Consider the following 67803-nt stretch of genomic DNA (forward strand, 5'->3'; position numbering starts at 1 on the left):
CTGTATCTCCCATTTCGCGCCAAAACCGGCAACGCGTGGACTCTCAAAAGGTGCGTGATAGCGTCAGAATCTTCAAGGGCCTCCCCTCTTCATTGGCTCCCTGCCACACCATGTGACGCATGAACACAATCCTGTTGTATCCCCTGCCGGCTGACGCATCATAGTACGAAGTGAACTAGGGAGCAAAGAGGCACTCGGGACTACCAGATAGAAGGTAAGGGGCTGGTAGGAGGCGCGCATGTGGCCATGCGCTCTGCCGACTGCAGCATGGACTAAGTCCACCAACCCATACCGCTATGCCTCTGGTATGCAGACCCAATCATGTCTTGTATTTAAAAAGGGATGAACAGAAGTGGGGGGAGCCCTCCCCCGATCACCCCTGCCTGGATCCTAAATGCTCCTGACCAATTGGTAAACATACGTGGGAAGAGGCGTCTCTCCACGTCTTCCTTCATTGCATCCCCTTTTTGTGACGATCTCACCAGAGCTTCCCTATAATCTGGGAGCAACGGTAGAAGCTCCACATACTACCCCATCCAAATCTTTTCCTTTTCTTCAACAGCTAGTGCACGCCTAACGGGCTGGTATGACACGTGTAGGCATCCCGGAATGCCACGTCCATCCACCTAATTGCCTCCACTGCTGTGGTTAACGGGGACCCTCCAACACTGGCGCCTACGACCACCGGCGTGGCTGCTGAGGCTGGGCAGGGAGCGGATGCTGCCACACCTGATGGACCAGCTCCCTGACTGCCTGCCCAGCTCCCGTGGGGATACTCCGGCGGTCATGTTGCTGCTGCCCCCAAAGCTGCATCTGGGCCTCCCGTACCAGCCAATGAAGATTGTAGTTGAAAATGCAGAAAAAAACGATAGGAATCGCTAATAAAAACAGGATAAAACAAAGCAATTACTGAGGAGACGACAAGAAATTAAGCAACCCCAAGATGCAGGAAATGAAAATGTAGAGCCGTGCAAGATGATCCACAAACGTATAACTTAAGGTTATAGAGACTGTCGAAGACGGCAAAAGCTTAAAGAAGACAAAGCGGCGACGTATGATTGGGAAGAAGCAATTATTGCACTCAAGCAAGACAATGGAGCAAAAATCCTTGCAAAACTCTTCCCATGCTGCTTGAAGAAAACAAAAATTCCAGAACAATGGAGAAAGGCCATAGTTAAGTTGTCCTCGTCAACAAGACAGGAGACAGAGACCGCAAGAACTACAGACCAATCAGTCTATTTCCAATCACTTACCACATTTTCCCTAAGATACTAATCGGCTGCAACAGGCCCTGGACTTCGCCCAGCTTGGAAAACAAGCGAGATTTTGCAGTGAATATAACACAATGGACCACATCCAAATCGTACATGAAGAGATTTCCCAAAGTAGTGAAAACAATCTACCACTCATTTTAGGATTCGTAGATTATAAAAAAGCGTTTTTGTCTACACCTCAGCGGTTTTAAATGCATTAAGAAGACAAAGTGTTGAAGAAATGTTACATTGATATTCTATGGAATATTTGTGAGAATGCCACATTAATCTTTAGATTACATGAATATACAAGCAAGATAAAGATCAGCAAGGCAGTGCAACGGGGAGATATGTCACCACAATTTTTTTTACAGCAATACATGAAGAAATGTTCAAGACATTAAATTAGGAGAAAAAAGAAATTAAAAAAATGGTGAATACATTAGTCACCTGCGATTGACAGAATATATTGTTATTTTTGCAACAAGTCCAGAAGACCTCCAGCAACTCAACAAGACCAAAGTGATGTTCAACAAATGTGTCAAGCCTACACAGATCAAAATAAATGGAATAGAACTAGAAGTTTAAGACTATGTCTACCTTGGTCAACAAGTAACAATGGATGGGAACCTTTTGAATGAAATCAATAGGAGAATGATGATGTGGTGGAGATTATTTGGAAGAAACAATGTTTCAAGGGAACTGTCCACAGATAGTGTTAGGCCACGCTTTGGCCAAAGAGTTTAACTAAATTACCTTTACTTATGAAAAGACAAATAGATAAGTATTTAACTATATAATTTGTTACTGTATATTGGATGTAGCATTGGGGATTTTTGTCTTTTGTTGTATACATTTGGTCGCAAACCCAATACTGCTCCTTTTGGCACAAATATATATGGTGTTGGGTTTAGAGCCTGCAGGGATTGTGTGTGTTTCTAAAATATCATTGTGCCTTAAGAAGAAATTGTGCCTTAAGAAGAAATTGTGCCTTAAGAAGAAATTTTCTGGACAGTGTATCCTGCCCAGGCTCACATATGGATGTGAAACGTGGACTATAAATGCAAAGATAATCCAGAAGCTTCAGACAACTCAAAGAAGTCGTGATAGATGTATTCTGGGTATTACAAGAAGAGACAGGGAAAAGAATGACCCCTCAATCAGTACCACTCCTAACGACCCTTTGCACCAGTCTTCTTTCGTAGTGTTAGGTATTTAAGTTTCTGTCTGTTTACTCCTTCTTTGGATGATGCAATATATAGTAGTATAGTATTGTTATATATTTGTCCTACACTGGCGACACACTTTATTCGAGCTCGGCTAGTCCCACGAATTCGGGTATACCCGGGTGTATTGAGGTTTGTGACTGTTTTCTGCCCGAGTGCATTGAGGTATTTTCAGGCAGGGATTGAAGCATTTTATTCCCGCTGGCTGCAATACTGCACAGTATATATATATATACTGCATTACAATTCATGAATTTATGCCATCTGGTAGACACGCGAAGCATTGCAGCCTATTAAATCCTAATCATTATCATTTAACAGATCAGCCGCCCGTCAGCCAGGCATGAACCCAGGCTGGGAAGGCAAACGCAACGGGGCTTGTCAGAGGTGAGGAGCGGCGCATTCCAGGTATCTGCCAGGTACATACTGGGTATTTGCTCGAATAAAGTGTGTCGGTGCAGTACATCTGTTATTAATGTGCCAGTCTTTGACAGGCTAATGGCAACTGTACCCTCATACTACCAAATGCCAACCAGAAGACGTTTCTGTAGAAAAAAGCCACTCTAGAGCTACACAGGATTCCTAATTGTGTTCATACAAAACTGTGGGTATCATTGGAATTATGGGCATCCCCTTCAACCCCCTCACTTCAACCCAACAACTTGACAAGGCTCAGGCCATACCTTAGTCCTGGAACCTGCTACAGTATTACACCCCTCTCCACAAACTAGCCTGGGCAAGTGACACCCTTATAAATTGTCAAATGTACAGGGGTACGGAAGGAGGGAAAGGGTTATTTTTAATTACAAGTTATAAAACAGAAAGGAGAGCAAAGGAACAAAAGAAAACAGTAATGTTTGTAATAATATAATAATAGATGACACGGACAAAGGTGCTTATGTTTAGGTACAGTAAGACAAATAGTTGTAAGTTAACATCAGCTTTTATATTCTGTGACCAAATGCTTTTAACATAGAAATGTAGCAAGACTAAAGGTTTCTGGCACTGGGGTAAGCTGCGTTCACGCGACCACGGCTGCCCGAGAGCCAGAGGATTAACGATTGGGGGAGGGGATAGTGTAAACAGCAGGCATGGACCCCACACAGTGCGTCTGCAGCAGACTGTCTTCAGCACCGCAGTCTTTTGCTTTTTGCTGCGACTCCGGAGACCATCAGTCTGGCTGCATCTGTACATTAGTACTATAATTTATGTACACAGAATATCACATGGCTTCTATACCTTTCAGCAAAGTTATTGCGGTAATACAGTAAATAGGAATTTTGAAACTAACAAGTTTCTAAAAAAAAACTCTTAAAAAATAAAAAGAAGCGCAAGCGGAAATCCAGTTTTGAAATAAATGCACAGTAATACACAGGGATTTTACTGCCATTATCTTTCTCCTAGTGATCCCTAGTAGAGATGTGTGAATCACTCGTGTAAATACACAAAATTATCAAATGCTGGCCATCAGTCCCTCTGAAAACAAGCTGAATGAAAGAGTGAATGAAGCTGGATTGGAGACCTGTGGAAGACATACACATACTGTACCTGGCCTTCTATAATTCCCCCTTCCCTCCCTCCTCCTCCAAGACCCTTGAGCCAGGCCTGAACAACATATGGTCTGCTGCTAGAGCTCGCTTACCTCGTGAAGTCCTGCTCCAATACCCGTAGGTGCTACTTTAATACCTCCTGGGGTATACTGCTGCCACCGCCGTGATCAGGTAGGCATGGGAAGGGGGGAAGGGGGAAGGTTTCATGATGATGAGGGGGACTGCTGAAAGGGACTGGGGGATATATGATGATGGGGGGTGGTTGATGATGATGAGGGGGACTTCTGAAAGGGACTGGGGTAGATATGATGATGGGGGGTGGTTGATGATGATGAGGGGGACTGCTGAAAGGGACTACGGGAGATATGATGATGGGGGGTGGTTAATGATGATGAGGGGGACTGCTGAAAGGAACTGGGGGAGATATGATGAGGGTGGTTAATGATGATGAGGGGGATGCTTAAAGGGACTGAGGGAGATATGTTGACGGGGGTAGTTGCTGATGATAAGGGGGACTGCTGAAAGGGACTTGGGGATATACTGTATGATGATGGGTGGTGGTTGATGATGATGAGGGTGCTTGAGATGATGAGGGGTGCTGGGGGAGATGATGATGAAGGGTGCTGGGGAGATATGTTCTTCTACAGAAGTATGAACAGTGAAAAATACCAAAATCTTATTGAAGCTGAAATGAAGACGTTCAGCATTTTTGGCAGTACCTACTGTACATTTGTGAACAAACATTCTCTATCATGAATATGAACAAAAACAAACAACGTTCTTGTCTGACTAATGACAATTTGGAAGACATTTTGAAGACGTCTACTACAAGTATGACCCCGGAATATAACAAACTTGTTGCTGAAAAGAGGTGTAATACCTCTCATTAAGTTTGCGAGATGATTAGGAAATTAATTAATTTTAATTAAAGTATTTTAAATGTAATTTTGTTTCAAGTAAACATGGTAAATAAATGTATAATTTTGAATAATAAATGCTGTTTTACCTGTACAGCCCAAATCTGTTTTCCTTGGAGCATTTGTCCCTTCTCACTTTACAAGTTGTGCAAGCCTGCGCTAAACCCTCAAGGGTGCAGGAAGTTTATCAGAAATTGTACGGTGTAAAAAGGTTGGGGCAACACCTCGAAGTATTTTAAGTATGCAGTAAGTCAATCAATTTCAACAATGCTTATTGTGTCAATCACAGATGCGGAAACTCACAGACCCTTAAATTATAGTATGGCTCTGATCAGCAGATTTTGCAGTATTTAAGGAGAGCGGATCGTGTGTTGAATTTAGAGTGAGGAAGAGATCACCACCAGTTGTATAGCGCTGAACATGTTTTCCCTCTGTGTAACCCTACTGTTACTTTGCTGTGCTTCATTATTTCCAGACTATGCCACCGCTTTAACAACCATACCCGTGCCAGCTAGCAGTGAGTAATCCAGGCGACAGCAAAGACCGTTTCTACTAATAATCTTAATATGGTGATTTATTGCATGTACTTTATGATAATGACATGCTATGAACCTGCATATTTTATGCCAAAAATTTAAATACCTTTGCATTTTCAAGATGTTGCATTGCTGTTAAATGTAGCTCTACATACTTTGCTTACATAGCTTTAGCATTTGATACTCATTTCGGGCTGTAAGGTGTATTTCTGTGCTGGTAAGTGATCTACTGTATGGAATAGCACCGTTTAATAAACATGGCCCTACATTTTGCCTGTTGTTTGTTAAATAAATTAATTGGCATTTTTTTCTCCTTATTCTTACAGATTCCGGGCCCCTAGCTAATAAGTCGTGTGCTGCAGGAACAGGTATGAAATGTTTATCTCGGTTACTACGTTTCTTAAACGAAACAAAAAAGTACAATTTCCAAGGTTGTTTTTTTTACATTTTGGTATGCTTTATTGTGACTGTTTCTCAAAATGACCTTTAGTGTCGGCTGCAGGGCTCATGTTAGCATTATATAGTGCAGTATTTTGCTGTTTCCCTGGTTTACGTTAGCAAACATGCATAAATAACATGCCTTGTAATGTTGGGACGTTTAAGTGAACTTCTTTGAATTGGCAAATTGTTCCATAAATGCTACTTTGTTATGCCAATTATTATACTTTTTTATAAGACAAAACCTTATGATTAAGAAAAATATACAATAACAATATAGTTTATTCTCTAGCTTTAAATAGTAAAGTCTATTTTCTTTATGTAGCACTTTTCCTCTGCTAATGCTGTGTCAAATAATGTTCAAAATAATGAAAGACTTCCTATAGATACAAATGTAGCTGATGTTATTGCACAGACTAAGAAAGAAGGTCCCAAAATGAATTGCATTCAGGCTCTCATGTGAGGAATGAATAGAAAATAAACACATATATTTTATTAATCACAAAATGTAATAAAATAAAGGCTCCTAAATAACGGCGATGTAGGTTGGTGAACCGACGGTGAAATAAACGATGGTGCTTAAAAGCCTGTATAAATTGGTGGGATCTTATAGAATAATGTCCCTCCGATCAATGTAGATAGGACTGACTGTCAGGTCTGTCTGAGTAATATTTAAAACACAGACAGAGCTCAGAGCACATCCAGTGAAACTTATACACGGTACGGTGCCTAAATACATATGTACAGTATAGATATCTATGAAATAAAATGGTCTTTTAGTTTAACATTTTGGCCAAATTGTTGTAAGCCCCTGAGCCACTACACGGCAGACCACATCTCAAGGGTCCCTAACACTAATATAAATTCTTAATAACCTGTGCATTACCAAGAAGAATGATTTATAATAAATCTGTCAAAATTAGTTGTATAGTTCTAAGTCTGATTGAAGCTTTTATTAACCTGTACATTACCAGGAAAAGCACTCTGTATTAGATTTGTCACAATCATACTGCAAGCAAGCAAGTTCCCCTGAGAGTGGGAGATGCTATGGAGTGAGCTTTTAACCCTGACAGTCAGTCCTATCTACATTAAGCGGAGGGACATTATTCTATTAGATCCCACCAATCTATACAGGCTTTTAAGCACCATCGTTTATTTCACCGTCGGTTCACCAACTTACATCGCCGTTATTTAGGAGCCTTTATTTTACTACATTTTGTGATTATTAAAATATATTTTTTTATTTTCTATTCATTCCTCACTTGAGAGCTTGAATGCAATTCAGTCTGGGACCTTATTTCTTGGTCTGTGTCATAATCGTCTGTCCCAGCAGTGCACCTCTCCCACCCTATATTGCTGCACCTACACACCAGCTGAGCGAGGGTACTCCCTACCCCCATCCCCTCGTATATATGATGCTATTGCATCCATTAAGGCACAATTAGTTTGCTAAGTTGCACAATGTTGTTATGGGCGCAATGGAGCTTTAGGAAATTGCGCATTAAACATCGCGACAGCGGTAACGCAATATCGTGACTCATTTATTTTACTTCTTTCCCTAGACTTTCCATCACTGACGTTTGCTGTGGACACAACTAGCAACTCAGATGACAATGTTCGGAAACTAAAGGCAGCCAGTGGGGTGTTACAGAACCGGCTTTCTGCGCTATCTCCTGGTGATAAACGGCAATATACTCTAGCGGAATTTAATGATCCATGTATGACATTTTTATATTCTATTATTTGCTATTACAGTGCATACTTATCCTGTGGTGGAGGTGTTTGTGAATATTTGGAAAACATTTTCTCTCCACAATTTACTTTGAGATAATAGTATTTTCTCATATAGAGGGAGAGAGTATACAGAATACACAGAATAGAGTAGAATGGTTTGTTACAGACAAATAGCCCACGTCCTAACTTCACAGCTATACAATATGAAGAAATATACATATTCTCACATGTCAGTTGCTTGTTGCAAAACTATAAACTGTTGTAAAAGACATGGGAGGATGGAAGTTATAAGAGAGACAGAGTAGGGTAAACTGGAAAAAATGGGAGGCATTCTATAGACAAACTTCAAATTCTCACAACGTCCCTTTTCTCTTAAAAACAAGGTGTAATGGGTTCTGCTAAATAAAATGCCCTGAATCTAGGAGTGACTTGTTCCCTGTTATTCTAGTAGCCCATTCAGCAATGAAGAATATGAGATACTAAGTTATAAGGACCTTTTTCTTTGACCAAGATGAGAGACTATTGACATTTTTTCCCAAGTGGGGAGAATTGGAGATTAATGTTGGGCAACATTCCATGTTAATTCAGAATAAAGAAATCAGAGGGTTAAAGAGTGTAGAATTAATCCCAAATTACCTGTTTTGCAATTAAAAACAGCTATTTTATCATTTGTTATGATTGGCTATAATTAATCATAATTTCCATTGTACAGTTGTGGGACCGGTTTATATCACACGATCAGCAACAGAATTCGGCAAATATTTGAATAACCTTTATTCTTATGGTGGAGGCGACTGCCCAGAACCGGCAATGGCGGGACTGCTGCTAGCCCTGGAAAATAGCCCACCCGGTTCTCTCATTGTAGTTACAACAGATGGGCCGGCAAAAGATTACAATGATAACTCCACAGTGACTCGCATATTTTCGCTTCTAAATGCTAAACAATCAAAGGTAGGACATTGCAAAGGATCTCTCTATGAAGTAGTGCAGAATAAAAACTCTGTATCAGCATCTCCTGTCTGTTCTCCGTAACAATACCATGATATTACAGTATTAATATAATATTAATATACTATCACTATTACTATAGTGTTTGTTTGCAATCTACAAGCACCTTAATGATGCAGAACAAACAAGTGCCCAAACATAATGATCAGGACATGGCTGAAGATGCCCACTTAGTGCCAATGAAGGTTTATAGACACTGCATGTGCCCATGTGCACAGCCACAGAGTACCTAGAATAATTTAACCATGTTGTATTTTACACTATGTGACATTTGGGATGCTGGGACAGACTTCAGGAAGCTTAGAACTGTTCTTAATCTTCATCGCACCAATTGGTCCAATTTCTATTTGAATTTATTAGGTCCTTTTTGTGCTTTCCGGCTACTGCTTCAATACTGGTGGTCCTGATTTCCAGATTTACAAAGATATTGCGTCTCAAAGTTTTGGCCATATATTTCAAATCAATTACAACTCAATCCCGATTGAAGTAAGTAACAACATTTGCTTATATCTTTAGAGCTTATTATTAATCAAAGGATGGATATCACAGACTCCCCATGGTGAATACAATGTCCGCCACATATAAGCGTCTGCATATCTGATGACCATGGACCAGAGTCATCACAGAGAAGCCGTCAGCAACCCTAAGTGCTATAGTTGTTTCATTGTCCCCTCTAATGTTTTATATTGGGATATGTTACGATATTCTGCATTATAACTGCCATTAAATCTTATGGAAAAATATGTGTTATCCTGCTTTTTATCAAGATATGTTGTGTTATCCGGGGAACACGCTACATCTGTATGTATATTTCATGAAGACAAGATTGACGAAAATATAGGGGCGCAGATTCATGCAGGGGCATAAAGGGAAATAAATAAATAACAATAGTGCAACACTGTGAAACAATTGGTAACAAGTGTGGATCCATCTTTGATTGTTAGACTCACGTGTTCCATGTGAAAGTCAGGAAGTTCGGTTGTTTTGAGTAACAAACGCAGAAATTATCCTGGTAGCTACTTTCACACAGCCACAAACGATTTCCCAAATGATCCACAGGGAGGGTAAGGGGAGGGGAATCCACATACAAGAAAAACAGAGCAATATAGTGAAGATCGCTTTAATTATTAAAAGACACAAAGTAATTCACTTACATAAGTGTCTTTGAGGTGAGAATTCAGACCACCCTGGGTCACAACACAGGAACTGGACAAGCAGCACCCCCCGATATCTTCTGCTCCTGCTGCACGGCCGATAGGCAGTCACATGGCTGAATATTGGAACTTATTCTAGGCTGAAGTCCACCAACAATGAGTGAATGTCCCCCCAATGTCTCAGGACTGCAAGACTCCGCCCTACGCGTTTCGTCTGTAATTAGACTTCCTCAGGGGCTAATTGTTTTACAGTGTTGCACTATTATTGTTTATTTATTTCCCTTTATGTCCCTGGATGAATTTGCGCCCCTATATTTTCATCTTTTCTATATTTTGACTGGGTTGGAATCCTAATTTGGGAACTGCATTTTCTATCAAGGACAGTTTTTATTAGTCTTTATCACTTATGCACATTTAAGTAGTGTTATTTTGCGCTTGCATCTCTTTTGTTTCATGAAGACAATATTGTCTGTAATATTGGGGAAGTGGAATGCTTCCATTTACACAGATCATTTAATTCAAATGATTGGACAAATAGTAGAGGTGGAGGTGCTGAGGAAAAGAGGCATGTACATTGACGGTTTAATTTAAAATTTAAAATTAGATCAGAAATTGACAAAGTATTTAAAAATACACACAGTAATACATAAAGTTACTGTACAGTATATGAATATTATTTTGTTTTTAAATAATGCTAAATATTTAATTGCTATGTTTTAGATGCTTTTATACATTAAGGACAATTGTTAAAAAATTGAATTATTTGTTTAAGATGCTATATTACCTGGACTACATGCTTCGGACGCCTGTTAACAGCTCAATACGATTGTTCTCGAAAGAATTGAGTTACAGCGATTCTAGCAACTTTTCAGTTACAGCTAATTTAAGTGCACTAATGGTAACTACAGGTGGATCAGTTAATTCAGTGAGACTTATTGGACCTACTGGTAAGTACTATACACCTCCTAGCATTGCATACCTACAAGCTAGTTAACGTTCTAGTACCCATATTCTTCATAAAGTGTTGGTTCATTGCAGGTTGTGAAAATGTATTAGGGACCAACATGCAACATGCAACATACAGTATACCAAATGACTGTAACATATAAATTCAATTATGGTTTATGTATGTATGTATTTCTTTATTTATATAGCGCCCTTCCCGTACATAGCGCGTCACAGCAGTAATACATGTGACATAATATAATGACGCGGAGACAGATTTAGGAAAGAGTAGAGTGATTCTGGCAGCAGCCTTTAGGATAGATTGTAGGGGAGACAGGTGAGAGGCAGGAAGGCCAGACAGCAGGAGGTTGTAGTAATCGAGACGGGAGAGAATGAGGGCCTGAGTCAGAGTTTTAGCAGTCGAGTAACAGAGGAAAGGGCGTATCTCTGTGATATTGCAGAGGAAAAAGCGACAAGTTTTAGAAACGTTTTGAATGTGAGAGGAGAATGAGAGAGAGGAATCGAGTGTGACCCCATGACAGCGTGCTTGGGCTACTGGGTAAATGATCGTATTTCCAACAGTAATGTGGAAGGAGGTAGTAGGGCCAGGTTTGGGAGGAAGTATAAGGAGCTCTGTTTTTGCCATGTTAAGTTTAAGTCGGCGGAGGGCCATCCAGGATGATATTCCAGAGAGGCATTCAGAAACATTCAGTGGGAGAGTGTTCTGGTAAGTTCACACTTTGCCTCATAACATCTATCAATAAAAGTACATTACTTGCACCTATTTTCAATATTCAATAGGTTAGAGGCACTGAATGCCAAGACTCACATCGGGATTTAACACATTTTGTATTTCTGTCCAACATTTTTCACTAATATATTTTACAAAAAACTTCTGGGTAACAACTTGCATCGAAAGTATGAAACCTGATTAACGGGTTTCTTAAACGTGATACACAGAATAATGAACAGTTTTCTTTGTGGAGAGATCATACGAGCCTTATTCTAAAGGCAGATACATTTTAATTAATTTAAATAAATAGCAGGTGTCAAAGAAGCTACAGTAGTTTAGCGATAATGTTCTGTTACTGTAACTGTTTCCTTAAACACCTGTTAAAATCCTGCAACGATAGTAAGCATTAGTTATTATGTAAATGTATACACATATATTATATATATATATGCAGTTTATGTAATCTATTTTGCTTGTAGGCACTGACCATGTTTGTGTTAATGAAACAGTTAGTTGTGTAATGTTAACTAAGTTATTTTTTAGCACTTCATATAAAAGAGGTTTTAATTTTTTTTTGTAGGTTTTGAAGAAAAAACCAGGAACATTTTGTCACAAGTTTGGGGTTCATTACTGCTTCTGGAAAATCCTAAAATTGGGATTTGGAGAATAGATATCAGAGCTTCAGGCCCCAATTCTGTGCGCATTGAAGGATTCAGAGGTACAGTACAAATATCTAATGCTCCTGTATTAACAATGGGACATCACTGTAATTATCCATATACCACACTGTTAAATGGATTGTCAGCATCTAATATGCATACAGGGATTCCCTGGTCACTTTTAATGGTGCCTCACACTTGACGTTTAAAGTCCACAATACAGTGTTATTAATTATCTTTCCTTTTCTCTTTTTGTAGCCACCAACGCATCATGTAAGTGAATTTCCATATAAACATTACAGATAATTGGATGTAGGAAATATGTACTGTGCTATATAAGGAAGGGTTTATAGTTCAGGTATATCGTCAACTCTTGATTTAACTTCATAAAATGTAGCTGTGTTATACTGTTTAACTCATCATTTTTCTAAATAATATTCTTCTTTGTAGCAGTGAGTTTAGGTGTTTCATACCTGCTCTCCATAGTGGGGACGTGATAGAACTTCAACAGATAGTAGCCATCATGTATGACCCACTTTAATAACATCTGTCAGTGACACAACATGTTTCGAGACTACATTTATTTATTTATAAAATGTGTTACCAGGTAGTAATACATTGAGAGTTAACTCTCGTTTTCAAATATGTCCTGGGAACAGAGTTAAGATGACAGACAATACATGGTTACAAATACAGTTAAATACATAAATTTTCCCTTTATTGTTTTAAATAACTTCATGGAGTAAAATGTCACCTTTATAGGCTAGTACCGTGGTTCCTATCTGCAGTCCTCAAGGACCCCTAACAGTCCAGGTTTTAAGGATATCCCGGCTTGAGCACAGGTGGTTCGGTCAAAATGATTGAGCCACCTGGGCTAATGTGAGGATATCCTTAAAACCTGGAGTGTTCGGGGTCCCTGAGGACTGGAGATGAGGAAGATCTGGAGTAGGAAATCAATTTATCAATGTACAGATAAGGGCTTTCCATCACTGACACTAATATTTCATAATACAAGTTTCATACAGTATTTAAAGTAACTGTAATGCTCGGCCTGCCCACAAGCCAGACGAGACTCCGGGACTGAGGTGGAAAGGAGTAATAACACACACCTAACAGTAAATGGGGGCGCGGCCGGAGTGTGGAAGTAGCGTAGCTGGTCCAGGGAACAAAAATAGAAAGAGTTCAGTACTTGCCAAATCCAGCGTAGAACGGTTAAGTCCGAAAGCCAATGGTCAAGGTGTAGGGAGAACAAAGTGGTAGAGTGTCCGTAAGCCTGGGTCGTGGAGCGGAGAGTGCAGCGTAGTAGGGGTCCGTAAGTCGAGTCCAAGGGACATAGAAGACTGCGAGGTTGTAGAGAGTCCAAAGCCAAATCCAAGGGGGTCCAGAGAGCAGCGTGATCGAAGTCCAAAGCCAAGGTCAAAATCCAGGGAGGTCAGCAGAGAATCCAGGGACAGGAACAGGGCCTGAAACAGAAGAGAGAAAAGCAGAAGCAGACAGCACCAAGGTACAGAAGCTATGCAGAGCACTGTGGTAATGGTGAGGGGAGACTAAATAGTGGGCTGGGACCTATCAGGGGAAAGGGAGGAGCGGAGGTGCGGTCCAAGGGAAGTCCTGATAGGGGAGAAGAGCCTGGGGGGTGGACCTGTTGGAGCAGGGGCAGGAAAGCGCACCGATGTGCGCGCCGCACTGGAGGAGACGAGATCAGGCTCCTGGCGCCATGAAAGTGAAGCCTGGGGCCGCGCACGCCCGTAAGGGTGACGTGCGCGACCCGGAAGTGCAGGAACAGCCGCGGGGGAGACGCCGAGGGCCAGGGAATGCCGCCGGGGACCAGAGGCAGTGGGGAAGAGAGGCCAGGGAGCGCCGACAGCGGGAGACCCCGCAGCGCGGGTCCTTACAGTAACTGAGTAGATAGATGCATCACAATCAAAGTCTTGTGGTTTTGTAAACTCAAGATATTGTGTCCAACATATGAAAACAATTATCAGTATCTATTTTTAGTAGCTCCTATAAAACAAATATAAAAGTGTAATAATGCAGAAATGTTTCATTAACAGTTCCTAGCACAGTTAATCCAATACATATATAGACCCGTTATAATGTTTAATAGTTCTTTATATTTGATTTTTAATGACAATACTACTATTTTTTTTCTTTTACAGCCACCAACATTTCATGTAAGTAAATTTCCCTATAAACATTATTGATAAAATAGACATTTCATTACAAGACTAAGACTAGGGGATATTGAATATGCTTCGAAGCGGCTGACCGCACTGACCGCTAGAGATGGGCGAACCAGTCCACATCTGTTTCCCGGAATTTCCAGAGTTTGACATTCACTTTCAATCCGCACAGATTACTACAAACCCGCCATTGAATACAACCCGCTGGTGAACTGTAACAATCCGCATGCGGATCGCTGAATCCGTGGATTGAATTCTTAAAATCTGTTAGCGTTTTGCAAGATCCGCGGATTGGATTGTTAAAAACAACAAATAATCTAAAAAAAAGCCAAAATTGCCCTTTCTGAGATTGATCTGCTGAAATCCGTAGGGGCTGACCCGGGTTGATTGATACAATAAAGTGAATATTTCTGTACGTGTCCAATATAAAGAAAGGGAACTGGTACAATGTATTCTTGATCACATTGTTAAACTGGATATCACCATTATTACCATGGGGTTAACGCCAACCCACAAAGCTGTGTAACCTGTGTTACCTAAAGGTGGCGTTAGCTCCCTCCATACCCTAAAAAATACATTTAACAGGGGAGAAAGAATCTGACTTTACCAGAAGACCAAGTGCTATATTTATCCCCTCAAACAGCACATGGAGAGACACCTGTGCACAGAAAGGAGCACACCGGAGATACCTGGGATATATGCTAATAAGGTATGCAAATTATACTTAAATTACTCCTATTAGCATATATCCCAGAGACCTCAGGTGTGCTCCTTTTTGTGCACAGAAGAGGCTGATTCAAACTTCCCCAGTTAATAGATCAGCTTTTAGGTTGTACATTTTAGGTCCATCTTCATTACTGTAGGTGTTGTCTCTACTTTTTATCTGTCAATGTCACTAAATTGTTAATTGTTGATTCTTGTTTCTATTCAGGTACAGATCAATGCTCAAAATGTCACATCAATGCTACGTGTGAAGAATATCTCAAAATCTATACATGCACTTGCAAATATGGTTTCATAGGCGATGGTTTTGATTGTTCTGATTATGATGAATGTAGTAATTATTTGTCATACACCTGTACCTATGGTAGTTGTAAAAACACGTATGGCTCATACACTTGTGTCTGTTATAATGGGTATGTAATGTCTTCAGATAAAACATGTGTTGATATAGACGAGTGTTCAAGACCAGAGCTAAACAAATGCCATGCACAAGCAACTTGCACAAATTACTATGGCTCTTATTCATGCTCCTGTCCCCCTAATTACTTTGGAAATGGATTTGACTGTGAGTTTGATGAATGCACAACAGCCGTGTGTGGGTTTGGTAAAGACTGCACCAAATACAAGGGATCTTATTCCTGTACTGATCCGTGTTTCAACTATACCACTCTTAACGATCCACGGAGAAGCTCGTCCATTATAGATGTCAATCAATGGATTTGTGACTATTCCATGTTTGGATGGTATCGATTCACTGGAAGAGGAGGAATTCGCATGCCAGAAGTTTGTATTCCTATATCTAGCTGCGGTACTAATGCCCCAATGTGGTTATCTGGATCCCATCCTCGACCCATCGATGGAATTGTAATCCGAACTGTTTGTACCAATTGGTATGGCCAATGTTGCACTTGGCCAAAAGATTTAAAAATTCGGGCTTGCCCTGGAGGATACCATGTTTACAAATTAAATGGAGCTGCAACTTGCAATGTGGGATATTGTACAGGCAAGTAAGAAAAAATAATCTAAAATATCATTAGTATCAATATTGCCTGGAAACTCTGAAATAATACAACATTATATTGTCATTCAGATCCAGCCACAGTTATTGATTCCTGTGCGTGTGCAGATGATGAAGAATGCAGGCTAGTTGATGGAATCCGTGGTTGCTACTGCAAAAATATATCTAAAGTATCTGGTATGTACAATGCTTCAACATATGACCATGGCATATAGGTATATAGTTCTAAAAATACTTTATTAATACTACTTGATTTAAGAGGAATTTGAAGCTTTGTCTAAATCTCAGAGCCAATTTATATTCCATTCCATTTGCTGAGAGCCAAATTATATTATACTACATAATTGCGTCAGTCAGAAAAACAGTCAAGTAACATTTCACCAACAAAAATAGGATTAATCAATGGATGTTGTATTTAGAAAAGGCAATAATAAAATACAGGGGAATATATTCTTCAGAATGCATAGTATCCCACTCAACCCCTCAGCTACTGATAGGGTGCAAGCTGGGACGGATGATACAGAATATTGATAAAGGAAAGGGGCTGTGTCCAAGTTCTCCTTTAATGATGCAATCGAGTGGCAAATAAAACATAACTTTTAATATTAAAATGAAAAATGAAAGTAGATCATTTAAATACCCCAAAAATCATCCATATAAAACATAAGATAGGTTGGAGAAATACTATTTACATTATTTAAAGTATAGAAATAGTAGGAACACTGAGCAATTACAAGTCTAGTACTCTGATTGCTATAATACTGAGTTCTCTGTTAGGAGCTGCACATGTACTGTATATACAGTGCAATTACTACTCAGAGTGCCCAGGCAGCCATGGCAATACTTGTACAGTATTTGCTCCAGCAATGATAGCAGCAGTGACTGTGTCTGGGTATAGTAACCTGTGAAATAACCGGACAGCAATCTCATACTTATAACTGCTTTCTAACATTGCTCTATCTTTGTTTAATATTTCAGTGTCAACTTGATACTTTGTGTGTTAGCTATTCCAATTATTATCTAATAATGGAGTTATTACTGTATATAGCAGTGGCTGGTTGTATTAAGCCAGGTACAAAAGGATACGGGTGCAACCCCTTAAGTGATACTATACAATGTATCTAGTTGTGGCTAAGGGGGGCTATAAAATATATCTACTCTAATGGTGTGTTCCTATTATCAAAAATAAAGTTGACATCAGAGGCTGATTGGTCTGAATTCCAGCCAAATGTAACCAGCCCATTTCTGGCCCCCTTCTGTTCTAGGGAAGTTAATGAAGAAGGGGTATAAAAAAGACTTTATGGAAAAAACAAAACCAAATGATTCTTTGTGTCTTGTGTTTCTAGCTATGGAAACGTTGCGTCCAGTTCTGACTTGTGGTGCTCGCGAAATAAAAGCTTCTTTTAAGAAATGCCAGCTGCAAAGTATGAGCTTGAATACCGATAACATACACCTCACTGACCTGGGATGTCTTGGTTTTCAAGAGTTTAACAGCACAGGCATAATCTCGGTGGTGTCTCCATTTAAAACAGGAGTATGTGGAAATGAATTCATAGTAAGTACTGTATTACTAATATATTTGTAATAATCAGTATATATATATATATATATATATATATATTTTTTTTTTGGAGGGTTGTGTGGGAGGACAGGGCAGATGGTAGAAGAGTAGAATTGCCATGATTAAATCAGAGTGCCAGGTTTCTATAACCTTCAGCAACACACTCTCTCTAAGCCCTAAAAATTCAATTGTACTGTACAGAATATTCTTTGGGATCGCAACTCATTGTGTGTACAATATTCTATGTACATTAGCTGATAATGTTAATTTTATGTATCGTTATTCAAGTAGTCCAAGTGGTCAATTTGATGAACCTATAAGAAAGAAGTCTCCTAACAGGGATCTTCTTCACTACTGTACTTCAATAGAGATGTAATGATGCTGTTACTAGACCTGGCAAATGTCCACCCAAACTGTACCCCAATTTTCCATTTGCCAAGAATCTAACTTTTTAAAAGTTCACAATGAGTAGATGTTAGTGGGGTGCCCATCCAATACCTCCCAAAACCCTACTCTATGCATAATGTGGAGAGATACCTGTGAATACACCTGAGATACCTGGGACATATGCTAATTTGAATAGGTTGTGTTGAATGACGCCGTGGACGTCTCCAATGTGATGTCACACGGCGTCTCGTTGCCATGGCAATGCGACTTCACAGCGTCAAATGATGTTGTGACGTCGTGTTACCATGGTAATGCAACATAGTGTGACATTCGACACTGCGGTTCAGAAGGAGGAGGAGGGCGGCAGTAAGGAGTTGGCCGCCACAAATACGTGACAAGGGGCGGCAGATTTTCAAATCCACCGCTGCACATACATCCAATATCACAGAATCAGATGGTACTTTTAAGCTGTGTAATGTGGCAGGCATAAGCTTATAGGGGTATTGGTAGTAAAGTGATAAATAGGCGCAAAGCAACTAAACAGGTGATCACTGTGAATATAGTGAAAAATAATACTACTTATTTAAAACTAGCTGAGAGACCCGGCGTTGCCCGGGATGTAAATGCGTAATAGGTAGTATTATTTATAAATTGTGGAACAATAGGTGAGTATTTGTTGTAAAGGTTGGATAATAATATTGAAAAGAAAGATGGAAGAAAATGTAATACGATGTTGTATAAAAATGGTTTATTGTAACCACACCACAGTACAATGTATATTTTGGTGCCATAAGTGATGTAAAAATGTGAGGCGTGTGTCCTGCTAGGGTGTGAGGCGGCGGGTGGCGCGTGGGTTGTGAGTGCTGTCTGCGAGTGGGGGTCCTGCTAGGGTGTGAGGCGGCGGGTGGTGCGTGGGTTGTGAGTGCTGTCTGTGAGTGTGGGTCCTGCTAGGGTGTGAGGCGGCGGGAGGCGCGTGGGTTGTGAGTGCTGTCTGTGAGTGGGGGTCCTGCTACGGTGTGAGGCGGCGGGTGGCGCGTGGGTTGTGAGTGCTGTCTGTGAGTGGGGGTCCTGCTAGGGTGTGAGGCGGCGGGTGGCGCGTGGGTTGTGAATGCTGTCTGTGCGTGGGGGTCCTGCTAGGGTGTGAGGCGGTGGGACAGTGATGTCGGTGCGTAGGGGCGGGAGGCAGCAGGTGTGGGGAGGTGGTAAGGCGGGCAGTGCGGGGGTGGGGAGGTGGTAAGGCGGGCAGGGGAGGGGGGGGGTGGGAGGCGGTGGGAAGGGGGTGGGGAGGCGGTGGGAAGGGGGTGGGGAGGCAGTGGGAAGGGAGGCGGTGGGAAGGGAGGCGGTGGGAAGGGGGGGGGGGCGGTGGGAAGGGGCGGTGGGAAGGGGGGGGGGCGGTGGGAAGGGGGGGGCGGTGGGGGGGGGCGGTGGGAAGGGGGAGGGGAGGCGGTGGGAAGGGGGGGGGGAGGCGGTGGGAAGGGGGGGGAGGCGGTGGGAAGGGGGGAGGGGAGGCGGTGGGAAGGGGGAGGGGAGGCGGTGGGAAGGGGGAGGGGAGGCGGTGGGAAGGGGGAGGGGGGGCAGTGGACAGGAGGGGGGTGCAGTGGACAGGAGGGGGGGGCAGTGGACAGGAGGGGGGGGCAGTGGACAGAAGGGGGATGCAGTGGACAGGAGGGGGGGGCAGTGGACAGGAGGGGGGGCAGTGGACAGGAGGGGGGGGCAGTGGACAGGAGGGGGGGGCAGTGGACAGGAGGGGGGGGGGGCAGTGGACAGGAGGGGGGGGGCAGTGGACAGGAGGGGGGGCAGTGGACAGTAGGGGGGGCAGTGGACAGTAGGGGGGCAGTGGACAGGAGGGGGGCAGTGGACAGGAGGGGGGGGCAGTGGACAGTGGACAGGGGGGGGCAGTGGACAGTGGACAGGAGGGGGTGGACAGTGGACAAGAGGGGGTGGACAGTGGACAGGAGGGGGGGGCAGTGGACAGGAGGGGGGGGCAGTGGACAGGAGGGGGGGGGCAGTGGACAGGAGGGGTGGGGCTGTGGACAGGAGGGGGGGGCTGTGGACAGGAGGGGGGGGGCTGTGGACAGGAGGGGGGGGCAGTGGACAGGAGGAGGGGGGGCAGTGGACAGGAGAGGGAGGGGCAGTGGACAGGAGAGGGGGGGCAGTGGACAGGAGAGGGAGGGGCAGTGGACAGGAGAGGGGGGGGCAGTGGACAGGAGAGGGGGGGCAGTGGACAGGAGAGGGGGGGCAGTGGACAGGAGAGGGGGGGCAGTGGACAGGAGAGGGGGGGCAGTGGACAGGAGAGGGGGGCAGTGGACAGGAGGGGGGGGCTGTGGACAGGAGAGGGGGGCAGTGGACAGGAGAGGGGGGGCAGTGGACAGGAGAGGGGGGGCAGTGGACAGGAGGGGTGGGGCTGTGGACAGGAGGGGGGGGGCTGTGGACAGGAGGGGGGGGGCTGTGGACAGGAGGGGGGGGCAGTGGACAGGAGGAGGGGGGGCAGTGGACAGGAGGGGGGGCAGTGGACAGGAGGGGGGGCAGTGGACAGGAGGGGGGGCAGTGGACAGGAGGGGGGGCAGTGTCACACACACACACACACACACACACACGCGCGACACCTACCTGTACTTCCGGCCGCCGCCATCTTCTCACTCGGCACCGCGAGGGAGGAAGAGGGTCCGCCATCTTACGCGCCGCGTGGCAGCCTGTTCCCACGCCGGGGAGGGAGGTGAGTGTAGCGGGAGGGAGTGGTGTGTACCGGGAGGGAGTGGTGTGTAGCGGGAGGGAGTGGTGAGTGGAGCGCGAGGGAATGGAGCGGGAGGGTGGTGAGTGGAGCGGGAGGGAGTGGAGCGGGAGGGAATGGAGCGCGAGGGAGGAAGGGGGTCCGCCATCTTAGGTGCCGCGTGGCAGCCTGCCTGTTCCCCCGCTGGGGAGGGAATGGAGCGGGAGGGAGTGGTGTGTAGCGGGAGGGAGTGGTGTGTAGCGGGAGCTACACTGTGTGAGGTAGCGGGATAGGGGGAGGGACATTGGTGGCATGGTGTAGCGGGGTAGGGGGCCTCGCGGTCTGGTTGCGGTAGGGAGCTGTGTGAGGTGCAGGAGATGAGGCGTGCTGTGCGGTTCGCGGGAGCTACACTGTGTGAGGTGGCGGGATAGGGGGAGGGACATCGTTGCCATGGTGTGTGAGTGGAGGCCGCGGCCTCGCGGTCCGGTTGCGGGAGGGAGATGTGTGGCATGGAGGGGGGGTTTGAAGAGGCAGTCTGCAGTGTTTGGTGTTGTGTGAATGTGTGTGTGTGTGCTGTGTTTGTGCGTTGTGTGTAGATTCTGTACCTGATTCGGCAGTCTGTGGTAGCAGACGTGAAGGTTTTGATAGCTGTGAAGCGTGGCCCCAGAGCAGGTTGAGGATTAGAGGATTAGGTGTTGCAAAAGCAAAGCGTTCCCAAAACTCAGTGAGGGGTGGGACAGTGTGGAAGTATTAGGGCAGTGGTTCCCAAACTTTTTCGGTTCAAGGCTCCCCAAGGCAATCAGAATTTTTTCAAGGCTCCCCAAGGCGATCAGGATTTTTACGCGGCGCCCAAAGTAAAAACAAAGGTGTACATACATACATAGGTGTACAAACATACTTAACAGTTGCAGTGCGCAGTTGGTGTCTCTCTCAGACACTCTCACTCTCTCTCACACACTCTAACTCTCTCTGACCTCACTCTCTCTCTCTCTGACCTCTCTCTGACCGCACTCTCTCTCTCTGACCTCACTCTCTCTCCTCACTCTCTCTCTCAGAACTCTCTCTCTCTGACCTCACACTCTCTCTCTCTGACCTCACACTCTCTCTCTCTCTGACCTCTGACCTCACATTCTCTCTGACCTCCCTCTCTCTCTCTCTCTGTGACCTCACACTCTCTCTGACCTCACACTCTCTCTCTCTCTGACCTCACACTCTCTCTGACCTCACATTCTCTCTGACCTCCCTCTCTCTCTGACCTCACACTCTCTCTCTCTGACCTCACTCTCTCTCTCTCTGACCTCACTCTCTCTCTCTCTGACCTCACTCTCTCTCTCTCTGACCTCACTCTCTCTCTCTGACCTCACTCTCTCTCTCTCTCTCTCTCTCTCTCTCTCTCTCTGACCTCACTCTCTCTCTCTGACCTCTCTCTCTCTCTCTCTCTCTCTCTGACCTCACTCTCTCTCTCTCTGACCTCACTCTCTCTCTCTCTGACCTCACTCTCTCTCTCTCTGACCTCACTCTCTCTCTCTCTGACCTCACTCTCTCTCTCTCTCTCTCTCTGACCTCACTCTCTCTCTCTCTCTCTCTGACCTCACTCTCTCTCTGACCTCACTCTCTCTCTCCCTGACCTCACTCTCTCTCTCTCTGACCTCACTCTCTCTCTCTCTGACCTCACTCTCTCTCTCTCTGACCTCACTCTCTCTCTCTCTCTCTGACCTCACTCTCTCTCTCTCTCTCTGACCTCACTCTCTCTCTCTCTCTCTGACCTCACTCTCTCTCTCTCTCTGACCTCACTCTCTCTCTGACCCCCCTCTCTCTCTCTCTCTCTCTCTCTGACCTCACTCTCTATGACCTCACTCTCTCTCTCTCTCTATGACCTCACTCTCTCTCTCTGACCTCACTCTCTCTCTCTCTCTGACCTCACTCTCTCTCTCTCTCTCTCTCTCTCTGACCTCACTCTCTCTCTCTCAGACACACACAAATAAATACACACATAAATACACACACACACACACAAATACACACACACACAAATAAATACACACACACACACAAATAAATACACACAGATACACACACACTGATGCAGATACACACACACACAAATAAATACACACAGATACGGGGGGTGGGGGAGGGTATGGCTGAACGGCCCGGTCCCTGCACAGGGGAGGTCAGTGCTGCGGGGGCCTGTGCCACGTGGGGGGAGGGCCGGTGTGCTGCGGGGAGGGAGGGGGGGGGGGTGACGCTGCAGTGCTGCTGGGAGACATCTGTCTCCTGGTGCTGCTCCTCCAGCGTGAGCGCCGGGCCTCCCTCTCTCAGCGTAGGCAGCTCAGCGTCGCTGAGCCGGGCTGAACAGATGCACAAAGCCCCTGCATCTGTAATCAACGCGGCTATAGTTCCTCCGGCCTGGGACATAGTAAGCGCTTAGGTGCTGCTGCTCGCTCTTGCTTGCTGCCGCTCGCTCTACCAGGAGCTTTTTGCTGTCCTGGCAGAGGAGACAGCAAGCGCGCTTGGGAGGCGGGTATCACTGTGTGTGTTTGTCACTTGGTAGCTGTGTGTGTGTGTGTGTGTGTGTGTGTATATTATATAATATTTTAAACATTTAAAAAAAAAAGACATGTGAGAATAAATTATTAACATTGTGCAACTTTGATAAATATATTCACACACACACATCACACACACATTATATATATATATATATATATATATATATATATATATGTCACATATATATATATATATATATAAACGGCTTACTCCGGGGCTCCGTCGTTTGTCCGGGACTGTTTAGAACACGGTCTTTTAGGGTAGGTTAAATGATGAGGCGTCACGTACTGTTCCTTTAAACAGGCTATGCCTGGTTTATTCAGTCCCAGGCACTGAGACTGCCACAGTGCATACAACAGAAAACAGATCAAAACAAAAGCTGCTCACCTGAGCGATAACTTAACTTAGATATCCCTGACTCAGGGTTGGAAGTGGCTTTTCCACTTCCAACATCAAAACACGGTACTTTTGCAGTCTTACACAAATGAACAGAAAGATTGAACCTGTTTGGGGAAGAGGCTTCTCCCCTCTGTAGTTCAGCAGCCTTCCAGCCTCCTGGCTCTTGTGGGGAGACCAGAGCAAACAGGAAATCAGTTAGCATGACAGGTGACAGAAATCAGGCAGCAGACAAACTCTGGTCTGGATCTCTCATCCCTCAGTTCCAGCGCTTGCCAAACTGTGGGATGGAGTGTATGTATTATAAGGCTGCACTCCCAGGCCAAACAGGATAGAAACTGTCTAGTATCCTGGGAGCCCTATATACGGAATTTATTACCATCCCCTGGTTTCTGTCACATATCCTCCCCCCCAGCTCAGACCTCGAGGGATGAGCGACCATGGATATTAGGGAGTGCATCCTTGACAACCCGTCAGCATTGCCATGTTTGTGCCCTGACCTGTGTTCCACAGAAAATTTAAAGGGTTGTAGGCTTAGGAACCACCTGGTCACTCTAGCATTCTTCTCCCTGTTTTGACACATCCAGGTAAGGGGTGCATGATCTGTGACCAACCGGAATTTTCTCCCCAACAGGTAGTATTTGAGCGTCTCTACAGCCCACTTTATTGCGAGACACTCTTTCTCTACTATGGAGTAATTTTTCTCCTGGGGATTTAGTTTCCTACTTAAATAAAGGATGGGGTGCTCCTCACCTTGAGACTCCTGGGAGAGTACCGCCCCCAGCCCTACCTCAGATGCGTCGGTTTGGACTACGAACTCTTTGGAGAAGTCAGGTGTGACCAACACTGGTTGGGCACAGAGAGCTTCTTTCAGGCTTCTAAAGGCCTGTTCGGTTTCGGGGGACCACTTTACCATTAGCGGTCCTCTTGCTTTTGTGAGGTCAGTTAGTGGGGTTGCCTTAGTTGCAAAATTGGGAATAAACCTTCTATAGTACCCAATTAACCCCAAAAAGGTCCTTACTTGTTTTTTTGTAACTGGCCTTGGCCAATTTTGTATCGCCTCCACTTTGAGTGTTTGGGGTTTGAGTAAACCTCTGCCAATAGAATATCCCAGATACTTGGCCTCCTCCAGACCAATAGTGCATTTAGCGGGGTTAGCAGTTAGTCCAGCAGACCGGACTGCGTCAAGCACAACTTGGACCTTTGGAAGGTGGGATTGCCAATCTTCACTATGGATTACCACATCATCCAGGTAGGCGGCAGCATACCGAGCATGTGGTTTTAAAATTTTATCCATCATTCTTTGGAATGTGGCGGGAGCTCCATGTAAGCCAAAAGGCAACACCTTATACTGAAAGAGGCCGTCTGGGGTTGAGAAGGCTGTCTTTTCTTTTGCCCTTTCTGTGAGGGGAACCTGCCAGTACCCTTTTGTTAGGTCTAGGGTTGTGAGATATCGGGCTTTGCCCAGTCTCTCTACAAGTTCATCTACCCTGGGCATAGGATAAGTATCAAATTTTGACACCGCGTTTAGTTTCCGGTAGTCATTACAAAACCTTGTTGTACCATCTGGCTTTGGGACTAAGACTATAGGGCTGTTCCACCCACTTTGGGATTCCTCAATTACACCTAGTTTTTTAACCTCTAAACTTATAGCCTTTCTTTTGGCCTCTGGGATTCGGTACGGTTTAAGGTTAACTCGGACCCCCGGTTCAGAGACTAGGTCATGTTCAATTACGCTAGTTCTACCTGGCCGTATAGAGAAGATTTCTTTGTTTCTTTTCACTAAATTCTGAACCTCTCGTTTCTGATGAACAGACAGGGTTTCAGCTATGCTAACCTCTGGGTCAGTTTCTTGATTCTCTGACGGACCTGGGGGTACTAGGGTTAACAAGACTTCTCTATCTTTCCAGGGCTTGAGTAGGTTTATATGGTAAATTTGCTCAGGTTTCCTCCTACCTGGCTGTCTTACCTTATAATTTACTTCTCCCACTCTTTCCAAGACCTCATATGGCCCATGCCATTTAGCAAGGAATTTACTCTCCACGGTGGGAACCAGAACTAGTACCCTATCACCTGGAGAAAAAATTCTGACCCTAGCACCCTTATTATATGTATTCCTCTGTGCTTCTTGAGCTTTCTCCATGTGTTCCCTCACTATGGGTAGGACTGCAGCAATGCGGTCCTGCATCTGGGCAACATGCTCTATTACACTTCTGTAAGGGGTAACCTCGTGTTCCCAAGTCTCTTTGGCTATATCCAGTAAGCCCCTTGGGTGTCGGCCATACAATAGTTCAAACGGGGAGAAGCCAGTGGATGATTGGGGAACTTCCCTAATGGCAAATAACAGGTACGGTAACAAACAATCCCAGTTTTTCCCATCTTTATCAACCGCCCGCCGTAACATGCTCTTTAAGGTTTTATTGAACCTTTCCACTAAACCATCTGTTTGTGGATGATAGACTGAGGTTCTGAGATGCTTGATTTTTAGGAGTTTACATAGCTCTTTCGTTACTTGGGACATAAATGGTGTTCCCTGGTCAGATAGAATCTCTTTAGGAATCCCGACCCGGGAAAACAGAACTACTAACTCTTTTGCTATGTTTTTAGCTGAGGTGCTACGTAGGGGAACTGCCTCCGGATATCGGGTGGCATAATCTAATATTACCAATATATGCTGATGTCCCCTAGCAGACTTTATTAGGGGTCCTACTAGATCCATAGCAATCCGGTCAAATGGTACCTCTATTATGGGAAGGGGTACCAATGGGCTGCGGTACGCCTTGAACGGGGCGGTGATCTGACATTCTGGGCATGAGGAACAATAATTCGTAATTTCTGCCAGAACCCCAGGCCAATAGAAGCTTCGGAGAACCTTTTCTTTTGTCTTTTCCACCCCTAGGTGTCCCCCCAATGGATGACTATGTGCGAGGTGTAATACTACGTTACGGAATGTCCGTGGTACCAACAATTGTTTAGTTGTAACTGATTTCCTTTTATTAACCCGATATACTAGGTCGTTCTCTACCTCGAAGTAGGGGTAAGCAAGTGACCTATCTGGTTGGCCAGGAGTACTATTCTGGTCCCGTATATTTCCCCTTGCTACCGCTAATGTGGGGTCCTCCCACAGGGCCTTCTTAAAACTCCCAGGACTGACCTCTAGGTCAGCGAGGTTCTTATCCGGTTCTGGGGTGGTGAGTGTCTGCTCAACATCTTGATTTGGGGTATTCCCTACCAAAGTAGTGATGGGGAAGGGAATTTTACAGCACTCCTCCTTTTCCCCCTTCTTATTTGGGCCCTCGTCAACCTCCATTTCTGAAAAAGGGAAAGGATTTGTTTCTTCTAATACTTCGTTATGGTCCGCTATTGAACTCTGGGCGCTATTCTGAGCGGGGGACCACATTTTTAGAAAATGGGGAAAGTCGGTCCCTATTAACACATCATGTGCCAGTTTGGGTACAATACCCACCTTGAAATCTAAAGAACCAAACTCTGTTTCAAAAAAAACATCAACAGTGGAATATTCATGATTATCCCCATGTATACAACAAATTGCCACTCTTTGTGAACTGTTTCCCTGTTTCTTCTTAATGGGCAAGAGGTATTCGGACACTAGTGTGACCATGCTCCCAGAGTCAAGAAGTGCCCGAACCCTCTTACCATTAACCTTTACAAATGCCCACAGATGGTTATTCAAGGGGTCCTCTGGGCTAGGGCCCATACATTGGGACAACAGCGAATAAGGTTCCACGCTGTTGCATTGCATGGGCTCATCATTTAGTGGGCAGATTTTTGCTGTGTGGCCCCTCTCATGACAATTTACACATTTAGGTACATAGTCTGTGTCCCACTTAGAGCCTTTTCCCGGCTCCCCATGTTGGCTATTGCCCTTAGTGTGCGAACCACTGTTGCTGGTGCTGCGTGAAGGTGGTCGCCGCTCTTCAGCGCCCCTTAACCCCGGTACCCTTTTACCGTCTCTGGAAGAGTCCTGGAACCTCGGGTAGTGGGGTTGCTCCACGACTGTGGGTTGCGGGTGCTCTTCTGCTGCATTGTACCTTTCTACGAGGGCCACAAGCTCATCCGCATTGTGGGGGTCACTCCGACTGACCCAACGGCGTAAGGCAGAGGGAAGTTTCCTCAAGAACTGGTCCATGACCAACCGAGTCCACGATGTGGCTGGCTGAGTTGATCTCGGGTTGTAGCCACTTCCGGGCGAGGTGGATGAGGTCATACATCTGGCTTCGGGTGGCTTTATCCATCGTGAAGGACCATGCGTGAAACCTTTGGGCGCGAACAGCTGTGGTTACGCCGAGGCGGGTGAGGATCTCGAACTTCAATTTTGCATAGACGTTAGCTTCGGCTGGCTCTAGATCAAAGTAAGCCTTCTGGGGTTCGCCGCTTAGGAAGGGTGCGATTAGACCAGCCCACTCAGCTTCTGGCCATCCCTCTCTCTGTGCCGTGCGTTCAAACGTGAGAAGATAGGCTTCCACATCATCCGAGGGTCCCATCTTCTGAAGGTAGTGGCTTGCCCTGGTCATTTTCGGTACTGGGGCTGCCGCTGCCAGTGGAAGGTTACTGATAGTCCCCCTCAGGATCTCGAGTTCCTGCTGTAAGCCCTGAGCGAACCGCTGTTGCTCCTCTCTCAGCAAGCGGTTTGTCTCTTGCTGGTTTGCATTCGCGTTTTGCAGGGCTTCATTCGTCTGTTGCTGGTTTGCATTCGCCTGTTGCTGGTTGGCATTAATCTCTTGCTGGGCTATTAGCAGCTGTTGCTGGGCTGCATTCGTCTGCTGCTGGTTTGCATTAGTTTCTTGCTGGGCTATTAACAGCTGTTGCTGGGTTTCATTCACGTCTTTCTGGGCAGCGACATTGCGTACCAGCGCACCCACCACGTCTTCCATCTTGTTTGCAGAGGATGAAAAAAAACTTTTTTTTTTTTTCAAAGTTCTTCAACCCGCAGACCCCCTAGTGCTCTGCCCGCATTCTCCACCATATGTGACAAACGGCTTACTCCGGGGCTCCGTCGTTTGTCCGGGACTGTTTAGAACACGGTCTTTTAGGGTAGGTTAAATGATGAGGCGTCACGTACTGTTCCTTTAAACAGGCTATGCCTGGTTTATTCAGTCCCAGGCACTGAGACTGCCACAGTGCATACAACAGAAAACAGATCAAAACAAAAGCTGCTCACCTGAGCGATAACTTAACTTAGATATCCCTGACTCAGGGTTGGAAGTGGCTTTTCCACTTCCAACATCAAAACACGGTACTTTTGCAGTCTTACACAAATGAACAGAAAGATTGAACCTGTTTGGGGAAGAGGCTTCTCCCCTCTGTAGTTCAGCAGCCTTCCAGCCTCCTGGCTCTTGTGGGGAGACCAGAGCAAACAGGAAATCAGTCTTTCATACCTGATTCCTAATTAGCATGACAGGTGACAGAAATCAGGCAGCAGACAAACTCTGGTCTGGATCTCTCATCCCTCAGTTCCAGCGCTTGCCAAACTGTGGGATGGAGTGTATGTATTATAAGGCTGCACTCCCAGGCCAAACAGGATAGAAACTGTCTAGTATCCTGGGAGCCCTATATACGGAATTTATTACCATCCCCTGGTTTCTGTCACAATATATATATATATATATATATATATATACACACACACCACACATATATACACACACACCACACATATATACATATATATATATATATACACACACCACACATACACCACACACACACACACACACACACATATATATATATATATATATATATATATACACCACACACACACACTCACCACATACATATATATATATATATATATATATATATATATATATATATATATATATATATATACACCACACACACACCACACATATATACATATATACACACACACCCTGCAGCCCGTTTTACACACACACACACACACACACACACACACACACACACACACACACACACACACACACACACACACACACACACACACACACACACACACACACACAGCCGGGCACTGAAGTTGCAATGCCGGGCAGGCTGCAGTCCCATTGGATGGGAGCGGTCACGTGACCGCTCCTCTGCTTCCCCTCAGAGGTTTTTTTTTTTTTTAAATGAGCTAGCAGCCCTTGTTTCCCGCTGCTGGCGGCCCTGATCGCGGCGCCCCTCTAGCCAAGCCGCGGCGCACAATTTGGGAAACACTGTATTAGGGCATTGGTGTTGGACGCAGGCCAATGAGAGGTGTGCGGGGGCGGGCATTGGACGCAGGCCAATGAGAGTCAGTGAGGGGTGGGACGCAGGCCAATGAGAGGTGTGCGGGGGCGGGCATTGGACGCAGGCCAATGAGAGTCAGTGAGGGGTGGGACGCAGGCCAATGAGAGGTGTGCGGGGGCGGGCATTGGACGCAGGCCAATGAGAGTCAGTGAGGGGTGGGACAGTGTGGCATTGGTGTTGGACGTAGGCCAATGAGAGGTGTGCGGGGGCGGGCATGGCCTGAGCCGGAGGGACAGGGCCAAGGTCCAATGCGATTGACCCTTGGGACGCAGACATACAGTGATTTCACAAATATATAGTAGATATATAAATTCAGATATTAAGTGCTAGAAAATACACATAAGTGACTTAAGTGTTAAAGATAACACAAAAAAGGTCAAATGTCACCCCCTGATCAAACCCTCTGGTTGGAATAGTCTTCACTCGTCCCAAATGTTGCAATAGATACACGAATTCCAGGGGGAGCATAAGGGAGAAACACAAAAGCACAGAAAATCTAAGTGCAGAGGAATTATGCAATGGGCAATGAGCTTCCAAAATCTTGGCTCTTGTAGAGTGTCTACTTACAGACTGTAAGAATTAAAACAGCAGTATAGGCTGAGGCAATCAATCCATGGTGGGTGTCAGTCTAGGAGTCATCAAGGTGGCCCCGGTACTCAGAATGAACAAACCCCAGATGCAGAGAGAGAGGAAAACACTGCATAGCACAGATCAACTAGGTATAAAAGTGGTTTAATCTAAGTAAAAAATGCACTCACAATGTATCAGATAAAATCGGGCATGTCACACTGCAATAGTGTATACGGGAGGCCATCAGCAAGCCTGCTCACTGTCCCGCGGCTCCCGATAGACCTCCGTCTCCAGACCCTGTTCCGTCGCATAACCGAAAGACTGGGCGTCTGACGTCAGATCCGGTTGCACTCCGGTACGATGAGCAGGCTTACTGATGGCCTCCCGTATACACTATTGCAGTGTGACATGCCCGATTTTATCTGATACATTGTGAGTGCATTTTTTACTTAGATTAAACCACTTTTATAACTAGTTGATCTGTGCTATGCAGTGTTTTTCTCTCTCTCTGTTTTGCATCTACCGCACGTAAATAATGTTTAATTACTTTATTTATTTTATCCTATAGAAAAACAAAACACATGTCCTCTACAGAAACACCATTTACCTGTCTCTGCAAAGTAATGTGACAATCGAGGGAGAACTAGATGGAGCTGTCAGTATAAAGTATTCCTGTGCGTACCCACTGAACATGCAAATCAGTCTTGATACAACTTTGGTGCCTTTCTCCAGGTATGTACAGTAAAGCTTCTCTTCTGCATTTCATTCACTGAATACTAACAGCCCTTATTGTTCACTATCCCCAAGAGGGTGAGAAAATGAACACTGACCAGTATACTGTTCACAATAAGGACAATAATAATGTTCAGCAGCGGTGTGAAAAACTGGGGGGCGTGACCCACAGGGGGGGCATGAGGGTGTCTGCGGGGGGGAGGGGCAGGGTTTACAGAGGCCCCACGCGCTTCTCGAAGGCACTTAAATTAAGTGCCGGGGGAGCGGGGAAGGCCTCTGTAAACCTCACATGACACCGAAACCGGAGCCAAGGTAAGAGGGGGAGGGGGGTGCGGAGAGAGGGGAACTGCCGGCAGGGGGTACAGGGAAAAAAGTTCGTGCTCCCCTGATGTACCGTAAGAGACAATTTCCATGTGTCATTCAAGTAATCCTGGTGTGTTCCAATCTGTTTAAAGTGTACACGTTAGGAGTTTGTTATGGACATGCCATAGTCCTGATAAAGCTTGGAAGCACATTCACCTGAATAGTGTTTGTTTTTCTCTCCATATACCTAATACCTGCAGCTTAAATACAATACAATGTTTAAAGCATTAATCTACAGCGATCGTGTTTTTACCCCACAATTATCCTGATTTTATCCACATTCTCCATGTTGTTTGTTTTTTACCATCAGGAGAATACTGTTTCATAAACCATGGAAGCGATAGTAAAATAACAGTAAATAAGGGGAATGTCACTATGACTTGCAACATTACTTTTATTCTCTGACTACCATTGCTGGTGGCTATTTTATTTGTATTTTTCGGACCTAGGGGCTATTATTTAGCAGAATGCTCTGGTCGAAACCTTTCCTCCTGAGGCACAGTAGAAGGTTCCTCTGAAATATTGTCTTTCTTCAAAATACATTCCATTCCATCTTCTTTCTCCTATTGATTTCATTCAAAAAGTTCCCATCCATTGTTATTTGCCGGCCAAGGTAGACATTGTCTCCAATGTCTTCTGGTTCTATTAATTTACTTTGACCATTGTAGTCTTGACGCATTTGTTGAACATCACTTTGGTCTTACGGAGTTTCATATGGAGACCCACATTCTTACTTGCTTTGGTGAATTCTTCAATTTGTTGCTAGAAGTCTTCTGTACTAGTGGCAGAAATAAATATGTCACCTGCAAATCATTGGTGACACAAATATTCACATATGATTTTGCTTTTTTTTTCGCGATCTAATGTCTTGAACAATTTTTCAAGTGTTGTAATAAAAAGTTTTGGTGACATGGTGTCTACTTGTCGCATTACCCTACTGATCTTACTTCTATCTTCATGTAATCTAAGGGTTGATGTTGCATTCTTGTAATTATTCTTTAAAATGTCAATGTACGCTTCTTCAATATATAGCTATTGAGGATATTGACGATATAAAGAATGGGCACAAAGTAATACATCTTGAAAATAAAACATTTTTAGAACCAGCAAGAGCAGTGAGAACTCCCATTCTTCGTTTTCACAGCAGACTGCATTTGGAAGTGTCTATTAACTGTTTGTACCCACACTAGCAAGTAGTGGGGGTTATTTATCAAACAGAGAAAGTGTCGAGTGAGGCCCTATCCCACAGAAAGTACAATGGACTTAAATTTCCTTGCAGAATCCTAATATCACCAGTTTAAATAGTATCATTTGTATAGTATAACTAGCTGAGAGACCCAGCGTTGCCCGAGATGTAATTTTGGGGGGGCGGATGACAGGGTTGGGCTTCCCCCCCCTTGACAGCTAGGTGGGTGACTGAGTTGACTGAGTGTGTGGGTGACTGTGTGGGTGGGTGGGTGACACTTGACTGAGTGGATGGGTGGGTTGGTGACTGAGTGGGTGGGTGACTTTGGGTCGGTGGGTGGGTGACTTTGGGTCGGTTTGAATTTGGGTCGGTTTGACTTTGGGTCGGTGGGTGGGTGACTTTGGGTCAGTGGGTGGGTGACTTTGGGTCGGTGTGTGGGTGACTTTGGGTCGGTTTGACTTTGGGTCGGTGGGTGGGTGACTTTGGGTCGGTGGGTGGGTGACTTTGGGTCGGTTTGACTTTGGGCCGGTGGGTGGGTGACTTTGGGTCGGTGGGTGACTTTGGGTCGGTGGTTGGGTGGGTGACTTGGGTCGGTGGGTGGGTGACTTGGGTCGGTGGGTGGATGACTTTGGGTCGGTGGGTGGATGAATTTGGGTCGGTGGGTGGGTGGGTGACTTTGGGTTGGTGGGTGGGTGGGTGACTTTGGGTCGGTGGGTGGGTGAGTTTGGGTCGGTGGGTGGGTGACTTTGGGTTGGTGGCTGGGTGGGTGACTTTGGGTCGGTGGGTGGGTGACTTTGGGTCGGTGGGTGGGTCTGTGACTGGGTGACTTTTTCAGGGTCGGTGACTGGGTGGGTCAGTGAGTGGGTAGGTGGGGTCGGTGAGTGGGTGGGTGGGGTCAGTGACTGGGTGGGTGGTTTTGGGTGAGACTGGGTGGGTGAGTGGGAGACTGAATGGGTGGGTGAGTGGGAGACTGAATGGATGGGTGAGTGGGAGACTGAATGGGTGGGTGAGTGGGAGACTGAATGGATGGGTGAGTGGGAGACTGAATGGGTGGGTGAGTGGGAGACTGAATGGGTGGGTGAGTGGGAGACTGAATGGGTGGGTGAGTGGGAGACTGAATGGGTGGGTGAGTGGGAGACTGAATGGGTGGGTGAGTGGGAGACTGAATGGGTGGGTGAGTGGGAGACTGAATGGGTGGGTGAGTGGGAGACTGAATGGGTGGGTGAGTGGGAGACTGAATGGGTGGGTGAGTGGGAGACTGAATGGGTGGGTGAGTGGGAGACTGAATGGGTGGGTGAGTGGGAGACTGAATGGGTGGGTGAGTGGGAGACTGAATGGGTGGGTGAGTGGGAGACTGAATGGGTGGGTGAGTGGGAGACTGAATGGGTGGGTGAGTGGGAGACTGAATGGGTGGGTGAGTGGGAGACCGAATGGGTGGGTGAGTGGGAAACTGACTGGGTGGGTGAGTGGGAAACTGAATGGGTGGGTGAGTGGGAAACTGACTGGGTGGGTGAGTGGGAAACTGAATGGGTGGGTGAGTGGGAGACTGAGTGGGAGACTGGGTGGGAGTCTGGGTGGGAGACTGGGTGGGAGACTGGGTGGGAGACTGACTGGGTGGGAGACTGACAGGGTGGGAGACTGACTGGGTGGGAGACTGACTGGGTGGGAGACTGACTGGGTGGGAGACTGACTGGGTGGGAGACTGACTGGGGTGGGAGACTGACTGGGTGGGAGACTGACTGGGTGGGTGAGTGGGAGACTGACTGGGTGGGTGAGTGGGAGACTGACTGGGTGGGTGAGTGGGAGACTGACTGGGTGGGTGAGTGGGAGACTGACTGGGTGGGTGAGTGGGAGACTTACTGGGTGGGTGAGTGGGTGGGTGGGTGACTGACTGGGTGGGTGAGTGGGTGACTGACTGGGTGGGTGAGTGGGTGACTGACTGGGTGGGTGACTGGGTGACTGACTGAATGGGTGGGTGACTGGGTGACTGACTGAATGGGTGACTGAGTGACTGGGTGACTGAGTGACTGGGTGGGTGACTGAGTGGGTGGGTGACTGAGTGGGTGGGTGGGTGACTGGGTGGGTGGGTGTGTGGGTGGGTGGGTGACTGAGTGAGTGGGTGGGTGACTGAGTGGGTGGGTGACTAAGTGAGTGGGTGGGTGACTGAGTGAGTGGGTGGGTGACTAAGTGAGTGGGTGGGTGACTAGTGGGTGACTGGGTGAAAGTGACTGGGTGGGTGTGTGGGTGGGTGTGTGGGTGACTGGGTGGGTGGGTGTGTGGGTGGGTGACTGAGTGAGTGGGTGGGTGACTGAGTGGGTGGGTGACTAAGTGAGTGGGTGGGTGACTGAGTGAGTGGGTGGGTGACTAAGTGAGTGGGTGGGTGACTAAGTGAGTGGGTGGGTGGGTGACTGGGTGGGTGGGTGGGTGGCTGAGTGAGTGGGTGACTGAGTGGGTGGGTGACTGAGTGGGTGGGTGGGTGGGTGACTGAGTGGGTGACTGAGCGAGTGGGTGGGTGACTGGGTGGGTGACTGAGTGGGTGGGTGACTGGGTGACTGGGTGAAAGTGGGTGACTGGGTGAAAGTAACTGGGTGGGTGTGTGGGTGACTGGGTGAAAGTAACTGGGTGGGTGTGTGGGTGACTGGGTGGGTGTGTGACTGGGTGACAGTGCGTGGGTGGGAGACGGTGGGTGACTTACCTTGACCCCGTGGCATCTGGCTGGGGCAGGAGGTGAGTTCGGGAAGCTGGTGGTGGGGGGGGGCAAGAGTGGCAGGAGACCCGCGCCGCTCTTACCCTCCATCTGGGAGCCGGGGCACGTGAGGAGGAGGCCCGCGCCGCGCTTCCCCTCCATCCGGGAGCCGGCGCACGTGAGGGGGATTGCAGGAGACCCGGGCTGCGCCACAAGGGGGAGGAGCCTGGAGTTTGCTGCTGAGCAGGAGGGCCGCGCTTCCCCTCTCCGGGAGCGGCGCACGTGAGGGGGAGAGCAGGAGGCCCGGGCCACGCTTCCCCTCTCCGGGAGCGGCGCACGTGAGGGGGAGAGCAGGAGGCCCAGACCGCGCTTCCCCTCTCTGGGAGCGGCGCACGTGAGGGGGAGAGCAGGAGGCCCGGGCCGTGCTTCCCCTCTCCGGGAGCGGCGCATGTGAGGGGAAGTGCAGGAGGCCCCGGCCGCGCTTCCCCTCTCCGGTAACGGCGCTCGTGAGGGGAAGTGCAAGAGGCCCGGGCCGTGCTTCCCCTCTCCGGGAGCGGCGCGCGTGAGGGGGAGAGCAGGAGGCCCGGGCCGCGCTTCCCCTCTCCGGGAGCGGCGCACGTGAGGGGGAGTGCAGGAGGCCCCGGCCGCGCTTCCCCTCTCCGGTAGCGGCGCACGTGAGGGGGAGAGCAGGAGGCCCGGGCCGCGCTTCCCCTCTCTGGGAGCCTCACACGTGAGGGGGAGTGCAGGAAGCCCGGGCCGCGATTCCCCTCTCCGGGAGCGGCGTACATGAGGGGGAGTGCAGGAGGCCCGGGCCGCGCTTCCCCTCTCCGGTAGCAGCGCATGTGAGGGGGAGTGCAGGAGACCCGGGCCGCGCTTCCCCTCTCCGGGAGCGGCGCACATGAGGGGGAGTGCAGGAGAACCGGGCCGCGCTGGGGAGGAGCCTGGAGTTTGCTGCTGAGCAGGAGGGCCGCGCTTCCTCCGGCAGCGGCGCACGGTGAGGGTGATGGTGCGGCTGGGGATGTTGCGGAGCGTGGGGATTTGGGTGAGGTGGGGAGGGGGGAGAGAGTGAGGGGCACCGGGAGAGGAGGGGCACCGGGAGAGGAGGGGGGGGTGTGTGTGTGGAAGGTGAGCTGCGGTCCAACTGACGGGGGAGAGAGAGTGTGTGTGTGTGTGTGTGTGTCGTCACTCCGCCTCAGGCCAATGAGAGGTGCGGGGGCGGGCAGGCCGAGGGACCAATGAGATTTCCCCTAGGGACACAGGAAGCTGCAGACAGGCATACAGTGCTTTCACTAATATATAATAAGATTTGTGGTATACTAAAAACGTAGGTGAGAAATGGATGGGAGTCTGAATTTTCTTTTCTCTTACTTTAATCTTCAAGAAAAAAATGTCCAGTGCAGTATGTAATTGGTGTTGTCAAGTTGTAAGATAAAACATGTATGTCTTGGCTCTATAGCAATGCCTACTTACAGCAGGTCAAAAGGTAAAAAGCATTGATCTACACAGCAGGTAGAAAAGTGTCCTGACACCTTTCTACCTGCTGTGTAGATCAATGCTTTTTACCTTTTGACCTGCTGTAAGTAGGCATTGCTATAGAGCCAAGACATACATGTTTTATCCAGATTGAAAAGAACTTATTACACTATTGTATGCATTTATTTTTTATTTTTCATGGTGTATCCCTGCTATCTTCGCTCCCTTCCCATCCCGGACAAGCTACTATTGAAAGGAATCTGTACACATTCCTGGAAGGTTGAGAATTTGATCAGTGATCACCTTGACACATTTTATTTTGAATTTTAATTTTGTGCACTATTTTATCACAGATTGGGTGTGGTTAGCGCCGGTAACAAATCACTTTAAGTTCACCAAGTTGTAAGATAAATACAGTATATAGTAAAACTGTACATATTGTATCACTCATTTATTAGTATATCTAATATATCTTTTTTTACATCTTACCTGGTTTTAACTAGATAATTAAAATTCTGTGACAGGATTAAATATATATTTTTTTATATTGTTGAATAATTGTTTTGTGAACGATATGTGACCACACAGTTTAAACTTTAATTGATGTTACAGATCAGTAAATATCACCATTGAAGGCACCGGACTGTTTGTGGCACGTATGGCTTTCTACCGAGATGAGAGCTACTTTATACCATATGAGGGATCGGTAGCTCAAATGACAGCCAAAACAACATTGTACATTGGAGTAATTCTTGATGGAGGAGACGCCTCTCAGTACATTTTGGTGATGTCAAACTGCTATGCTACGCCTTCAAGCAGCGCTTCGGACATTAGAAAATATTATATCATCAAAGACAGGTAAGGCCATGGATGGTAGATAAGCACACATTTTATAATGGTGTAAAGGCAAAGTACATTTCAAAACTGAAGGAAAATGGTATGATATCATGATAATATCATGTCAAAACAACAAAACAAAGGATAGTAATACAGAATATAGGTTTAAGAATCTCTGAAAGAATGAATACATTGGAGATTAACATTGTGTCTGTAAATCTTGGTCCACAGTGAGATTCCCTTTCAACAGATCTTTCCCTGTTAGCTGTTGACTTTGATCTTCTTCACCACAATATATTCTATTAAAAGATAAGACTCACAGTAAATATTATATGGAACTAGCTGAGAGCCCCGGCGTTGCCCGGGATGTTTGTGGTGTGGGTGTGGCATTTGGGTGGGGAGTGGTCCACGCGGCCCATGTGCGGTGGTAGTGCTGCTGTGGCTGTACTGATGGTGATTGTATTGGTGTGCTGATTTGGGAGGGTTTGGTGCTGATGTGGGGGTGCGGATGTGGGTGTGCCGATGGGGGAGGTGCAAAGGTGGAGATGTGTGGGTGCTGATGGTGTTGATGGGGGCTGGGAATGGTGGGGAGCCGAGAATGCCAGTGTGCTGGGGGGGCATGGGATACCGGTGTGCTGATGTGGTGGTGCTGGGGTGTGTGTGTGTATACATTGTATGTGTGTGTGTGTATACATGTGTGTGTGTGTGTATGTGTACGTGTGTGTGTATACACGTGTGTGTATGTGTATACACGTGTGTGTGTATACACGTGTGTGTGTATACACGTATGTGTGTGTATACACATGTGTGTGTATACACGTGTGTGTATACACGTGTGTGTGTATACACGTGTGTGTGTGTATACACGTGTGTGTATACACATGTGTGTGTATACATTGTGTGTATGTATATATTGTGTGTGTGTATACGTGTGTGTGTGTATACACATGTGTGTATACACATGTGTGTATACACGTGTATACATGTTTGTGTGTGTGTATACATGTTTGTGTGTATACATTGTATGTGTGTGTGTGTGTGTGTGTGTGTACATTTGTGTGTGTGTGTACACATGTTTGTGTGTGTATACACATGTGTGTGTATACACATGTGTGTGTGTGTGTATACGTGTGTGTGTGTGTATACGTGTGTGTGTGTGTATACATGTGTATGTGTGTATACACATGTGTGTGTATACACATGTGTGTGTGTGTGTGTGTATACGTGTGTGTGTGTATACATGTGTGTGGTGGGGTGGGGTGTGTGGTGGGGTGGGGTGGGGGTGGAGGGGGGGTGAAGGTGGGGGTGGAGGGGAGGTGAAGGGTGGGGGTGGAGGGGAGGTGAAGGGTGGGGGTGGAGGGGAGGTGAAGGGGGGGGTGGAGGGGAGGTGAAGGGGGGGGGGGTGGAGGGGAGGTGAAGGGGGGGGGGGTGGAGGGGAGGTGAAGGGGGGGGTGGAGGGGAGGTGAAGGGGGGGGTGGAGGGGAGGTGAAGGGGGGGGTGGAGGGGAGGTGAAGGGGGGGGGTGGAGGGGAGGTGAAGGGGGGGTGAAGGGGAGGTGAAGGGGGGGTGGAGGGGAGGTGAAGGGGGGGGTGAAGGGGAGGTGGGGGGTGAAGGGGAGGTGGGGGGGTGAAGGGGAGGTGGGGGGGGGGGGGTGAAGGGGAGGTGGGGGGGGGGGTGAAGGGGAGGTGAAGGGGGGTGGAGGGGAGGTGAAGGGGGGGTGGAGGGGAGGTGAAGGGGGGTGGAGGGAGGTGGAAGGGAAGGGAAGTGGAGTGAGGGGAGGTGAGGTGAAGGGGGGTGAGGGGAGGTGAGGGGAGGTGAAGGGGGGTGAGGGGAGGTGAAGGCCGCTCCCTCACCCGTCCGGCCGCTCACTCATACGTCCGGCAGCTCCCTCACCCGTCCGGCCGCTCCCACGTATATCTGAGGCGGGAGGCAGCTTGTTGTGGCCGCTCCCCCGCTGTGTCCCGGGCGCTCGCTCGCTCCGCTGACTGTAGCGGCGCCGGGGGGGGGGGGGGGTGGAGGGGAGGTGATTTGAAGGGGGGTGAGGGGTGGGTGAAGGCCGCTCACTCACCCGTCCGGCCGCTCCCACGTGGAACTGAGGCGGGAGGCAGCTTGTTGTTGCCGCTCCCCCGCTGTGTCCCGGGCACTCGCTCCTCCGCTGACTGTAGCGGCGCCGGGGGGGGGGTTTGAAAGCGCGGGAGACACGGGGAGAGGAGGAGTTGCGCGCGGGTGTGGAGGCTGATTTCGGGGAGGAAGAGGCGGAGGCTCCGGCGGGTATGTGAGCCCCCCCCCCCCCGGGTTATGCTGCTAATGTACACCCCCCCTACTGTGTGTGTGTGTGTGTGTGTGTGTGTCCCTGTGTGTGTGTGTGTGTGTGTCCCTGTGTGTGTGTGTCCCTGTGTGTGTGTTTGTGTCCCTGTGTGTGTGTGTGTGTCCCTGTGTGTGTGTGTCCCTGTGTGTGTGTGTCCCCCTGTGTGTCCCCCTGTGTGTGTGTGTGTGTGTGTCCCTGTGTGTGTGTGTGTCCCTGTGTGTGTGTTTGTGTCCCTGTGTGTCCTTTGGGCCGTCACTCCGCCTCAGGCCAATGAGAGGTGTGCGGGGGCGGCCCAATGGACCAATGAGATTTCCCCTAGGGACACCGGACATCCAGCAGGCAGGCAGGCTGGCATGCATGCATGCAGGCAGGCATACAGTGCTTTCACTAATATAGTATAAGATACCTTGTTTTCATGCCGGCAGCCATGTTGTCAACCATCTAATTAATACGTTTTAATCGGATCTCTGCTGCATCGCCCCAGTTCTGTTTACGCTATGTTCCACTTTTCTCCATTTTTGGATTTCCTTCTTGTTCTCAGAGAGGTTCTCTTGTTTTCACAGTTGCCCCGCCAAACAGAACTCAACCATCAACGTGGCTGAAAATGGCGTCTCAAGAAATGGACGATTTTCTGTTCAGCTGTTCGAATATGTTAAGCAATATAACCTTGCCTACTTGCATTGTGAACTTCAAATTTGTGACACCACAACGGAAACATGCAAACCTGTAAGTATGTGAGCGGTGTTACCCACTGCAGTGATGCTCATGTCAATTTGCCCATTCCCATCAGACTCATAAAAAAAGATACAATACAAAAAAAAGAAAAAGTGGAACGCACCAGAAGCGCACAACTCAGTGCTCACGGAAAAACTCTCCCGAGATAAAAAAAAAGCATGGGCAGCTAAAAAGTAAGCAAGAAAAAAATCTTGGAACTCTAAAATAAAAGCAGAATACTTCATTTTTTGCACAATCTGGAAGATACAAAAGCAATAGCTAACACATTTCTCCCTACGAAGTGGGTTTTGTCATTGGCAGACCTTGACAAAGTCCACTTTGTACGGAGAAACGCGTCGGGCAATTGCTTTTGTATATTCCAGATTATGCCGTACATTAGATACAGTGAATGAATAATAAATAAACCCTATAGCTCAGCGCTAAGACATTAATTGTGTGATTACAATAAGTGAATATTAATTTATTTATAGCTAAGTGAAAGCTGCCATAGGGTCCCTGCCTAACAAATGACTCACAAATTCGTTTACAGACAATATTACAAAAAATGCAGTGACCCGGCGCTAAAAGTGACAACAATACCCCAGTCCAATGATCAATCTATTTGGATAGGGAAAGTTCTTATAATGTTCCTGAAGTGGGCAGAGCAGGCAGAAAGTGCGTGCCCCCTCCCAGAGTTATCACTGGGGTATATATACATCAGTAGGTAGTAACTCCCCCTCACCACTGATGAAGTGACCACATTGATTCACGAAACGCGTTTGGAGAGGGAGGAGTTGAAACTGAAACGTCCGGCAACGGCAGGGAGATCAGAGGGGGCGCCACCGCGTGACGTCATTGGGTTGCTCGGAGACAGGCGGCAGTCTCCAGAGTTGAGAGCAGAGAGAGCATGACTAGTGCAGTGCTCATCACAACGAGCTGCAGGAGCACCCGAGAACCAGGAAAGGGGAGTGACGTCAGGCAGTTGCGCAAAGTCAGACGACAGTCTCTGGATCTGAGAGTTGTGAGAGCACGATCATCCCAGAGATCACTACCCCTGACCATATCAAGCTGCGGACGGCACGTTGTCAGTTGTCTTGTTACAGCCTGGCCTATGTGAGTAAGCCTTTCGCTGTTTTTATCATTTTTATTGTCATTAAAATTTTTATCAATCTGCCATGTCATTTCCTTTCTGGGAACCCACTGGGATCACTTTTGAGTGATAACGCTATGAGTTAACAGAAGAGTGAGCAGACGTATGACTGACAGCACGTGGGACTTGTGAAGTCCGGGAAAAGAAGCTGGTTAAAGCACAGATTCTCTCAAAAGAACATTGACACAATATTTTTGTAAGCTTATTATTTTAAATCCTTTTTGGAGTCGTATATTGGTACTTGTGGCTGCGCAATGGTCTTTCTCCCTTTGTCTATTGCACTATAGGAGGAGTTCTGAAGCAACAGCCAGAAATTGAATCATCACTTCGTTCTCAACTGGAACATTATAAGAACTTTCCCTATCCAAATAGATTGATCATTGGACTGGGGTATTGTTGTCACTTTTAGCGCCGGGTCACTGCATTTTTTGTAACATTAGATACAGTATTCATTATTTTATTCTAGAGTGACAAGATTTTGTTTTGTAAGATACAACGCACTTTGTTTCATTTTAGGTTGCAAATGCTACAGCGTTACTTTATTAACTCATCATAACAAACAACATTTTAATTAACCAATGCAATATCCCTTGCCTCCCAGCAATAAGGGATAAAGGAACCCAACATTCTAATCATCTCCGAGCTCTTCCCCTCAGCCAATTTTATAACATGAAACCCTATTTGCTTAAGCCCATGAATCCAAATTAACCACACTCACGTTTAGCTGTAATTCTGCAACAACTTGTTTGTATTTAATAAATAAATACAATAGCTGGTAGCACGATATCTCTTAACACCAAACCTATAAAGAGAAAAATAAAGATTACTGGGAAGAAGGAGGGTGCTCAATTGATTTTACGATTAAGAATTACCTGTTTATCATAATAACCCCCTTTATATAACCACCCAAACAACAGACAACTGGCCCGCTGACCCACGTGAAGCGTTTACCTGGCAAATGGCAACTTGACAACACATAACCTCTATCCAATACACTTCTACCACTTTTCCTAGCTGTCCAATCGCCAGCTGACAGCACAGAACCCCCTTTTAGCACGAGGGCAGCGCCCACACACTGAGATACCGGCGCTTGACTAAATGACAAAGAGCCTTTTCAATCTTATCACATTTCTTTTAAAAAACATGGAAAATACTGTATAGAGCTTGAGATAATTGTCATTTAATTTCTATTAAAATGTCAAAGTTTATGGTTAGTGTCCCCTTTCCAGATTTGTATGTTTACATCACGCCAATGCAATATTTTAAAGTATTATAGCTTTGTTACCAGATAAGTAGCTTTGCAAACAAGTAGATCTTAGCAATGATTACATGCAAATAGTGTATTCTAATTCTTCTGAAGGAGCTGTACTGAATAAGATGTTAATGCGCGTTGCCTAATCATCCAATACATTAATATATATTCTGTGATATTTTGCCTTTTCTAGTCTTGCACCGGGAAGGCGTCTCGCATTGCTGATACTGGGAATCGCAACATGACTCTGTCTTTGGGACCCATAGTCCGACAAGGTAACTTCTCTAAGTGTTTCTGGGAGTTGTCCTGGATACCAGTAAATGGCCATAGTTTGGGAAATGATGAGGCTCAGCGATGTTAAAGTATGAGAAAGCATAAATAGAGGCTTATGCAGAGAGACCAGTTAGACTGCGCCAGCTCAATTTGGGAATGAAAACTAATATTTAGCGCTGCAAATTGTGGATTGTCCAGTACTGAACAGAAGGTTGTGGCTTACAGTGTATGTTTATAGCCTAGTGTTAAAGGCAATAGCTGTATAGTTGGGAGATAAACATTCAAGTCCATTGGGCAAAACCTAGTTATCCTGACCTATAATATAGTATGTCACTATAGTAGCCCATTATCTTTACAGTCCACTAATTACTGTATCAATTTTTCCAAACTAGTTTGTTTTCCTACATAATTATTGGCACATCACTATTGTGAAACAGAAGAAATACAATTAGGACATACTGTCCCAGTCTTGTGTCCTCGTCCTACTTCATGTACCTCACCTAACCCAATTTCAGCTACCTTGACAAGAGAACTACACTTGGACCTGGGAAATTATGATGATATATGGTGTATGGGTGCAGTTGGCATGTAACAGTGTCTGCTACATACACAACACAGTTGAAGTTCCATCGCAATTACTGCCCCCAGAGTCAGTTCCTTCTACAGTCGGCATTATCTACTCCCATGTATTCACCCCCTAGCTTCCTTGTCTCTTCCTGTTCTCCTGTGACACTGAGAAAAGTACATTGGGTGGACAAGAAGTATGAATATTGGAAGGGACCCTGAAAACAGTTTGGAATCACTTTGTGGCATGCATCCTGTGGTATTTGAGGAGGAAGCCTCTACTGCTAGCAAGAACCAAAATATGAAGAGGCTGGTGGTCCCTTTATTGACACACACAAGGGCTTCTTAAAAACGTCCCAGATTGCTATAGAAACCTGTAGACAAAGATATGTCTCTTATAAATATGCTTACCATACATGGCCAGTAAATAGTCTCATTTATTACCTACTAACAAAAATACCGAATGGAAGATATATCATTAGCATATAGATGGCTAATGTGCCATTTGTGACCCCAGTTATTTTTGTCCTTACAGACGACACCACCCCGGCACCAAGCAGTGATGGTAAGTGATCATCGATATTACAAACAATGAGAAGGGTTCATAAGTGGCCCAAACAATGCCACCAGATCTTATAATGTACTGTATATATAAGAATTATATTGTTGAGCGAATCAGATGTTATGCATCGCTGTCTCTTTTCGAAGTAGCCTACAGATTCTTTAAAGCCGTTTGACTAAGGAAATGGTAATTAAGTTACTTAAACCAATGTATCAGTGAGACTGTACTAGCATCCCTTGGAATTAGTAACTACTTCTTTCTTTGCATCACGCTCATTTTTTAATATGTTTTATTTATATAATTCCAGTGGTGTATTTACATTGACCCTAGTAGAGTATTTGTATTTTTTTTTCTTTTTTCAAAGCATGTGCTATTTGATTTAAAAAATATACAGTGTATATATTTGCTGATCATTTGCTGATCATTTAATAAGTCTCATTACATGATAACTTTTACCTATTTTTTTTTTCACTAGAGCACTGTGGAGATATCAAACTACATACTTTCCTAGGGTTTTAGGGTAGTTAATATGAAATGAGTAGTTTTTATCATAATAGAAAACAACATCAGTTGTTACACCAGTGATCAGTCCCTCTCCCTTCCCGGCTTCTGAATGTTTCTGTGTCTTCTCGCACTCGCAAGAGAATTTGTCTGTCATCTCGATTTTAGCTGCGACACTCTGACACTTTAGTCCAGCGATTGCCAATTGGGGGTTTCGGCACCCCCAAGGGTTTGCGAGGTGTCTCAAAGGGGTTCAACCCCAAAAATATGTAATGGCAGATCCCAGGCAGTATAGTGAGTTCCTGACCCCGTGTTGGAATTTTGCAGTTATTAAGGCCTCAAACTGCCCCTTTAGGTGGGGATTAGAGCTGTCAATTACAACAGGAGCATCCAAAGTTGCTGCCCACAATGCTTTGTATTCACGGCAGAAAGGCAGTAGGGTGTGTGTGGCTTTGGAAGCTCCCACAATAACTGCCAGCTATACACCACCCCCCAGGATGTCTGCACACACTGAGGTGCTGTTTGGGGCCTTGTTAAGCATTTGGTTCCCCCCACTAGCTGAGGATCCTATACTTCCTGGTATCGATCAAACAGTTTGTTAGCAATAGTCTGATGTCTGCCAATAATATTTGTTAATTAGGGGTTCGCAGAACAAAGATTTCCGAGATTGCCAAAGAGGAGCAGGATGGGATTCATCAGCAAAACGGCATTAGGCAGCCGAGTGAACGGCGTGGAGAGAAGCCTCTAACATACGGCCCTTTAGATGGCACATGTGGCCCCTGCAGTATATCGTGTTGCCCATCACTGCTCTAGTGTGTAAATCTCATGTTTCTCCCTTTCTGCGTCACATGCTGTTTATGTGAGAGTGAGGAGCTGCCATCCTGTGGCTAAACTGGATATTCTCATAATTATATCATCACATTTTAGCAAGAAAATAATGGCAAGAAGAGAAATATAATATGTTTTTCCTTTATTTAGGGACACGTGCTTCCATGGCCCTGCTGACACCGGCTGTTTTATTCCTGGCAAGACATTTCTTTTGTATCTTGGGTAATTAACCGTGCTGCAATCGGGCCCATTGAAGTATAAAGAATGTATTCCTAATGCAGGGGACTGGTTTGTAATCTCGCCCCCTACAATGCTGTGTTCTTTCACTACATGACTGTTTTATAACAGGAGTGACCAGCGCCAGTCCTCAAGAGCCATCAGCAGGTCAGGTTTTAAGGATATTCCTGCTTCAGCACGGATGGCTCAATCAGTGGCTCCATCTGACTGAGCAACTGATTGAGCCACCTGTGCTGAAGCAGGGATATTCCTAATACCTGGTCTATTGGTAGCCCTTGAGGACTGGAGTTGGCCACCCTTGCTCTATAAAGGGTACTTTAAATGGAGGATACATATAAGAAATCATTTATCTTATTGGTGGCTGGCTCCAATAATTCTGAATGTCTACTTAACATAAATTGCTACTGATATATTATTCACATGTAACATGTATATGTGTTTTGCTGCATTCCAAGTCATTTGCCAATGATATTTAAACTTTACAAAACCAGCATGCTCAATTAAGACTATTTCAACTTGTTGCTCTGTAACCTGTATACTAAACTACAGTAAAAAAAAAAATGTATTTACTGGTAACTCCATGATTTGCTTCAATAAATATATAAAATGTTATGTACACACGAAAAATCTAACCTTTTTTCTTTTTAAACTCTTTCTATATTGAAAGCTGCATGGCTTTTTCCAAAAACAGAAAGTGGGAAAGATATAGAAAAGAAAGAACAGTTGGGAAGGGGCGAGGTTTGCGGGGGGGGAGGCGGGAGGGGCGATGGGGGGGGGGTGGATGCAGGAGAGGGGGAAGGGGAGTGGTACTTTTCAGAGTAATGCACAAATCTTTATCGTAACTCACTTAGTCAAACCTGGGTATTGAACTCCTCATTAAGAAAACAGACAGAAGTTAGAACTCCCCGGTATATACCAAATATGCCCTCAGGTTATTAGAAGTTGTGAAACCTCCCATGGATGCCACACATTCCAGAACTTATCACAGGTTCCGTCGGTCGGCTGGTGAGCTGCTCCATCAAGTTAACTTCTTGCTGTTTATGAAGAATTATATTAAAAGGAGGCGGGTCTTCCTGTCTCCAATATTTTACAATTACACATCTAGTAGCATCTACAGTAGCCTTTTCTCTACAGATGGGCGAATTAGCCCAAATCCATTACCCGGATTCCCCCCCCCCCCCCCCCAAATCCGCTTTGCGGTGTAAAATCCCCAAACGGATTTGGTCGGTTGTAATTCGTGTGGATTTATCAAAAGCCGCGATTGGATAAAATCCGTGGATGAATTTGTAGAATCCAATCCGCATATTCAGCAATCTGTTGGCAGATTCTTGAAAATCCGCTAATGGATTGCTGAGTCCGCGGATTGTATTGTAATAAAAATAAAAATTCACTGAAACGCAAATCACCCTTTTTGAGATGGATGCACGGAAATCCGCGTACCAAAGGAACCGGCCTATCCGCTGCAGATCCAAATCTGCGTACCAAAGGAACCGACCGATCCGCTGCAGATCCAAATCCACGCCCAAAATTCGCCCATCTCTAATTGCTTCTAGTCTTTTTTCTACAGATGTAGCTCTTGTTATTCTTACTGTGAGAATGTTCAAACACTCTTTTTAACACAATTGTTATCGCGTTTGTAAGTGCGTTAACCAGGGCTCCATGTGTAAAGAAGTTGCAAGAAGTTGCAGAAAAACTCACATTAGTGGGAACTTGCACTTGCGAGTTATGAATAATGGGTGCTAGATCTGTTCCTTGGTTCAGACTTTATATATATATGTATATATATATATATATATACTGTATATGACCCTTAATATACAGTACTTGTGTAAACCCCCTCTTCCTGCTGCGGTTACTAAAAGTACCCTAGGATTTAACAGTAGAGTAGAAGGTAAGCTCCACCCAGTGATGACACAGCAGACTGGAAGGAGCAAGGGATTCTGGGAGAGTTCCAGAGCCAGGATGGCAGCTAAAGAGAAGCATCACAGGTCAGAGAGAGGGAAGGCTTTCCCCAGAATATACTTCAGGTCAGGCGATCCTTTTATTGTGTTCCAGATAAAGTGACCCATCAGTCAGGATCCTTTGTGTTATGGCCATATTAAGAAACAGCATGTCCCCAGAGAGGTAATGCAGACACGCCTCTGTGTGCCAAGCAGAAGTGCCATCAGGATGTCTGGGGATCAGCCCTACAAGCAGATCCTCATCCACAGTGAGGACCCTATGAAGAGACAGTTCCAAAGCAGGGGAGGAGGGGAGTAACAGAAAGGTTACACAGGCCAGGCCATGATCATCACAGGGGGCCCACAGTGAATGGGATTCAAGTAAAGTTCCTCCACTGTTATAAACTGTTGCACTGATGCCTAAGAGACTGCGTGTCCTGCCAAGTGAACTGGATTGAGAGTTCCCGCCACAGGAAATTCTTGCAAACATGCTAGGATGCAACTATTTGCAAGGTCTGGCAGAATTAGCGTGAAAATATAGCTCCACCCCTCGAGTGCTCCAAAGACCGTCTGAAAGGAAGGGGGTGAATCAGTAAGTGTTGGGTTTGTTAGAGGAGGGGCCAAAGACTTGAGCCCTCCCACTAAATGGAAGTATAGGTGAAAGGACTGTGACCGCACCCCAAACATGTGAGATAGTCATGACAGATGCATTTCCAGCAGCTCAAGAGCCACACGAGATATCAGTAGCAACCAAATCTACCTTCCCAAAGGCTGCGGTGCAGCATTACAGTATCTGTGGTGGGTCCTGATCGTATCATTCCTGGGCAAAAACATTATGCAGGTGGTCTGCAATTCCTGCGGAAGACACAGGGGTGAGTTAACCCCATTGGCTCAGTGCCCAGAATGCAGGACTTTGTGTCTGCCGCCATTGGGAACATGGGAATTAAGGTCCGTCTGGCAATCCAATGATTCCCCGGAGGCAGCAGTAGCGATGGCCATCTCCTCCGATTGAGCTGTAGAAGGATGTGATCATCATGGAGGTCATTGAGGAGTCATCCTGTCCTACACAGGAAAAATCAGAAGAAGAGGTTGTGGATTGGAGCACGGAGCAGACTCTGGGTGATACGGATTAGTCTGGGGCTTTGTTGGCTGCCAATCGGTATGCAGATTAATCCACCTCTGAAGCAAAAGGTGCTGGAGGAATGCCTGTGAAGAGGCGGTTGACTCAGTTATCTGGGTAACCCCACCGTTGGCTCATTCCTAGTTTCTGCTATAGCGACTGGACATATGTCATATGCAGAGCCTGCCACAGGAATAGCAGAGGAATGTGAGCCGTTGCCCTGGCATGACAAGGGGTTTTCTGACTATGTACAGTACCCCACCTGAATCTCAGTTGGGGAATCAGCTGCCAAGCTAGGCAAATAAAGGCCTGGTGGGAATCAGGCAAGCTTACAGAAGAACAGGAGACAGAGATTTTACAGAAGCATAAAGGAAAGATGGACAATAAACTATTTTAGCCTTGATGTGCTTTTGGACATGGCTATGTCTCCTGCTCCTCCGGCAAATCTGCTAGTATGGGTTTTACTAGGTCCCCTATACAGCTTGGGTTGACGACATGGTTAAGACTTGCTGATAGAATAGTGCATGATGAGGTGCGAATTATGACAAGAGGAGAGGATTACCCATATATCAGTGAAGCAGTGATGATGGTGGCAGTGTATAGGCACACACGCTGGATAGAGCATGCAGTAAAGCCTTATATCTCAATATATGGGGCCCTTTCTCTGATCAGTAGAAGTGTCTGACTGAAGAGGAGGCATGATCTGAAAGCCTGATCCTTAAATATTTGCTTAATTAGATAGGTGCAAATAAATGTCCCACCTTTCAGTGATACAGTATATCAATTAGTCCACGGTCCGGTTCTTTTCTCCAATTATTAAGAGACGAATATAACACATCTTTTACAACATAATTTCAGTCAGTTACATCAGGTCTTGAGGCATACATATAGAATTTGGTTATAGAGTGGAGAATCTTCAGCAGAGTTGATGATAAAGGATTCAGCTGCAGCTTGGTGATAATGATCTGCATATACATTTCTGATGCTGACTTACTGTATATACCATTTTACTGGCTTTAGGCTACATATGTCTTCAGTCATTAATTAATGTTTAAACCAATATTCCTTCACATCCTTATCTCTTTGCTCTGAATTAAGAACTCAATTGTTCTATCACTAACTAACTATAGGATTAACTGTGTTCATAATCATTTAAGACCGATCTCTCTTGTATTATTTTACCAAGTAACTATTTCTAACTAACCCCAATATAATTTCTAACATAATACTATATTCCTTATTTTAACTAGTTATATTGTCTATATACACATATATTCAGTATATAATATCTTTATTATTCAGAATTGAAATCTTCCTACAGATGCAGCCACGAGTATTAGAACACTTGTACCTGGTAAATTCTGGGAGATTCTGGGGCAGTCTCACAGTAAATGCCTAGACATGCCTCAATATTTCTGTGAGATTCTTAATGGCCCATAGGATCAAACTGAATGGGACTGCAGGGACCCCTGCTGTGTTAACCCGATGGGCCATTAAAATCTCACAGAAATGTTGAGGCATTTACTGTGAGACTGCCCCAGAATTTCCAAGGCAAGAGTTCTAATACTCGTGGCTGCATCTGTATCTTCATTCCCCCCTTAGTTCATAAATTAACTATTTAATAGCAGGCGGAATTCAAGATAAGAGATCTGTGCATCTCATGAGCCTCAGCAATTAAGCAGCGAGTACTTCCCACCAAACCTTTCAACGTACAATACAAATACAGTAATATAACAAACATTGGTAACGTAAGTGTGAATAATGTGATAATTGGGTGTAACATAAAACGTAATACCCCAGCTCCCAGTCCTTTCTGTTTCCTACTTGAATAGGGAGGGCCACCATGAAACATTTCTCTCTCATATTTCCGTTTAATTTTTAACAATTCCTCTGTGTTGTGTTCAAGAACTAACCTTGCCTCTCCTAGTTCTTTATTACCTTTATTGATCACTTCTTTTCTTTTCTGTCTAGTTCTTTTCAAATATTGTGAGGGTATATAGGCTTCATTGTCGGGGATAAATTGACACATTCTTGGGTTATGTAATGGAATAGTATAATTCACTGATATGATGTTGTGAGTGTTTGCTACACTAGTCATATTACACCTTCCTATTCTCCCAACATTTAAAGTCATATTAACCCATACCACTACTTTTCCACTTCTGCTTCCTGTCTTATGTACACATTGCTGATCTCCTACAGTTCGTTTTACAGTCCATACAGCTTTACTAGTGTCATTTAAATATGGTGGGTCACATAAACGTGCACTGTGCCAATAAAGGTCACCTTCTTGATCTTCACATGTGTCCTCAACACTTAATTCCCCCCCCCCACAATATGTTCCCATAAAAGCATATAAATCATAAAGTGAAATAGTGTGTGCAGCATGGTTTGTTTATGAAGTTCCTTTGTTTTCTTGCTTCCGATCTGGTCTTCCATCTTTGGTTCCGGAAATGGTCGCTGTTCATCTGATGGATCCGTGTCCTTTATCTTTGGTTCTGGTTTAGAAAATGGCCTTTTTTCTTCTGTAGCCACTTCTGGACATCGGACCTCTTAGTTCCAAAATGTGTCAGATACCTTGGACCTGTTAACATTATACTCTCAGGGAGAAAGAACATTCTGGGTTGTTCCGTTCTTTGTGTCCAAATAGGACTCTCTTCTAGGTTTCCAAATCCATCCTTCACCTGGGGAGAAAGTCAAGTATAGTATTACAGTAGGTTCTTGGCAGTGATACTGTTGGTTCATACTTACCTGCCTTTCCTTGTATAATTGACATTAATCTATATATACTGCGCTTGTAAACGTTTTATTTGGCTTTTGTGAAGTAGGATTCTGTTTAACTAGTTTCTACACAATAATAATGATATTGCTAAATTTCTTTTAAATTTTAAAAGGACCTTATGTCCTGAATATTTTTTATAATTCCCCACCAATTCTAACTAATCATAACTAATATATTCACTATATCCCCCCTCAACAAACATGTACCGTAAATGTCTGACCATGTTTGTTGTGGAAAGATACAAATTTTCCTGCAATTGTTTTTGTAGCAGCTGTAACCTTCAATCTTTTTAATTGCTGCTGTTCGAGAATCAGACAGGACCATTTCATTAAAGAAAACAGTCAGTTTCCTGACATGAGTTTGAACAGAGAAAACTTAATAACTAAAAAAAACAACAACTAAAAACACTTCTCTATAAAACAAAAAAATCTTAGGGCCTCATTCAGTAAGCGTCGATAAGGGACTTATCGACCACTTATCGGCCAAAATGCCTACTCGTATTCAGTAAGCCTTGATAAGTGGCCGATAACGGCCTGTATCGCCGCAAAATTTTATCCAAATAAAATCGCTGATTGAGCGGCGATCAGCCACTTATCGACCATTTTCGGAAGGATCATAAACTCGCGCGATTCTAGTAGCCGCGATTCGCCTATCGCCGCCTTTCGCAGCCTATCGCAGCCCTAAAAATGTGATCTTCTCCCCAATCCAATATGCCTCAAAATGTTGGCAGATTGGTGGGGAGATGCGTCGATGATCTGCGATAAGGGGGACTTAGAAAAAATCAGGCCCTTTTCCTGCCTTGGATTGATGCCGGGGGTCTCCGGAGCTGATAGCCATTAATACCAGCACCGGAGCCCCCCGTAATGCATACAGTGCAGGAAAAATGCATTTACAGGAACTTCATTACCTTAGCGGCTAACCGCTAAGGCAATGAAGGGGTTAAATACCCGTGCCAGGCTTACTATGGCTAGCGAGGGTGGGTGAAGGGGGCATTTGGCCCTTAGTGGCTGTTTAGTCATGGCGGGGGGGTTGCAGGGGACTTAACCCCTTCATTACCATAGCGGTTAATACCACTAAGGTAATAAAGGGGTTAACCCAACCGCTACCCACCCGCAAGGTCTAGACACCCATCCTTAGGGCTAATACCCCCTTCACCCACCCGGGAAGCCTAAGCACCCACCCCGGACTGACTATACCCACTCTGTACCCATTGAGTAGTATAGTGGTACATCATACCCATATAATAATAATATGGGCATGATAAGCCTCTATAGCACTCAATGGGCATCCTAATTACAATATACATGAATGCACCAGACACACAATAATAAAACATAACTTCAAAAAAACATACTTCACTAAATAAAAACAGTAGCCAGCTAATTCAATGAATATGAGCAATAACAACATCAACAATGAATTAATTAAACCTTTAACCACTCAAAACAATTAATTCCTAAAACAACTTGGAATTATTTTAAACAGTAACCAATCAAACCAATTAATTATTAAACCAACTCAAAATGAATAGTCACATTAACCAATCAAACCAAACAAACCAATTCATTTCTACAAGATTAATGAATTAATTGAAACATTAAAATACAAAGAAATAAATTCAAACAATATCTGAAATAACCATTAAATGCATTAGCTAACATAATACAACATTAAGTAAAAACGAACAACAATTGTAAACATTTGATTTCCATCAAGCAGGAAAAAAACAAACAATGAAATCCACATAATAAACTGTAATTAAAAAAATATAACAGCAATACCAAGCCAGAAATGCCCACCAAATATTGTCATAATAATGTATTAATCTGTACCCTAAAGTGGTACAGATTAATATATTATCAGTCAATGTGCCTCCCCCAAAAAATCAACAAACACATCCAATGAAGACACCTGTAAAAAGAGACATTTACAAAATTCAATATATTACTTACCATTAGAATCGGTGGCCCTCCGACTCCCGGGGTAACAGGAAGCTCACGTACCTTGAAGGCCTCCAATAGCATCCGATGCCATCCGCCATGAAGATACGCATCAGGTAACCAAATCTTCTTTTTTCTTTCTTTAATCACCTTCTTCTATCTTCACCTGTCACTATTTCTTGATCTTCTTTATCTTCTATCTTCATCTGTCAATCCAAAAAACCCCATGGTAAATCCCAACCGTTGTTGTCTCGTCGTCTTCTTGGGCTCAAATGAGGCGTCACAGCCTTAAATAGGGCTTGTGATGTCACATTTAGTCTCAAAATGGTTAACAGCCACCTGATTGGCTGTTAAAGCCATGTTCCGACTTTAATTTTTTTTTTACGTGACGTCACTTAAAGGGAATGATGCCAGCCAATCAGAATTAGTCATTAGTCAGTTCAGGGTGGGTGCTTAGGCCTCCCGGGTTTGTATTGGGTTAACCCCTAAATGACTATAGTGGTTAGTAACCGCTAAGGTGATTAAGGGGTTAGGGGCCATTAGAATGTCTTTATTATGTATACTGTATGCTTTCTTTCAACGGAGGACAGAGGGACCTGCTGTTGTGGGAAGTATAACTGTATTTATTTACTTTATTTATGTATGCTAATGCAGTGTTTAATAATGGGCAAATAATCTATTATCCATATATGGATAATAGTTATTTTGCACATTATTGTACTGTATGTGTTGGGGGGGTGTATTTAGTTAGAAATAATGTTTAGTATTTTTGTAGGCACAACATTGGTACCGCAGGCCCGCTGGTACCCCGGAAATTCTGCGGGGACCCCGGGACAGCAGCGGGGTCAGCCGGGGACACCTGCTGGCCTGTTGTAAGGGTGTTGTGCATGCAAAAATGTAAAGCAAGAAATTTTTCAAAGTCCAGCTTTTTTGAGTCTACCTTGAGCTGATGTGTTCTGTTGAACACAACTTTCGGGGTACGCTAAGGTTACATAGCTTAGTGCATCCCGCTTAAGGGCAGAATTTAACGCAAACAGGGTAACGAACAAGCAAAGTTGGACTTAGAAAAATTTCCTGAAAAAAGTCAGTTTTAGATTGCAAAGGGCCTATTTGCGTGGCTTAGTGCATCGTGTTCAGCGCAACATCACATTCTAAGAGCACTTTGCGCTCTAAAAACGATTTAACGGAACTTAGTGCATGACCCCCAATATATGTTATAGGTGTATGTAACAGTTACAGGCCAGATTAAAATGTGAGACAATACGGATATGGTCTTTCCTATCCAGTTACTGCTCCCATGGTGTGCGGAATGGAATGTTCAACTTTAGCTTACTTTAGATATTTTAGCAAAACGTTAGCCATTATTTTTGGTAGGCACTAAAACATTTATGTTGACTTTGGTTTGCTGAATCTGCGGATTGGATTCTACAAATCCATCAAGGAATTGTATCCAATGACGGATTTTGATAAATCTGTGCGGATTAAAATTGACCAAATCTGTCCGTGGATTTTACACAGCAAAACGGATTTTAGGGGGAAAATACGAGAAAATCCGGGTAACGGATTTGGGCAGATACAACCATCTCTACAAATAACCTTGATTACAATAGTAAGGATAATTGAATGAATAAACAGATTACACATTGTATTTGCTTCTGTGTTATTCCTATAAACGAAATATGTTGGTTATATTAAAGATATAACTGTTTCACCTCCGATTTCCAACACACATCTTGACTAGATCACTTTTTGAAACCAGGTCCTCATAGGAGTGCCTGGCTTTTGGCCAGAGGTCCTCGTTCCAGCATCCAATGTCCTCTGTCTAGTGTGATCTTGCAATCCCTCGCTTATTCCACCCAAAACTCATCATTCACAGTAGGAGGAGCAAGTTTGAACTAGTCCTGCTACAGAAAAGCTGCCACCCTCACCCAAGCGAAGTAATGACCGGAAGGGGGTGCTAACACCCTACATAGCCAGAAATGAGGCTTGTGGGAGTGGAAGGACTTCCTAAATTAATATTGTCTCCAGTTGTAGATATGTCCCCTCAGACCTCTCTCCGAATACATCAGGGAGAGATGCATGTGCTGAAAAATGAACAGCTGCAGTATATAAATATGTTTATAGACTTTCCAAACATACACATATATATTGTGATTTGTTTTAGATTCTGATCATGTGGCTGTTGTGCTGAAGCAAGGGTTCAGAAGCGCAAATACTTCCCAGATATTTACAAAATAAGAGAGACACAAAATAGTGCAATAGCGTATGGACCAACACTATGATGGTAATTAAAAGTATCTCACTCACAATTGAAAAGTTTAAACAGGTGTTTGTGGTTATTCAGAGTTACCAACGCATAGTGGATTTCTTTCCAATGCGTGTTGGTGGAAAATCCTCAGGAGCAGGATCAGATGATAGGGAAATTCTCATGTATGTGAACAGAACAGAGAGGATCCAGATAGTGTAGATTGTTTTATAAACAAAGAATCAAAAGTATTACACTTACATAAGTGCGAGAGGTGCAGGCATGTGGACCACTCTGGGTCAGAATGTGGATAAGGATCTTGTCTCTTGTTCCTGGAAATAGCACCTGTGGTGGCCGTCCACATGAAATGCTGTCCAGGTACACCAGCAAAACTTGGTCCAGGATCCTCAGAATGGTCTTCCACAACACTCAGGGGGGCTCCAGGTGGTCTGCACACTCACCCTACATGTTTTACTCAAAGAGCTTCCTCAGGGGTTAATGTCATAATGTGGGTGCTGTACATTTCTTTTTTGATATTTGAGTTTTTTTAAAGTATATTGCAGCCAAACCTCAGGTAACCATGGCAAAATTTTCTTAAAACGCGTACAGTAGGGGTCGTTCTCTTTTGCTCAGTGTGCAGCAGGTGTTTGGTGCCTAGCAAATGTGATCAGCAGCTGCGGGAGACAATGGAAGATTTCCCTGGTCCTTCTAACGGTGGTGACATCAAGACGCATGACGCAGAAGGACAGAAGTGTTTGCTCACATACAATGACGAAGGAACATTGGGAGACATATCTAACACCAACTGCTTTGCCCAGTAGCCCCAGTTTTCAATGCTGTTTTGTTGATGGACGTCTGTAAGTGTGATTCTTTTATTCTGTGTCAAGCTTGATTAAATACTGCACTATGAGGTGTGCTCTCTTATTAATTTTTTATCTATTGAAAAATGAACATTCCTGAGGTACCCTGGGAGATGTGTAACAGATGCTCGCCACAAACCAGACATGACCATGAGGCCAAGGTGGGGATAAGAAAACACAACCTAGAGATGCAAAGTATGCAGGTTCATAGTAGAGGATAGCCGGGTCAGGGCAGGAGAATATAGGATTGTAGGAGAAATACGTATCATAGGGGTCACTTAGCTGGGTCGTGGGTAAGAGAGAGCAGCGAAGTCCAATGCAAATGAGGCAAGGCTGGGTGCTTGTGACCAGCAAATGTCACAAAGTGGAAGGACTGAGCCTAAATAGGAGGACCCGTGAATCAGATGCCGGATTGCTCCTGCAGGCAGGAGAGAAGCTAGCACCAATCAGGCGACTGGACCTTGGCGGGGGCAGAGCCCGGAATGGATCCTTATAATATGCTAATGTCTATTCAAAGTTTATTTAAATGAGTCACACATCCTAAAACGTATCCTTAAGACCAATCAGTCTAAGGGCCCTTGTGATGAAGTGGGTGCCAGTGTCTGACCCAACAGGATTAGAACCCACAACCATGTCATTCAGGGCAGCAGCTCTAGCATTGAACAAACCCAGATGTTGGGAAGTACTGTTGTCACAGCATACATTTGAGCTCTACTGCTCACACCTGTAACCCCATCCCCCTAACTTCCTTTAAAGCAGAAAAACATGTGAAATCTTATACTTTAAAAAAAAAAAAAAAAAAGTGTTCTGTAGTATTACATATTAGTGACTATTTTTATTATTCAACCCTTAATACAATTTTTAATCAGTTTTAAAGCATCCTTTGATTTCAACAGCTCACCTCCCAAGCAGTGCAAGATCTTTGCGACACTTTGTTGCCAATGTTCCCAGCAGTGTGAACTGGAAACGGTAACAATAAATAACATTACCTTAGTATAATATAAGGGTACATTGTACAGTAGTTGCTGAGTTACACTGACTGTAGGATTGATTTAAACTGACAGGCGGCCATTATTTTAGGTACACAATCATTAGCTTACACTGTAGGTGTTACTGCGTGCGTGAGCCGGCTGAGGAGAGGAGCGTCGGTGTATGAGTGACGTCATCTGAGGTGGACCTGGGGCTGCGAGTCGCGGCTGCGAGTAGGAGATAGACGCAAGATCTAGCCTCCATACACACCGCGCAGCCATCTTCTCAAGCCTGCGGACGGCACGTTGTAATCCGCTTGCAAGGTCGCATAGCATGTGAGTGCATTTGCTGTTGATCTTAATTGTTTTATTACATTTTGTTACGGTACTACACCATTGGCATTTTATACTATTTTATGTATTTCCCGTGACTGTGATTGATCCATGTGAAGAGGGCAAATGTAACCATCTGAAGACCCACTGCTATCCAGTCTCGTACACCAGAGCTTAGGATCCAGGGCAGGAAGGGAGCAGCATCATCAGGAACACCCAGAAAAAAATACAAAACTCATCATAGTGTAGTATGAAAAATAAATGTCAATATGTGGAACTTGGCTCTTTAAATAACCTACTTACAGAATGTAAGATATATAATAGCAGGTTTGTAATTGTGATGGATCTTTGGACACCTCAGGTTATGGGTTGCAGCAAGCAGCAGCATACATCAGATAGGGGTGGTGTCAGGCAAGATGGTGTTTTCACTCTGGCAGCAGCTTCCAATCAGTCATATGCAGTCATACAAAGATAAGGGAAACAATAGTGCTTTACCAAAATAACACAGAGTTTTATCGTGAAGACGAGCAGGAAATGTACTCACAATATAATAAATGAGCACATTCACATCATGGTATCTTTAGGAACCAGGGTATTGGATCGGCCGGTGGAGAAATCCCTCACTTCACTCCGCTTCCTTGTCCTCCACGAGGGTGCCCCCTCGTCCGGTGCCAGATGGATGGCGTCTGTCGTCACTTCCTGGCCTGGCGGTGACGACTTCCGGTGAGCGTAAGTAGAGCGGAGAGTAGGGGGAACGCCGGTCCAAGACTATGCCTCCGTGAATACAGCAGAAAGACAGTTCCCAAACGGTAGATACAGCTGGGCTCTACTAACTGTCTGCAGATTTCTTTAGCTCAACGCGTTTCACTGCATGCCGCAGCTTCCTCAGGAGCAATGATAATGTCCCCTACTGGGTGCTATTTAAATAGCCCATTCAATTAGGCCTCTTGCTACTGTATCTACTTTCATGTAAGTAGTTAGCAGCTGTGTGGGTGAGATCTCCAGTCTCAGAGAGTACTGCGCAAGGGTTCTTTTGTTTTATCTGATTTCAGATACACATTCACCAGCAAAGAATTTCTGAAAGATCATCCGTGAGATCTACGAACTGTTCCTTCATTCAGAGATCTGTGAACTTACCCATCAGGTTCATTATTCCTGGTAGTGCGCCAAGGACATTTTTCTCTTTGTTTGCTAAAATAATGAGGACACCTGAGTTTCCCAGCATCTGATTTAGTTCACTGCTAGAGCTGGTTTAATGGCAGGGTTGTGGGTTCTTATCCTTTTGGGTCTGAGACTGGTAGCCCCTTCATCACAAGCCTTTAGACTGATTGGTCTTAAGGACATATTTTAGCATGTGGGACTTATTTAAATAAACTTTGTACAGACATTAGCATACCTCCCATGTACCCTCTAGTATGTTTATTTTTGGGCACAGTCACCTCTCCCTAACGTGTTTGGAAGTAGGTTTGAGGGGAAATATATACAAATGGAGATACTATTAAGGCCTTGACCCCGCTGCCTACTACAGCGCCCGCTGTGGCGGACGCTGCACGGACGAGAGCCCTCCCCTCAATGGCGCTGGGCCCGCTGCGAGGGGGGGCCGCAGCGCTGGTGTGAGAGTTGCTCCTGCGCTCAATAGAATTGAGAGCAGGACTCGCGTCGAGCGATACGGCACGCCCCCCGGCGGTTCAGCCAATGAGGGCGAACCTGCCGGGTGACGTCATGGCCCGTCACTCCCCCGCCACGCCCCCCTGGTCTCTCTTCCTGCAGTGAGCTGCAGACCAGGGAATCGGCTGCACGCGCCGCCAATCTCGCGGGCGCGCGTTGCAGCGGAGATACCGGGGCCTTAGCCTGAGTTAGGAAGTCTCTGTTCTCCTCCTCGTTCTCCCCTTGAGGAAGGGAGAAAAAAAATGTTAGTTCGTTATTTTGCACTTTTCGGAGCTTCTAGAATACAGCGAGTTTGAAAAAAAATTCGATTTTGATCATTCCTCCCGGATTTGAACTGCCAAAATGAAAACGCTGCTTAAAAAAAGCCTTTTTAGCATGGTTTGGACATGTGAAAAGGGCTTTCAAAATAGCAAAACATGCAAATTCACTTCTAAAGTGTACTTTAGAAGCAATTTGTCACAATTCGGAGCTACTAGAATAGGCCCCAATGTCCTTAGCACCGCGGTCTTTTGTTTTTTCGGCTGCGACTCCGGAGAACGTCATTCTGGCGGCATCTGTACATTAGTACTATAGTTTATGTATACAGAATATCACACGGCTTCTATACCTTTCAGCAAAGTTATTGTGGTAATACCGTAAATAGGCATTTTGAAACCAACACGTTTTTTAATAATACATCTCTTCTCTTGCTCTTATAAAACAACAAGAAGCGTAAGCGGAAATCCAGTTTTGAAATAAATGCACAGTAATACCCAGGAATTTTACTGCCATTATCTTTCTCCTAGTGATAAACAGTCCGCGCTCTGGCTCTTTAAGGGTGTGGAATGTTGATTCCTCTCTGTTCTTTTGCTGCTCCTGCGATTCGAGGTGTCTTCCCCCATGTAGACGGACGTTCACAGAGGTACACAATTGGAGACTTTTGTAAGGTGAAATTATAACAAGGCTTTATTGTGCCTTTTCCTTTTCATCAGGAAACCATCCAAACACAGGGGGGTGAACAAAGCTTCTATTCACTTGGGAGCATTTCTAGTGAAATACTATCAATTAATTCACAACTCCCTTAGATAAGCATCTCTCCCAGCCCCAAACACATAGCATGAAATAAGCAGATATAAGAGGTCTCTTAAGAATGAAAGTCTTATCTGTTCCTTGGAGGGAAAATCTCCTCTGTTCCTGGTACAGCTCCCTTCCCTCAGGGTGTGTCAGCATTCAGGTTTAGAAGTTTTCCCTGTGTCTTGTAAGCAGCTCTGCTGTTTCTTCTGGCAGGGCTCAAGACTGCTGTGAGAGTCAAAGACAATCTCTGCTCTCTCTCTCTCCCAAGTTCAGCTCAGGTATGAGCTAAGGAGCCACTTCCTGTCTCAAAGGCAGGCTTTTTCTACCACCTGTAATCAGGCAGGTGGTGTTAGTTAATTTGCTACCAGCAGTTAACCACCACACTGCTGGATTAGAGGCACATTTGTGAACAGGGATAAGTCCCCTGTTACATACCTCCCCTGTTTGTGGGAAGCTCGGGCTTACCACGGCCAAAGCCCATCCTTCCACTCTCATTCTAGATATCTCTGTGACTTGAATGAGAGTGGATGGAGGAGGAGAACCCTCAGTCCTGCTGGGATTGGAGACCTTTCTCCAGATTCGTGTCTCCTCCTGAAGGTGCTTGAGATCGAGGAGGACTTTTTCCAAGTATAGTCTTTTTTCTACGTGCGCGGTCATGAGATTTCCCTCACGTCGGGTGCTCGTCTTATTGTAGGCATACTGTATGGCAACAGTTGCAGAGCGTTTAAAAACAGCCCTTTGAGTTTTCCGCTCTTGAAGCTGTCTCTCTGCCCTTTTCCCACTCAATGGGGTTGATAGTTCAGCCTTTTTGAGATTAAGTTGCAATTCCACACCCACTTCCAGAGAATGTCCCATCTTTTCAGCTTCATCAGCTAAGGATTCTTCTGGTTTTAATTCAGCACGTGTACCTTCTTTTGTTGCCTGTTGGGTGGCTGAAGGTTTTGCTAGTGCTTGTTTAGGTGGTTCAAATTTTGCAACCTTGTCTTTCAGACGAGCGGTATTCCCAGCTCTCACTGTACCCTTATCTTCATGGGTTTTTGTGGCCGTGGGATACTGACGCTTAGTCAGGGTCAATACCTGTCCTTGTAGGACTGTAATCTCATCCGTGAGAGATCCCTGGTTTTTGAGTGCGTCTTGCAAGTCTCTTCTCAGGGAATTTATCTGCGCACTTTGCTTTCTCTGAGTCTGTATCAGTGTCTCCTTCATATTCTGGAGCTCTATAATTTTTGTCATCAAGGTTGGCGCTGCGTCTGTTTTCTCCTTGGTGTACTGACTCAAGGGAATGGAACAGTCTCTCTGTCTCTCCAGCTCTTGCTCTAGTTTCTGAGCCTTCTCACGCTCCCTCTCATACAGAGTCACCTGGTATCGAAGCTCCAATGATGCTCTGGTGACATGCAGCGTGGCCTTTAGCTCCTCATACTGCTCTGTGGGGACGTACTGGTTATTCAGACGTTCCTGCAGCTCTTGTACCTCTTTAGCAGCTGCAGATTTTCTTCCTGCAGCATTTGCTGCTTCTCATCATACTGGAGGTGTGTACGCAGACCTTGCAGTTGGTTCTGCAGTCGGTGCTCTGCTTCAAACTTTTCCTTGACTTCTTTTGTCAACTGAAAATTTTCTTCTTTCAGTTTTAAGTTTTCTCTTTTTAATCTTGAATTTTCTCCTTTTTCAGTCCCTGTATTCTTCAGGGCCTCTTTGCCATCCTCCTTCCATTTACGCACATCTGCTTTGAGAATTACAATCTCCTGGCGTGAGACTTCCTTCTCTAGGTTGAGGGTCTGAAGCTCCTTCTGAGAGACTTTGAGATCTGTATCAAGATTACCAATAGTTTCTTTAGCAATGTCCAGCTCCTCAGTGAGATTGTGTAGTTCCTTTCTGGAAACTTCCAGGTCTGTGCGGCAGCTGTTGGTCTCATGATGTGAGGCATTCAGTGCTCTGTGGAGTGTCTGAACCTCTTTCTGAGATACGTCCACTTCTATCTGGACACTGTTGACCTCCTGTTGTGAGGCATTCAGCTCTATGCGAAGAGTGTGAACCTCTTGCTGGAAGACTGTCATCTGCTTCAGTGCCTCCTCATACTTCCGCTTTAGCGTAGCCACCATTTTATCAGATTGGCTCTGCTTTTCATCCATGGCAGAAATAGTAGCCTTTGCAGTATCTAGCTCAGTCTTGAGATCGCCCAATTCTGTCCTGGCTAAAGAGTAAATTGTGAGCATATCTTTTTGTAGCCTCACGTTATTTTTCTGTAGCTCTGTGTAACCATCTTCCTTTTGTTTCAATTGTTCACGGAGCATATCACAGTCATGCCTGGCATTTTTCAGGGCATCTTCAGGGCTGGTCAAGGGATCGTCACTCACTGGTTCCGGCTCCACTTCCCTGGGATGGTTGGTTGAGGGTTCCTCACTGTTGGCACCGGACAGACACTTCTTTGGGGTACACGACTTCTGCCTTGGGCCCTCTGGATATTCGGTTAACGCGGGACGAATTCTCCATTTTCTCTAGGCTGCAGGGCAACTCGGTCTCCCTTTTCCTCCACAGGATCTACGGACGTGTCTGTTCCTTCCACGGTAAGTGAAGAACCGCTTTCATTTTTCCGCTTTTTTGTTTTAGATGACTCCGTCCCATCCAGAATACTGGGGTCTCCTTCTTTATTTGATACTTTAGCAGCTCCATTATATACGCCAGGCTTTTCCTGCAGTTGCTTTAGCTGACAGAAATATTGGGTGATTTGCTGCTCCCGCTCTGTCTCTTGTCGACCATATTCGTCATCATAGAGGGCGGTCTTTTCTGTTCGTGCCGAGTTCAGGCACCCCCACCATTCTTGGGTGTTTTGTGGGTGTGACTCGGTTCGGGTTCCCCGTAAGAGATGTCTTCCTCTTTATTGGACTGGAAGGGCCACTCTTCCATTGGGTTGGGTTCATTACAGGAACGCTGCATCTTGTCCTCCATTTTTAGGCTATCAGGTGTAATTTTCTTCCTGACCTCAGGAGGCGCTATTGCAGCTGTTGCCACTGTATTTGCTAGAACCCCCAATTGTGGTAGTCCTACAGATGGGCATAATTTGCTTGTAGAGGTCATAGCTGTCACAGGCATCTCTGTAGACTTTTCTTTCTTGGGTAATTTTTTTTCAATATCAGCAGTACTGTGCATGCATTTTCTCTTATCAGGTATACAAGATGTGCAGTTGCTAGGTAAAAACGTCTATTTGCTTTACACCATTTACTTGCTAGGTGCAATCCCTCCGCTTCAGCAACAGAATTTGGTTTTCTGCCTGAGTTCAGTAATTTTCTGTCTCATCTTTGGGTATTATGGCATTCACACTTCACACTTTGGGTGTCTGTTTTGCTCCCAAGATATATATAGGCAGACTTTTTTACTTGCAGAAAAAAAAACATTCTTTGCAGTGGACTATTTCTTTCATTCCCGACAGGGTGACTCAACACTCAGCAATTGGCTTTGAAATACCTTTTACACCGTTCAGAAATCCCTTTTTCCCCTATAGGGCAATTTTACACTCAGCATTTGTTTGCTAAAAATTTTCCCTGCTTCAGCACAGTCTTTTATCAATGTTCACACTTTTCTGCATATACTCCATTCATAGCTGGTAGCCCTATGCGGTGTGGCAACCTTTATTTGCAAAATCAGTACCACTCGTGGGTCACCATCTGTATTCACTGCTTCAGCGAAACTTTTGAAAACAACAAACACCTATCCCTTTTTAAGGGCTGACTCACTTCTTGAACCCTGACTATGGCTGGAAGGCAAAACCCCTATTTCAATGACCATCTTACACTTTGTGATAGGCAAATAAGGTTTAGCTGCTTCAGCAGTCTCTCTCCTCTTGGGATTGGGGAAAAGAGTCCATCTGTGGTTTTGTAAGTTTTCAGTGGTGTGTATCCCTTTAACTCTGATCTCTGCTGCATGAGATTTTTTTTGTAAGTTGCTCAGACTGTTTGTAGGCAAAAAGCATAAAAAAAAATTCACATAAAAAATCTCCGGTCCTTTTTAACTTCAAAGACACCTCTCATCCCACTTCTGACACCATATGTAGACGGACGTTCACAGAGGTACACAATTGGAGACTTTTGTAAGGTGAAATTATAACAAGGCTTTATTGTGCCTTTTCCTTTTCATCAGGAAACCATCCAAACTCAGGAGGGGGAACAAAGCTTCTATTCACTTGGGAGTATTTCTAGTGAAATACTATGCAATTAATTCACAACTCCCTTAGATAAGCATCTCTCCCAGCCCCAAACACATAGCATGAAATAAGCAGATATAAGATGTCTCTTAAGAATGAAAGTCTTATCTGTTCCTTGGAGGGAAAATCTCCTCTGTTCCTGGTTCAGCTTCCTTCCCTCAGGGTGTGTCAGCATTCAGGTTTAGAAGTGTTCCCTGTGTCTTGTAAGCAGCTCTGCTGTTTCTTCTGGCAGGGCTCAAGACTGTTGTGAGAGTCAAAGACAATCTCTGCTCTCTCTCTCCCAAGTTCAGCTCAGGTATGAGCTAAGGAGCCACTTCCTGTCTCAAAGGCAGGCTTTTTCTACTACCTGTAATCAGGCAGGTGGTGTTAGTTAATTTGCTACCAGCAGTTAACCACCACACTGCTGGATTAGAGGCACATTTGTGAACAAGGATAAGTCCCCTGTTACACCCCACCACCAAAGTGGATCCCAACGGAGAACTCCGATGGTGATACCAAATGACCAAGACAAAAGAGAAACACAAGAGCGCACCAATATGAGAGATATAAAGTGATAAAGAGATATAAAGTGTATTACCAACAAGATAAGATAGCAACCACTTACATGAATAAAAACTTTAATATTAATAATGGTGGGGCATCACATGAGGTGTGCAGGGGCAGTATCAATCCTCAGAAATCAGTCCCACGTGCTGGGGCTGTCTCCGTAGTGCTGTCAGACCTCCACGTGTGTAAGCGTGGCTGAAAGCGTAGCGCGCATGCGCAGGAATAGAAGCCCTCTGCAGCTGTCGTTAGGATGCCTGTCCGTTTAGGTTATGATAATCGCGATCGGAAACAATCAGAATCGATACACTTGTGTGTGTACTGGCTGTCACAAAGATAAGAGCCAGCAACACTGGTCGCGACGCGTTTCGTATACCAAAGTATACTTCATCAGGCAATATCTGGGGCACCTTTTTGTGGTCCTTTATAGGTCTATGCCGATTCGTCATTGGTTAACCCCAATGACTGAACAGCCAATCAGACTTATAACTGAGAGGGGTGGACTAAATTAAAGATACTCCCCTCTCATATACATCCTCACTGTTATTAATAGGTTTGAGAGACATATAATGATAATCTAATGGCACTTGTAAGTTCGTGAGTATACTCAATCTTAATAGAAGAGATGTCACAAACTAAAAATGAGTGGGACATATAAAGTGACAAAAACAGGTGACCCATATAGTCAAGTGTAATAAAATATATATATAATAATATGAACAACATGTATAACATTGTGCAATCGCATAAAACAAATAAAACTCATTAAAAACATGTAAAACATAAAAAAGGGGGATACATATATTACATAAAGAAAGGAAAATATATGAAAAAGCTGTAAAAGGGGAAAGGAAAAGAATAAGAAGGATACCTTGATAAAAAGAAAAAGGCGAGGAACGGGATAAAAATTAAAAACCCTGTGTCCCAAACAATGTGGAGGAACAGCTGACCTGTTACATATGCTGTGGTCTTGCCCTCGGATCTCCCTAGTTTGGGAACAAATTAGGAATTGGACCCAGAGGATTTTCGACCTCTCTATTCCCCCAGACCCATGGCTGTTTCTCTTAAACAGACGAGTAAAAGGCCTGTCAAAATCGCATAATAAACTCATAGCACATTTCGCAATAGCAACGCGGTGTGAGATCGCAGCACTATGGAAACGCTCCGAAATTCCAATTATCCCAAAGATTCGGAATCGTATTTGGTTTATTTGCCAGATGGAAAAATTAACTAGCTTAGTTAATGACACTGGCGACAATTTCCTAAAAGTCTGGACCCCTTGGTTAGTACAGACAGACATCCCCAGGGTAGAGCGTGACACAATTTGGCTATGATAGCAATAGATGCGTTCTCCTACAGTAGGGTGAAGCCCATTTCCACAACAAATACCTCACACAATATGAGTCCGCTCATATATACCTTTCCTTAGCTACTACGGCTATTCAGTGGCAGCAAAGACCTCTCAATAACCTTTAGAGAATATTCCATCCATTCCCTCCAATCTCCCATATCCATCCTACACCTCTTCCCTCCTCCCTCCCCTTCTCGTTTTTTTTTTTTTTTTTTTAATTATTATAATTTATTTCTGTTATTATTATCCCCCGACTCCTCACAATATGAATGACTATCCTTTCCCACATGGTTAAATAGGGCTCGAAAAACCATGTGGGTCAGTTATGCGTAAATTAATGCTCACTACATGCTATTTTGTACAATGTTTGTTTAAATGTTCTTTTTTTATATATATTGTATAACAAGCATGTACTCATCAATAAAATTCAAGTTATAAAAAAAAAAAAAAATTTAAAACCCACAGAGAAACAGAACCTTATAATGAACCACTGACTGACTGAAAACATGACATGTATGTAATTACCTCAAAAAGGGAGTCAGTTCCACATAATCATTTAAACCCCCAGGATATTTTGTTTGGAGGGTGAAAATCCAGAACTGCTCCCTTC

At 45.0% G+C, this 67803-nt stretch overlaps 1 protein-coding gene across 3 annotated transcripts; it reads left to right on the forward strand.

Annotated features, from left to right (window-relative positions):
• The first annotated feature begins 5311 nt into the window (after positions 1–5311).
• LOC142463374 (uromodulin-like) lies at positions 5312–46683 on the forward strand. 3 transcript variants are annotated; one of them, XM_075566032.1, is made up of 18 exons: positions 5312–5463; positions 5809–5850; positions 7483–7638; positions 8367–8605; positions 9023–9148; positions 10589–10763; positions 12075–12212; positions 12412–12426; positions 14313–14327; positions 15268–16062; positions 16150–16254; positions 17424–17632; positions 31096–31259; positions 37580–37825; positions 40675–40837; positions 43421–43502; positions 44600–44629; positions 46106–46683. In XM_075566032.1, the coding sequence occupies exons 1-18, from the start codon at positions 5367–5369 to the stop codon at positions 46183–46185; spliced, it is 2877 nt and encodes a 958-aa protein (XP_075422147.1). In that variant the 5' UTR covers positions 5312–5366; the 3' UTR covers positions 46186–46683. The 3 variants fall into 3 exon arrangements, 1 of the variants encoding a protein (XP_075422147.1); XR_012787426.1 differs by lacking the exons at positions 37580–37825; positions 40675–40837 and adding an exon at positions 42263–42365 and having other exon boundaries at positions 46106–46133; XR_012787425.1 differs by lacking the exons at positions 37580–37825; positions 40675–40837.
• The last annotated feature ends 21120 nt before the right edge of the window (positions 46684–67803 follow it).

Source organism: Ascaphus truei, chromosome 11, assembly GCF_040206685.1.
Source record: "Ascaphus truei isolate aAscTru1 chromosome 11, aAscTru1.hap1, whole genome shotgun sequence".
Classification (NCBI taxonomy): domain Eukaryota; kingdom Metazoa; phylum Chordata; class Amphibia; order Anura; family Ascaphidae; genus Ascaphus; species Ascaphus truei.

Coding starts and splice junctions, on each gene's coding strand:
- LOC142463374 (XM_075566032.1), top strand. CDS start 5,367: ATGTTTTCCCTCTGTGTAACCCTACTGTTACTTTGCTGTGCTTCATTA. Junction 16,063..16,149: donor CAATGTGGGATATTGTACAG/GCAAGTAAGAAA, acceptor ATTGTCATTCAG/ATCCAGCCACAGTTATTGAT. Junction 44,630..46,105: donor CCCGGCACCAAGCAGTGATG/GTAAGTGATCAT, acceptor TCCTTTATTTAG/GGACACGTGCTTCCATGGCC.